This window comes from Passer montanus, unplaced genomic scaffold (assembly GCF_014805655.1).
Source record: "Passer montanus isolate IOZ18808 unplaced genomic scaffold, ASM1480565v1 scaffold20, whole genome shotgun sequence".
In the NCBI taxonomy this organism is placed as follows: domain Eukaryota; kingdom Metazoa; phylum Chordata; class Aves; order Passeriformes; family Passeridae; genus Passer; species Passer montanus.
This window is the reverse complement of record NW_024366592.1, coordinates 12,622,124-12,692,697: the sequence shown is the minus strand read 5'-3', so window position 1 is coordinate 12,692,697 and position 70,574 is coordinate 12,622,124. Positions and strand designations below refer to the sequence as shown.

At 41.4% G+C, this 70,574-nt stretch overlaps 3 protein-coding genes across 14 annotated transcripts; 1 reads left to right on the top strand and 2 right to left on the bottom strand.

Annotated features, from left to right (window-relative positions):
* Positions 1 to 4,150: 4,150 nt before the first annotated feature.
* DYRK4 (dual specificity tyrosine phosphorylation regulated kinase 4) lies at positions 4,151 to 21,986 on the bottom strand. The gene is made up of 14 exons (XM_039707867.1): positions 21,427 to 21,986; positions 17,689 to 17,772; positions 16,188 to 16,337; positions 14,979 to 15,114; positions 13,668 to 13,831; positions 13,169 to 13,305; positions 12,185 to 12,325; positions 10,430 to 10,568; positions 8,158 to 8,239; positions 7,245 to 7,417; positions 6,596 to 6,656; positions 5,932 to 6,061; positions 5,076 to 5,221; positions 4,151 to 4,635 (listed from the first exon to the last, which is right to left on the bottom strand). Exons 1-14 carry the CDS (start codon positions 21,448 to 21,450, stop codon positions 4,409 to 4,411), a joined length of 1,794 nt encoding a protein of 597 aa, XP_039563801.1. The 5' UTR covers positions 21,451 to 21,986; the 3' UTR covers positions 4,151 to 4,408.
* Positions 21,987 to 31,410: 9,424 nt separating this feature from the next.
* On the bottom strand, positions 31,411 to 46,312 carry RAD51AP1 (RAD51 associated protein 1). 7 transcript variants are annotated; one of them, XR_005627329.1, is made up of 11 exons: positions 46,158 to 46,312; positions 44,647 to 44,696; positions 44,267 to 44,393; positions 43,507 to 43,616; positions 43,073 to 43,147; positions 42,495 to 42,644; positions 41,663 to 41,809; positions 40,687 to 40,817; positions 40,110 to 40,256; positions 37,731 to 37,813; positions 31,411 to 34,625 (listed from the first exon to the last, which is right to left on the bottom strand). XR_005627329.1 is itself a non-coding variant. In XM_039707874.1 (8 exons), the coding sequence occupies exons 1-8, from the start codon at positions 46,175 to 46,177 to the stop codon at positions 40,690 to 40,692; spliced, it is 807 nt and encodes a 268-aa protein (XP_039563808.1). In that variant the 5' UTR covers positions 46,178 to 46,312; the 3' UTR covers positions 40,296 to 40,689. The 7 variants fall into 7 exon arrangements, 2 of the variants coding, with proteins under 2 accessions (XP_039563809.1, XP_039563808.1); XR_005627330.1 differs by having other exon boundaries at positions 40,110 to 40,233; XR_005627331.1 differs by lacking the exons at positions 31,411 to 34,625; positions 37,731 to 37,813 and adding an exon at positions 38,117 to 38,453.
* On the top strand, positions 46,248 to 66,125 carry CUNH12orf4 (chromosome unknown C12orf4 homolog). 6 transcript variants are annotated; one of them, XM_039707869.1, is made up of 14 exons: positions 46,248 to 46,337; positions 47,510 to 47,704; positions 47,971 to 48,116; positions 49,223 to 49,404; positions 50,859 to 50,958; positions 51,038 to 51,159; positions 52,379 to 52,485; positions 53,980 to 54,177; positions 55,687 to 55,815; positions 56,859 to 56,927; positions 58,401 to 58,600; positions 63,547 to 63,604; positions 64,822 to 64,889; positions 65,867 to 66,125. In XM_039707869.1, the coding sequence occupies exons 2-14, from the start codon at positions 47,527 to 47,529 to the stop codon at positions 65,957 to 65,959; spliced, it is 1,650 nt and encodes a 549-aa protein (XP_039563803.1). In that variant the 5' UTR covers positions 46,248 to 46,337; positions 47,510 to 47,526; the 3' UTR covers positions 65,960 to 66,125. The 6 variants fall into 6 exon arrangements, 5 of the variants coding, with proteins under 5 accessions (XP_039563803.1, XP_039563802.1, XP_039563804.1 ...); XM_039707868.1 differs by lacking the exon at positions 46,248 to 46,337 and adding an exon at positions 46,373 to 46,503; XR_005627328.1 differs by lacking the exons at positions 46,248 to 46,337; positions 63,547 to 63,604 and adding an exon at positions 46,373 to 46,503 and having other exon boundaries at positions 65,867 to 65,947.
* Positions 66,126 to 70,574: the final 4,449 nt, after the last annotated feature.

Genomic DNA, 70,574 nt, shown 5'->3' with positions numbered 1-70,574 from the left:
GTGTGAAAAGAAGTAGGAGAGTCAGAACCACAGGATGCAATGGCACCTTGGAGTGTCTGCCTCAGGCAAAAGACAGAGACAGACAGGAGAGGAAAGCAGTGAAGTTCCACTGAGTTTTCTCTCTGGGGATTATGATGACGTGCAACAAACTCAGAAGGTGAAGAAGAAGGAAAACGCTGTGCCCAGTACTCTCAAAACAGTCCTGATTGTTCCACTGCTGAAATCCTTTGCTGGCAGCACACACATCCCTGACTCACAGCCAACTTCCACCCCACACCTCCCCATCTCAGCAACTCCCTGTTGCAGTGCAGGAAGCAGCAGAATACTGTTATATAGAGCCAACTGAAGCAATGTCAGTATCATTTCACAGTATGTGCATTCTGGTGAGGTTATTTAACACCTCTGTTCTTTTAGGACAAGTTTTAACAAAAAATTCAACTTTAAAACAAATTGGGTTTTAAAATGTCTGAAGGCTGATACCCAAATAGGTATTTAACAGAGTGGTAACTTGAACCTATTGTAACTAGGCTAAAAAATATCCTTGCATTCAGCTACTCACTTCTTTGACAGCCCACTTTTCCATTAATCCATCCCAGATTCTCTGTATTTCAAAAAGCTATAGCCCTTTGGAAGATGGCGCCAAGCTGACTCACCTTTTGCCACACATCTGCAGGGCTACTTCTTCCAAATCCTATGGATCATATAGAAACAGCAGAGGAGCTGTAAATCTCCTTGTTGAATGACACATGCAATCCTGAAGGAAAGGGGGTGGAATAAGGGAGATTTTTTCACAAGCTGCCTTGTGAAAGAACTTCACCTTTACTTAATGTAATTTCTCAGCTTTTTCACTGCTCTGGGCTTGTTTATCCATAGCTGTGTTGCACAAATCCTCCTGTTCCAGGAGTTGTCCCACTGCAGCTGTGAAAAGCCCTTTCCCTCTTCACAGGCTGAAAATCCTGGATGCCCAAAACCCCTGAGGATAGAGAGGTGGAGATTCTCTTTATAATAAGTAATTTGCAAAGTGGGTTAGCAGGGAAAGATACATCAGCATGTGAGGGATATTTATGGAATGGGGAATTGTAAGACTGCAGTTCTTTTTCCTCCTTTCCCTTTTCAAGTTTTAAAGGGGTGCCAAAAATACTGCTAAAGGCAGTATCCCAGGTGATGGGATCCCAGGTGATGGCTAAAGACAATTTGGAACAAATATAAACAGTGTCTACATAGTCTGGACAGACTTGTCACCTGAAAGCTCAGAGCAAGGGAAGCACAGAGAGGGTCAAAAATAAGCAGTTCCCAGGTTGATAAATTGGCTTTACTTGTCTCACATTAGCAAACAGGCAGGCACAGGCACACCCAGAGCTGCAGAAGGTGATGCCTGCTGGTAAATCCTTGCACGGTAGATCAGAAGCAATCAGGAGAGTCTCTGTTTTGAAGGCCAGCAGTGTGGGCTCTGCAATGACTGTGCATTTGATGTATTGCAGTTATACACTCCCTGGAGCAGTGGTGAAGTGCAATTATGCAGAAAACATTCAGTTCCAGAAAGGTTGTTATTTACAGACAATGGTTTTGCAATGAGGTTTCAGAGACAGAAGTGTTCTAACAGCTTGGTTACTGAGCCTTTGTGTCCTCACAGCTCAATTATCTGAAGATCAGTATCCTGTAAATACCCACTGCTGCAATGGTGCTGGTCTCTGCACGTTCTCTTCAACTCAGTGTCATGGATTCCTAGAACTTCTCCATACTGTGATACCCCTCCCAGCCTCATACCCCAAATCACTTATCTGTGCTGTAAAAATGCCCAACAACTAGAAGACAGAATCATAACAACCTAGGATGGTTTGGGTTGGAGAGGACCTTAAAGATCATCTCATTTTAACCCTCCTGCCATGGGCAGGGACACCTTCCACTAGACCAGACAGACAGGCCAATGTGCAGAGATGGACGAGAAAGCAGCCACCTCATTTTCTTGGCAAACATGGCTTAAAAATGGCAATACATAGAGAAACTAAATATGATGCATGGATTGGGCTTTTCAAGAAAGCAAATAATTAGTGCTTCTTTTCTCTGTGAGACTGCATCATGAAAAGTCTGAGGGTGGCTCCAGCTGAGCATGAATCAGAGAATTCATCTCAGCATTTTGTAGGTTGTCCTCTTACACACAGAATTTTTTTATTATCTCCTTTCAAATGGCACAGGGATGAGGATGCTACCTGTGTTTGATGGATCTACTTTCTGCAGAGGAATGTGAAAGCAGTGATGATATCTCAGGGCTAAATATTTCTGCCAAGTAATTTCTATTTATTTCTGTCATCTCTGAAAAAATCCAACAGTTATCCACAAGAACTCTTATTGTGAAAGATTTTGAAGATGGAAATCACCATGAAGGCTTCAGGAATGAAAAGAGAACAGCAGGTCAGCAAGGAAGGGAAGACAGCAAATTCATGGCAGCTACAGTGAAATGCCATACATCTGCCTTCTGTATGGGAAGGATGATCAAAATGATTTACAGGCTCAGATGACTTTGCCGCTTTTCCCTCAACACTGGGTGCCTTGGAAAATGCACCAGCATACGCTACAAGAAATAATATGATGATGCTTACTACAAAGAGCTACTGAAATATACTAATTTTGAAGAAAACATGGCTCCAGCACAGAAGCCCATTTATCAAATGAGGTTTACACCTTCATTAGGGTGACATCCATTCCACGGGTCAAGGGCACCTCAATATAATTGATCCCAAACTTTGCCCCTGAGGTAGAGCAGACAAAAACCCAAGTGCACAGTTGTGAGAATCAGATATTGTGACTTAGGGCAGCCTAAGCAGTGAAGGGAATGTGACATAGCAGATGAAGAATGAGCAGCAACTGCACCAGACTAGTAAATTCTTGTTCCAAGGGTCTGAGAAATGCAATGAGGGCTCTGTTCACACTGTGCAGTGCACCCACCCTGTGCCATAACATGGTGCAGAAAAGAAGTCACTTTTCCCAGTACATCATTCTGCTGAAGAATGGGAATGGGAACATTTTATGGTTTCCGTGAGGGTTCAGCTGCAAAGGAGTCTCTCTTATACCAGAGGTACAAATAATTCTGGCACTGCAAGCTGGCCTGCTTGTCAGGAATGCCTGCATCACAGCAGGATGGTATTTGTCTGCCAAAATACCCTTGTAATTCTCCACTCAATTGCCTTCAGTAAGGGGAAATTGCCCTTCTTGGGTCACTCATTTTCCAGTTGTTTCTTCATGAGTCCCAGGATTTGCCTGAAGCTGAGGGGATGATCACAGCAGTTAATTTCTCCTGAGGTGACTTCTACCATTACGTGATTCAGCTGTACCTGTCAGGTGGCTTGTTTACTTCTGTTACACTGGAACTGTTTGAGGACCATTTCCATATCCTGTGGATTTTCCTTTTGCAAAAGAGCCTGTGGGAGTTTGCTGCTATGGTGACTTAAAACACCTCTGAACACCTCTTTCCCTTGGGGCTGCTGCAGTGTCACTGCTAAAGTAGCAGCTGCTTTTGGTAGGACAATTTTCTCATTATTCCTTTTCAACTGAATTTCTAGCTATAAGGTCCAGTAAATGTAAGAGGTGTAATGAGGTAGGTGCTTTACAAATGCAGTGAAAAAATAGTCTGCTATTTGAAGAGTGAAATACCTAAATTAAACACATTAAGCACATAAGCTATAGGGATCATAGAAATTAGTTTGTTTTTTGTTGGGGTTTTTTCAGAATATTAAGTTAAACTTGCCATGAAGGACAATTCTCCCAAATCAAACCAGCTTGCTTTAATCCATTCTTCCTGTTGAGTCCCTGCAGAAATGGGCCCAGAATACCACTCTGCTTTCTTGTTGCTAGATAGCTAAAGAGCATAATTTACATTTCTAAATCTGCTAGGAAGGTGTGACAATGGTTTTCATCTAGCAGCTTCACTATAAAAGGAGGAAGATGGAGCAGGAGGAAAATGCAGATCCTGGGTTTGATTTCTCTTGCTTGTTTTATACATAAGTAAATTCAGTAATCTTATCCATTAATTATTCCTGACTTACGCTGCTGTAAGTAAAAGAATTCAGATTCTTCAGTCAACACATCTGTTCTTTTGGATCAAGGAAAATATAAAATTCAAAAGTCTGTTATAACACAAAGAATAAGCCACTCTCCACCTCTACAGTCTCCATTTTATTGCTGCTGGTTGTGAAGAATCTCTGATCACAAAGATGGAGATGAGGAAAAGGAATGGTTCTCAAATTCTGTTTTGGTTGACTAGATGATTTCAGGGTAAAAAGAACATTAAATATACTTACAATGTGCACAGCCCATGAACAGACAGATATAGCTTATATTCCTGAGTACAAATAATACCTACAAAATACACTAGGTATGCAACTGAGCCAATCATAGCTTGTGATCTGTGTTACTTAATTGGTGGGAAAAAAAGAGAAGCTTTTGGAAGAGCTCTTTCACCATTGTCTTCTGTTTGATCATATTTAATAGGCTTTTCCATGTGGTTTTCCAAATATTTCTCTGGAATAGCATGCTTTCTTGTGTTCTGCACATCATTTTCTGCTGTGCCTGTGAAAGGAGTCAGTCTGTCAGCCAGTTCACTTCTCACTTTGTCAGCTGCATTTTTCCAGAGATTCTCTGCAACAACAAATCATTAAAATGAAAAGGTTAAGAACTGCAGACTCTTAACAGCAGGTAAAATATAGGATTGACACAAATTCCCAGCAAATCAGGTGAAATTTTTCTCTGGGATCTTACAGCCCGCACTGTTGCATTCTTTTGCTCTGAAAGTGACATGCACTGTGGTGTGGTGTCAGATACTGTTTTGTTCTCAGCAGGGAAAAGGCCTTTCCATGTGAACCTTCAGCACATCCAGTCTTCTTGCAGGCAGCTGAACTAAAACATAAGGCATGCAGTTCCACACCAGTGAGGAATGCTGCCTTTACCCACCCAATTTCAGGGGCCATCCATTATCTTCACACTTCCACCTCCCCTTACTCCAGGCAGATGACACTAAACACAAAGAAACACCAAACACTGGTATAAAGGCCCTTAGTTCTGAGGTGGAACATGCTTACGAATAGTTTCTCTTCTATTTTCCAGTGCAGAGAATGAGCCATCACTCATCTTCCTTGGGGCCTGCAGTTTCCGGAATATTTTTGGCTCCTGGATCCACACGTGTTTCATCGCTTCATCAGGAGTCATGCGCAGGGAAGGCTCCCACCTTAAATCCACAGGAGACAAATCATTATTCAACTATTTCTATCTGAAAATCAGTAAGAGGCAAGAGATTCAGCCCTGTCTTTTGAAAGTCAGGTCATGAGGACATTTTTTTGAAACAAAATAATTTTATTTTTATGCCAAAACCATGGAAAAAGCTTATGTGATATTCTCCAGCCTTCAAAACCTATTTACATCAACACTGTGCTGACCAAACCCTCTGCAGCACCAAACCATTTTTAATATTCAGTTCCTGCTTCTCTTAGAGGAGGGACCCAACATTCTTGTTTAAGGTTTGATTTTTTGCTTCACTGAAATTATTTTCTGAAAATTCTGATTCAACCAGCAAACCAAAATAAATCAATTATTCACACAGACTTGGCAAACAGAGAACACTGAAAGCAACTTTCTTGTAAAACATGGTGGGATGATTTTCTCTTCCCTCCCCATGTAACCACAAGTTAGCAGTTTCTGTAGAATTTCTTTAGGAAAGTGCTATTTTGCTAGAAACAAATTTGAAGTCACTGCTAAAGAAGGCATAGTAAAGTGTCAATAATAATAGTTACACAAATGATGCCACATGGTAAACAAAACAAACCCAAAACACCCCACCAAAAAATAAAAACAGCAAACACAACAGATACCAAGATTTTAAAGGCACAAAAGAATGAAAGCAAAGTCAAAAGTAGCTTGTTGCATACAGTATAAACTCACATTAAGCATCCTTTCAAGAAGTCTAAGAAACCAGCATCATGGGTGTTCAGCACTGTGCTTAGATCCTTGGAGTCTGGGCATCTCTTTTTCCCCTTGCTGTTAGTTATGGATTTAGGAAAACCTTTGGAATCTTGAAAAAAATATATAATTTTTAAAAATACATTAAAAACCTTCACTAAATACTTTAAAAAGTTGCATAAGTAGTATCCATGTCCATCTCACTAACTCCAGTTTTGCCCTGTTGGATTGATAATCTACCAGAATTGTGGCAAACAGGATTGATTACATCCTAGAGACCACATCCTACTCTTTGTTGGTTTGTTTGCTTTGAGCAATTTCCAAACCAAATTTATATACAGAGAAATTAAAAATGTAAATTAGTTCCCAGGGCCCACTGCATTCCTTTCAGCAACAATATTTTTAAAGAGCAACTTCTCTATCACTTTGGCAATTAGAGGCCTATAAGACATGAAGAACAGAGGTCCAGGTTCGTTTATAGGCCTCATTTTATCCTTTTGCTTTTTTTCCATACCTCTGCCTGGAAGTATTTTTATCAGCTAGGAATTAGCTAAAGATCTCTGACTCTACTCTCTACCAGTGCTATTAATTAGTGATTAACTACCAGGGAGGGATCCAGAAAGGACACATAATCGGAAGAAATTACCAAAGAATGTTCTCCTCCTTGATGCAGCCTGGATAAAATCAGCTGGTGGAAGACCCAATACCTTCATAGAAAATGAATTCATGGAGTTACTTCTCATTTCATAAAGATACACAACAACCATCAGGTGGGGTGTGGCATTTTGCCCTCCTTATGAAAAGAAGTTGAATGTTGCAATTTACTGTGAAATGTCTGTAAAACATTTCTTCTTATTGTGGAGGGAATTAAGGGATTCCTTAGTGCTGCCTGTACATGTCTTTCCATCAAAAATAGCATGGCCAGCAGAACCAGGGCAAGATTTGAGGTGTGGCACTGGTGAGGCCACACCTCAAATCTGTGTCCTGTTCTGGACCTGTCACTTCAGAAAGGACATTGAGGGGCTGGAGCATGTTCAGAGAAGGGAACAGAGCTGAGGAAGGGGCTGGAGCACAAGTCTGATGAGGCGAAGCTGAGGGAGCTGGGAAAGGGCCTCAGCCTGGAGGAAAAGAGGTTCAGAGGGGCCCTTCTGGCTCAAAGAGCCATTTGGCTGTATTAAACCTCCCTCTGGAAGGCCAGGCCGTAGCCAATCATATTTCATTATTGCTTGAGGTTTCTCTTTGTTTCTGGTGGTGCAGTTTATCAAATGGGTGTACAAACCAATCCGAAAAGTTACCTCCATGATGCAGGCAAGTTGGTCAGCTTCATTTTCCCCTGGGAACAGCGGGTAGCCTGTGTAAAGCTCTGCTATGATACAGCCTAAACTCCACATATCAACAGCCATAGCATAAGGATGACCAAGAATCACCTCAGGGGAGCGATAAAAGCGGCTCTGAACATAGGTGTACACTGAATCAAAAATTAGACAAGAAGCAAAATATCACAGTTGGGACTGAAATGTCAATTTGCAGGTTTCACAGAAAAGTGGCATATGTTCAGGAATCATACATAAATCTGTCTATCCACGGATTGCTTACATAGGCTCTGGAAACATTTTCTAATCCCGTCCTAAATGTAATGGGTGATATACTTTCCTCTGTTCTATTTAGAAATTGTTTTTCAACAAATTTCACTGAAGGAAATTGTTCTACTAATGCTGCGATTCAGTTTATCCCTGCTCATTTTCCTGTTTGAAGGTGTTCCATTTGCATCAATCAACAGTCCCTAAATTAAAAGCACAGTTCCCATTTCCCTCCCTGTGCTATTCATACAAAACCTACCAATTATAATTTAACTCACAGAGAGTTAAATTCACAGAGAAAGGCTCTCTGGACCTGTCAAACTTCTTGATAAGTGAAATATTTGGATTATCCTCTTAAGTTTGTTCCAGCTAACCACTCCTGAAAGTGCAATTCTGATTTCAACAGGAATAAAGGAGCTGATTTGGCTTGGGACAAAGAAAAAGAATGGTAATATCTTACTTGTCTCTACCAGTATTTGCTCCACCACCAGTGGCTGAACAGTTTACCAGGTTCTAATTAGGGGCATAGGTCAATATATTAGCCCAGTCCAAGAAATAGTTTTTCCACATTATTTAAAAGTAAGAAAGCTTATTAAGAAAATTACATCAACTTGACTTTTCTGCCAACCTCTTTGGTCTTCATAGCAGCTTGATCCAAAATCAATAACTTTGACTGAACCTTGCCCATTGTGGTATAATAGTATGTTCTCCTAAAAAGAAAAAAAAAATAATCACAGGGTAAAGAGGGGTTTAGCACCATATTAAGTTAGCAAACACTTGTGAAAATCAGAATGCAAATCACATTTACACTTCTCTGCATAATGAGAGCTTCGAAATTCAACTCCTTTGGAATGCATTTGCTAACATGAGGAGGCAGCCAATAATGTGCAATTGTGCAAAGCAGAGGGGAGATTTGGGAAGGTATCCAGGCTGCAGGTGAGCCAAAAAGGGCACCAGAGAGCTCCCCAAAACTCAGGGTTACTTATCTAGTAAAAGCCAAAGTGCACCTGGCTTTGTGCTGTGCTAATTAACCAGAACCACCCTTTTGTAAGCACAGTAAGCCCCTGGCCCATGAAGGAGCCACGCTCCACAGTTCTTCCCTGCACTGCTTGCCCCAGACTCTGTGTCAGCCCACCCCTCCCCATCTGTGTGATACACAAGTCTCAAGGGAGGGATAAATGGACAAGGCAGGTTTCTTAGCTGGGTTCTATGGATTCTTAGCTGGGTGCAGGTGGGTACAGCACTTGGGTTCCTCCAAGTCCAGCTGGAGAAGTGATCCTTAAACAGCCAGCTCAGGGATATGTGCACTAATGAGCAAACACAGCCTTCAGCTCTCTTCTGCAGAGCTGAGTTTTATCCTCATTAAAAGTCTCTCTAAATTAAGGATTTCCTTCTCCACTCCTCAGCAGACAGACGGTTACCTTTATCAACCAGTTTTACAGTGATTATATGTCAGGGCTTTGAAGGACTGAACACTTCCCAGGTGGATGCCAAATAATGATGAAGTGATTTCCTAGGTAATTAGCTCATAAGGAAATACTTCATGTGCCAGGAAGGAGAAGCTGCTACTGGTAAAAGTCAAGGCAGGGACTGACTTCCACAATCCAGGTGCTCTTGGCTCTGGTAAGGGAAGCAGCATCCCCTCTCTGCAGCTTGATATCCCTTTGTGCTCATCTTAGGACTCTGTCTCTTATACTGAATCCCTCACAATGCAAGGGAGCTGGTCAAAGCTGGAAAGCTAGGACTGACTGAAAAACCAGGCTTTGGAGGCAGTGATTATCTAGCATAAAGGCCAGAGAGACTCCATATTCTACCTTATGCTGAGAAATATCATAGGAGGCAGATGGGATAACAGATGTGAGTTTCAGGCAACATAAATTCATGAAACTGTACAATTGTTGAATGAGAACAAAATTGTCTTTTAGTCAATTCACCACATTTTCACTAATGTGTTGCTCTATTTAAATACAGACTACACTAATTGATGCTGCCAACGTCATTCCTTGTCAGTGGCTGCCTGGAAACAAATTTCCTATTGGGCTAATTGTTTTAGATTCATATATTTGGGTTATCTTGCAAGCCTCTCTTCTCATTGCAAATTGGTCTGGCAAAGATATTGGCAGGACAATGGGTATAGACACTATGTGACTTCTCAGAATTCTAAATCAAGATACATTTAGCAAAGTGAGAGCAGAATTTTATCCTTAACATTTTTCCCTGAGAACTTATTTATTTCTTTATTGGTTAATTTGCCCTTTTGAAAAGGAAATAAAGAGAAACTTTCATCTCAAGTGAAAATATAGTTAAAATCCTGCAAAAATCTCAGAAAATTGCAAAATATTAAATTTGGGGCTTAAGGAGAATGGAAAATACCCAGCATGAATGCTTAGCAGATACAGCAGAGGGAATTGGAGGTCAGATGTTCCTCCAAAAACAAGTGAACACCCTAAATACTGTTCCACAGAATTCCTTTGCCATTTACTAGGCTACTTAATTGTATAGTTCTGCCTAAGAAATTAAATACACTTAATAGGATAACCTGAAACAGGCTGCCTTGTAAATACTCCTTGCATTACACTGTCCCTTATCTTGAAATACTTAATTTTACGAGTACTTTTCTTTTTCTCTAAGCAAAAAGTCATTACCTGAATTTGATTCATATTTGCATACGTTTTGGCAACCAAATAGTCTCATTAATGCTTTGGTGAATGAACAGAATCAATGATAATAATTAGTTAACCGTAGCATGAACATAATCTGAAATAAATTGCAGCTTCTGTACAAACAGAAGCTGTTTTTTAGGGTTTTTAGGGCTTCTCCTGACAGTTCCTCTCAATAAAGAATAGGATAAGCTCATTTATTCTGTACAGAATACCAGGTGATTAAATGATTGTACTTACAGGCTTCAGATCACAGTGAATGATTTTTTCCTGGTAGAGCACTTGTAAGCACCTCAGCACACACCTAGTGAAGTGGCGAATCAACGATAGGCTGAAGCCTTGGAAATTGTTCTTTTTGATCAGCTCATACAAATTTATTCTGGGGGAGGAAGAAGCAGCAGACAGAGAGCAGATAAGAGATTGGGGAATTTATTTTTAAAGGCATGATTAGTTTCCAGTGCATTAAGAGCTCATCTTCCCACATGGAGGACTCATACAGAGGAAAATGACAGCTATTTTCCTTCCTGCAAATGCTGCTCTGCATGTGATATGCACAAACACCTCCCAGATCTAAAGCAGATGTAAAATCAGTGAACTTGCTTGCTAAACTCTCTGCTGTTAAGCAGCTATGCTAGTCTTTACCAAGAACAATAAACATTCAGGAGCCAAAAAAACTTTTCTTCTGTCTCCTTTTGCTATAATTTCTCTTTGCTTTGATGTCTAGAGTAAATAATTTCTGTTTAAGGTTTTTAACCAGCAGTAAATATTTCTAGATAACCTCTCCATCAATTCAGGTCTCATTAGGTTTTTATATCCTTCTGGTGACCATCACATCTTAGCAGCTACTCCTGCCCAGGATAACCTGGGCAGGAGTAGTTGCTAAGAAGAGAAGGCTCTGGAAGACCTCATTGCAGCTTTCTGGTGCCTTAAGGGGATTATGAAAAGGAGGGAGAGAGATTTTTGATAGTGACAGGACAAGGGGTAATGATTTCAAACTGAAAAAGGCGTAGGTTTAGATTGGATATTAGGAATAAATTCTTCCCTGTGAGAGGTGTCCTCAGCACTAGCACATGTCTGCAAGGACGTGGCCAATTGAAGCTTTCTGCCTTCCTCACTAGAGTGTCCATTGGTGGCAGGCATAATCCATTCCTTTGGAATTAAAGTTGCCCAGACTTAATGGAAAAGATCACAAATCAAAGGCTTTTCACAGTATTTTAAAGGCAATGAAAATTTTACCAGACAAACATTTTTCTATGACAACCAGTCTTCAACTCCTCTGTGGAGAGCTAAAGATAGTGGCTCTCGCATTTCCTTGTGTGTTTCCATAGCAGCTTTCAGAAAAGACTGGTCTGTGTCTTCCCTGGAGAGGAGTCACCTCTTACCCTGTGTGACTGTAAGTGACAGACTCACATGCAGCAACACAAGGGATTTTGGTTTCTTTGGGATCAAGCTGTCCATATCATGCTGAAACTTCAGCAGGGGCTGTGGCACATGCACCAATGGGGACTTTAAGGGCTGGAGAAGTGTGGGTAGCCTGGAAAATTCCAGTTTGATTCCCTGATTACAAGAAGGCTGATGAATAAAATGATCTGACTTCTCTGACATTCCTCCAGAACTCCTCCTAAGATGCCCTGCAGCAAAGATTCATAAAAAGAGGCAGTTTTATTTTAAAATTATTTGATATTATTCATATTTATATATCCTGAAGTTTATCAGTCCTGAATTTACTCTTTTCCTCACAGGTCTTTTGGGGAAGAAGACTTCAATACCCAGCACAGAAAATACGAGATGGATCATGTCATTGCCCGTGTGAAGTCTGAACATGGCCTTTTTCAGTTCACTTTGGGTGATCAAAGGCTCAGTTATGCAGTCTGTATTTAGACAGTGTTCCTTTCTAACTGCCAATTCTTCTGAAGAAGACATAAAAATTAAATCTTGTAAGGCACAAGAGCTACAATTCTCCTCAAGGTGTGTGTAAAGGAAAATGTACTTTACCCTAGCAGTTCAAAGGAGATACAGAAGTGATTGCGAAAGTAGAAATATTCCTTCATGTGGATGATATTGTGAGTATCATCTTTGTCTTTCTTCAGCAGAGCATCAAGGATCTTCACTTCTACCAAAGCCTGGCTGTGAAATCTGAAATATCACATGACACGGGAATGGTGACATCAACTGAGGGTAGCATTTGTATTTCTGCAAATGCTACCAACATCATAAGCTTATGATAAACTCAGCAGGTGGGACAATTATTAAAATGTTTCATTCAATCCCATTAACCACTGTAATTTTGATTTCTTACTGTTGATTCCTAGTCTAAATACACCGGCCTTACATAACAATTCAGGGTATACCTAATTTGACTTGTCTGAAAAAACCTTTAAATGAAAAGTTTTCCAGTGAGCATCCAGACTAAAATCCTGGTGCTCTCAAGTCTACAGAAATGCTTCACTTTCCTTGAACATGTTTCACACCTACCACAGACAGTGGATTTTGAAAAGCAGCTTTACGCTTAGTTTTCACTGAGGGGGGAAAATGAAACAGCTGAACATCTGTTTCACTGACTCTGCTTCAAGCTTACAAATTTGTAACCAGCCACTTAACAGGAACAGGCTGCTTAGGACCACAGTGTAGAATTTTTCATGTCCAAGCAAGTGATGGGTGCCTTCCAACATATTCCTATGGTTTTGGAACCTTGTGGGGATGCTCCCTGCTCTCAGTCCTGCACAGCTGGTTACCTGGGTTGTGTATTCACTGTGCAACAGATAGAGAGACCTTGTGAGCCTGGAGAAACTGTGCTTGCTTTCCTAGGCTGTCTCTTTTCCAGGTCCAGGTCAGTTCCTGACATCCTCTTTCCTCAATCTGCCCTTACTGTGTTTAATGAATGTACAGGAGGTTTGATTTTAATTTGTTCATGTTGTCACTGTTTGCCTGTATATAAGAGGGGTGATTTTACTGGTTTAAAGTCAGCAGATATCTCACCTTTTCTTATTCCTTATTATTTTCAATGCCACTAACTCATTGGTTTTGTGATCCAGACATTTGGCCACCTGCCCAAATGATCCTTTTCCAATGACCTCTAAGACTTCATAGCGGTAGGCAATGTGGTCATGTAAAACCTTCAAAAGAACACAAAGCGTTCAGATTCAAAGAGTACAACAAAGACCAGGCTTCCCAGTAGCTCGTGTGTGTTTGAGTCCGCTCTCCGTGACAGATGGTGGGCTAGCTGCAGGTGAAATCTACATCAGATAAGGGTAACAAGGAAAATCCCAAATGATGCTTCCATAGCCCAGCTACATTGTATCAGCCCTGCATGACATGCAAAGTGAATTCTCCCCTGAGCTTTAAAAGGCATTTTTTCACTATGTGAATATTTATCTTCTAGAAACAACATTTATTTCACAGACAACACCTAAGAGTTGGCATAAAATCACTACAAACTTACTGAGCTCAAAATGAATACCATAACTTTTCCACTTACCTTTAAGTAGGAACCATGCTCATCATCATAACAATTATTATTCTGGGTTTCAGGCAAACCTTCAATCTTTTTAGCTTCCAGGCCAAGAAACCAGAGCTCTGTATAATTGAAAATTTCTTTTTGCTCATAGACTGTTAACTGGTTTCTAAAATTTTTCAAGGCTTCTAAATCAGAAAACAAGAACGTAAAACCGAAAATCAATAAAATGTCAGAAACCTGAAGGCAAAGTGCTTTTACAATGGAACATTTCACAGTAGAGCCCACTACTTTGAGCAGGATGCTGAGAAAAGCTGTTAGAGCTCCCTTCCGACTAAGAGTTCTATTTTTTTGCAATTTCATGCAATTCTTTTTTTCCTGGCTTGCAGTATTAAATTCAATAAAGCACTCATCATCTGTCAGCAAGACTTTTAAGAGAGCTTAGGTAAATTATTTAATTGTGAGGGAAGTTATGTATATAGATTTTATGGAAATCCCATCTGTTGTCTATCTGCTCCCTCAGGCTCCATAACTTACATGAAAAGTTACATTTTTATTGGTTTGATTGCTATATTTATAAAATGTCACTAATGTCTAGTTAACCAAAGCTTTCAAGTACTTGTTTTTCTGATAAAAATCATCAGTCAGATGTTTGAGGTTAGGAATTAAATGGAGCCCAAATCTGCTTTTCTCCTAGTTCTGATTCTTGCTGCATAGAATTTCAGCTGCCCTAACACTTTCACTCCCATCATTTAAATGTGGATATATATTCAGACAGGAGCATTATAAATCTATGTGTTGCATGCATGTGTGGGTGTTTTGTTAAACAGTGGCAGATCTTCATCCAGCTATGCAGGGATGCTAAATAATTTCAAAGCAAAAGGCCACTACTCTTTTTTTTCCTAGACTCCTTCTAGAAGTATTTAACTCTGTCAGAAACTTTCTAGATCCGAGAACTCCCATAATGCAATTTAGCCCACATCAATAAAATGGGACACAGCCACAAGGAAGTGGGAAAGGGTTTTATCCCTGTAATGGAATATTGCTCTCATCTAGCCCACCTAAGTCTTAGACAAATATACATTCTTTTTGATACTGCATGTTTCTCTTCTGTATTTGTGTTAGTCAAATCATTCCCCTACTGGGTACTCCCCCAAGCTGGATAATTAGAAATCACTTAATCCCATCCATATTGCTGTGCTCTAAATTGTTAAATATTTCAGCACCCATTTAACATGGCACCTCTGGTCCCTGAGTGTCCTGACTGTACACACTCCTCATCTGTGCAGGCAGCCTGTCACTCCAGTCCTTTCAGTTTATCCAGGGATATTCTACCTGAAGCTGTCATAGGCAGTTTGACCCCGATGCTGGTGCTCTCCACTTCGGATGCTTTTGTATGGACTCTGGTATCACTCTCAGGAAGACTGTCTGGAAGGTTAAATTGAGGAAAATTGCCTTGAGTTCCATTCTCCTGCCAATCAGAAAAAAAATTAAAAATTAAAAACTGGTACATTCATAGAGACAAAGCTGCAATATATTTATTTTGGATTAGTTGAGTAATCTCTATGTAAATTTATTTTTTGCTGAGATAGAACAAGCAAGCTTGGGCACTAGAACACCATGCTTATTCAGACTGCAAATTCAGCCAAAAGCACTAAAGGCTGTTGGACCATGGAAAGATAAATCTCTATAAATGAGAGAAGGACGTTCATCTTCCAGATTCATTCAGTATATGGACTCTCTAGAAATGCTATCTATACCAATGCTGTTCATCCTTGGAGGGCTGTGGAACAATCCCTCTTGGAAACCACGCCAAACCAAGTGAAAGACAGGAAGTTGATTTGGTATAACCGGTATGGATATGCCAACAAATGGTGTCTGAATGACTTTGTTGTCTTCTCTGATGAAGTGATTGGCTTGGCCAATGGGAGAAAAGCAGTGAGCATCATGGACTTTGCCTTGAGCAGGGCCTGTGACGCTGGAGCCCAGTGAGTGGGAGATGAACTGGATAAATGGATCATAATGTGAGTAGCCTGCTCCAAGTCTGCTCTTGTAGTGAGAGGTTGGGCCAGATGTCCTTCAGAGGTCTCTTCCAAGCTAAATGATTCCTTTATTTATTTGAGAAAGTCCTCATAGAAGTGGGGCTGGATGGAGACAAAAACCAGCTCAGTGTCTGTCTCTGTCAGAAGGGTACCAAAGCCATGTTAAAAACCAGCACATGGTTGCCAAAACAAGGAGAACCCAGGTGATGGGATATGGACGAACAAGTGAGCAAGCTTGGTCCGCCATGTCCTTGCAAGCAGTCCTGACTGGTACCACTTCAATAAATGCATATGGGTGCTTGTGGGGTTTGAGTTAAGGATGTGTGCAAGTAAAAATGGGCTCTTTTCAAAATGAAGCATTTTTCCATACTTGTCTCTAATTCTGACCCCTTTTCTCTCTTCCCCCACACTTGTGACACTTTGCCACTGACACTCTCTCAGTGGTACTTGAGGGAGGCTTGTTCACCAGGCAAACAAGGTGTCCAGGAGCTTTATAACTCACCTGAAAAGAGGGGAGGACACTCTGCAAGCTCTTATTTGCTATTTGAGGCAGGCTGCTCTCAAAGGAGGGAGGGTTTGCAGCATCTGCAGCCAGACCATGCTTCACTTGACCTTCCAGATGTGGGAGGGAAAGGACACCATGACTGACTCTCTAAATAGAAAGCACAAGGAAATGTCACATAATGACCTAGCAAGCAGTTCTGTGTCACACCTATGAACAGCAGAGGGATGTAACTCCTTGTAAAATGTGTGTGCTTCGCTTCTGACACCTAAAGACAAAGGGGAAATTAGCAGATGCTAAGGCAGCTCCAGCTGTACTAACAGGCAGCACGAGGCTGTCCAGGCAACCCAGCACAATTTAGAGAATGAGACTCCTCACAAGAACACTTCCATTCAGCATCAGAGCAGTGACTGCTTCAGCTGCAAAGGGTGGCTGGGTTTTGAAGCCCAGCAGCCATTTCAGGCAGCAGGACTCCTGGGAGTGGGGAAAATAAAGCCCACACAGGGTAATAAGTAGGCATGAATTGTCAATGGCAGAAAATATCATTAACTATTCCCAGTGGCAGAAGACAAACTGGGACTGGACTGCTGCCAAACACCAGGGGTGGACACAGTGGGAAGTCTTCCCTGCACTGGTTTCTCCATATTTCCTTCTGCCTCGTTTCCTACACAGCTCTATTTAACTGGGCCCATTTATTGCACTCCTTATTGAGGAAAAGGCAAGCTCTCAGCAAACTTTGCTTAAAAATAAATGCTTATGCTCATTTAAATAATCCAGATTACTAGTCCTTCCTGACTTCTCCCATTTATTATTTGCAAAATACTTTTATATAATTTGTTAATTACAGACAGTCAGTAAAGGGCACAGTTTTATGCATGTCTTGTATGTCCTATCAATGTCTCAAATATCTCAAGTCAGAGAAGTCAAACTCTTAGCAGCAAAGAAAACTCTTTCAGGTAGACTATTTCTTTGGTAAATAATAAAACATTTATTTGAAATAGATCTGAAATAGATCAACTATGCACTGTGAAATGCGGAAAAAGGTCTAGAGAGCTAAAGCTACAGCCACATAAACCTGTGAAATATTTCTCCTCAGGGAAGCATAGAAACATATTTGGCAAGCTTTTGATAACAAAGGTAAGGTTTGATATTTTTTCAAAAAGCAAAGGAGCAATGCTCTCAAGCCAATCAACTTTAATGAGCAATTGTTTTATTCCAATACTGTGGAATAGCCTTTAAAAACTTAGACCTGGGATTCCAGTGGACTTTTCCCAAAAGCGTGAAGGAACAAAAGTGATTTGGCAGAAGAAATGCCTCAAATGCTACTGGAACACAGCAAACACAAAATACTTGCAGGCACTTGGGACAGTCATACAGCCACAGAAAAAATGGAAGAGGGCAAGGAGTAGAAAACTTGCCTCTGCCCATATTAATTTTTTATAAGAGATCACTTAAAAAACAAACATTCAGGTATTTTGAAGGGAGCTGAAGAGTCACATACCTGATGGAAGACTCTGTTAGAGCCCAGATGATCCTTCTCTTGAACAGTCAGCTGAGATTGAGAAAAAGCATCCACATGGGAAGACTGCAAACATAAAGCGAGGCTTTAATAAAAATTATTCTGGAGGCAAAAAATATGGAGCCCCTGCCTGATTTCTGTATTCCCCTCCTTTGTGGCAATGCCTGTGCCAACACAAGGCGTGAGAGAGGGCCACAAAAGCTGCTGAAAACATGTTACACTCTGGCAATGCTTCTCTCAATTGAGCAGCTGTTTTGTGGGCTGGGGCAGAGACAGTTTATTTTATTATTATGCCTCTCAGATGCTTGGTGTGCCCCTTTGCTCAGCCAAGGGGAAAGGGGCCCTCTGCCATCCCTAAATATGTACTTGGAAGCTGGTAGTAAGTCTGCTTGGAAGGACAACTTTAAACTGTCTCACGAGGTAGCTTGTGAGCCCATACATTGCTAAAAGCACCATTAAACTGATTCAGCTTGTGGGGCAGATTTTGTAAAAATAAAATCAGAGTTTAAGTTTACTGAAATATAGAAAAACTCGATTGGCTCCAATGGGCAGATAGTATTAGCAATAAATGCAAAACACCCCAAGGGGAAAGTGCTAAGCAGCTCACTATTTTAAAGAGTTTGCTGGTGCTTTCAGCAGTTTTTCAATAAACATGCTCATTAGCATTGTACATTTCTGCCCAATAAAAAACTGCAATGAAATGAAAAAAATCTTTAGGATAATTTAGACTAAGAAAATTCCATGGCTAAAGCAGATTGGAGCTCTGCTCTACAGGCTGGAGTGAGCCCCATTGGGTTTGGTCAAAAGGGCTCCTGAAAGAGTCTGAGGCTGGAAGAGGCAGGGACAACTCAAATTAGATGCTGCATCTGTGCCAATACACTGCAGATATCCATATATAGACATATATATAGACATAGACAAACATAAGTGTATATATATTTATATACAAAATCTGTAGTGGGTGAGGGATGCTTGCATGCAAACTGATCCACACAAACACACTGTGACTTATGCACAGTGATATATGCAGGGCACATCTGCATTGCTGCAGAATCACATACTGGTTTGGGTTGGAAGGGACCTTAAAAACCAAGCAGTTCCAACCCCTGCTACAGGCAGGGACACCTTCTACCAGACCAGGCTGCTCAGAGCCCCAGGCTCCAGGCATCCACAGCTTCTCTTGGACAACCTGTGCCAGGGTCTCACCACCCTCACAGGGAGCAATTTCTTCCTCCCATTTCCCACCTCCCATTTCTTTCTTCTTTCCCATGGGAAAATATCCCATCTAAACCTGCTCTCTGTCAGTGTGAAGCCATTGCCCCTTGTCCTGTCACTCCAGGCCCTTGTCAAGAATCTCTCTCCATCTTTCCTGTGGGCTCCCTTCAGGCACTAGATGGGCACAGTGAGGTCACCCCAAAGCCTTCTCTTCTCCAGGCTGAACACTCCCAATTCCCTCAGCCTTTCTTCCCAGCAGAGTTGCTCCATCCCCCTGATGATCTTGACAGCCTCCTCTTGACCTCCAGAGGCTGTGCTATATCCACCCTTGCATATGCACTTAGATTAGAGACTCTAAAAGACTGTTCCAAACTAAATATGGAGTTAAAACTCTGTGTACAGATCTACCTGACCACATGGAGGAAATGCTGCCTTATGACAAGTTCAGCTCTCACCATCAGCCAGGAAGAAACCACTCAAGCTGGGCAGACCAGCTGGAAACTGCCCCTGAGATAACTGCTCTGTGTGTGCTCTTCCTGTTCACAAATGAATAATCATTCTGCAAGGGCAAACTTCTGATTTAGAATAAATGGAGAACAGCTCTGGCGTGAGATGAAGGGGTCATGGGTGGCTGTGAAGCACAGGAGAACGGCAGGAAAGGGATAAGTACTAAAATCTATCGTTGCTGGACACAGAAATTCCCATCTTTGGAACTGGAGATCACCCAGCCGGGGATAAAGGATGATATGCTGTAAATCCAAAATATTACCAGTGCCAACACAGCAAATGCCACAGAAGAGGGTCACTAGACTCCTAAACAGGAGTGTGCTAGAGCATGACACAGTTTGCCCAGAGCACCAAATATCCTTGTATGAATTTCTTTAGGTGATGCTTCCACAGAAAACTCAGTGCCAGAGTATTTTTTCAGACAATCTACAGACAATCTTCTCATGCAATCTACGTATCTTGCATTTCAAAGGAGAATCACATTTTTATGAAGGTGAGTCCAGGATACACACTCAAAACTCTGGTAATTATATCAGCCCAGCTCTTTGTAAGACTATTCGTTTTAGTGCATGTTATACTTTTTCCTCACATTTCATCCATACTTCATTCCCAGCAAGCTATAATTTTCAGTTTCTGGAGCTGACAAAAATATTACATTTCATTTCAAGGCAGTTTCTTAACTGCTTCATGCTTTTCTAGCTACAAGTCAATACAAAGCCAGGATTTTATAGAGAAAAAGCTATCACTGAAAACCAAAGAAACAATGACTTCACATACCTGTGCAGACTGAAGAATCTTCACTCCAAAATGGCATTTTATTTCTCAGCAATTCTTTTAAAAAGCTAGGCAATTATGTCTATATTTCTATTTTTTTAAAGTAGATTTACTAACAACAGAACATAAAACACTTAAAAAACATATTTAAACTAAGCAAGAGCTAAGGAAGAATGTGAGTGGGCTCAAAGATGTGCTGCCAGAATTTGGAATCCATTTAATTTCCATTCAGTGGGGAAAGATTACTAGGATTTTCAGGTGGACATTTCTCCTTTTACAGTGCAAAAGCAAAACCAGTCCATGCCTTTTTTTTAACCATGGAAATCTGTGATCCTCTTTGTCCCCCTTTCTCAAAACCTACTTACTAAGTCTTTATTGCTCTTTAGGCAATTTATTAAATAAAATCAGTAAGTGACTATCTTCATAAAAATTCCCCCAAACAGGTAAATAATATAAACTTCTATTTGTAGAAAAACTGATCTGTGTCTACACCAGTCCTGCTGCTGGCTGAATGAGGAGCAGGTGGATTTACTGGACAGTCCACACAGTGGTTTTATTTGATAGTCTTGATCCAGGTGACCCAGCAGAACTGCTCTAGCAAAACCCTGGAGTTGCCCTATGGACTCTGCAGCTGAGCTGTTGTGGCTGGGTTCATTCTGGCAGATGCACTCCAAAGAAAAACCGCAGCAACTGTTACTATTCCACCCCATTTCATTCCTGGTTTCCTGCTCCTGTGGCACTCAGCCTTGTCCTACAGCTCCAATGCTGCAATCCCAGACTATCATCTCCTGCTATTCCAGCCCTTCAAATCCTGGACCACCTTGCTCATTCCAGTTACTACCAAAGAATCAGAGCAAGGTCCTCATCCACCACCTAGCCCACAGTCACAAAGTTTTAGGTTTATAGCATTCTGTAAAATCAGGCATCATGACACACTTCCATAATTCTCAAAATATCAGAGTATTTTTTCAGTACCATGTTAACCATAGAAACCAGAAATGCATTAAAATTTTGGAAATTTTTAAATACACAGCTACATGAAATAAAGACCCCATTGTCTCCTCATTCACATGGGCATTTTCTTCCCCCGTTCTCAAAAGTGAATGAAGCCTGTAGAATACATGGAGAGAATACAACACAGGTGCTAAATCATACAATACATTAAAAAGCCATAGGAAATACACTCGCTCAAAATACAGTAGAAACACAAACATTTTTTCCCACCTTGTCAACTATTTCTGTCAGCATTACTGCAAGAGCTGTTAAGTGCAGGACAGGAGCTGTTTATTCCATTCAGCGAAGGCATTTCAGGAAGCCCACCTTCATCTAGTCAGAGCATAGCGGGAGCAATTCCATGCACAGTGCCCTGAGCAGAAAAAAATGGATAATGCTTCTGCTTGGCTTCAGATTTAAATTTTTCTCCCGGAAATATGCCAGTGACTATTAGCTGCTCTAGTATTCTTTTGGTGGCCATCTGTTCCCTTTCTCAGCCTCCTTCTAGCCAAATATAATTTTCCATATTTATCATGGCAAGTCAGTAATAAGAAAGACAAATATAACAGGATTGGCTGTTCTCCTTGTCATCTCAGTCTGTTCTTTCTCACTGAGCTCATGTGCTTGCGAAACCAAAAAACACTTGAACTTGGATTTTGTCAAAATTTGTCACAGCGACCTTGCTATACAGCGAGCAAAATCTCTTTAACAAGACTGACAGACTGGAAAATTAAAATTAATTAATTCCTTAAGGGTTGGTTTCTCATTGGGCATTATGTGTCAAACTGTGGCACTTTGGTCTGTGGTTCTTGAGGGCATTGGTGCAGAGCTGCTCTGCCCTGTGGGATAATGAGCGTGTGGATTGTTTTGGTGCGGATAATGAGACAGAACTTAGCTGGCCTCCTGTCTTTCCTCTCCTCCTTTGGATGCTGTGCATGTATGATGGGGCACTGATGGAGGCGTCCCTATTCCCCAGCTGTCTCAGGGGAATATCTAAAGCAAAAATACAGCGTGGTCTCCTCCTTCATACAGCCAAAGAATGACATGTTCCCTGATGGTCTGAAATCTGTCAACAACCCAGAATAGTTCTACTTTCACTCAGAAACCAGGATTTTCAAGGAGGAAATACATGCTCACCCACTGAAGGCTGCTGCTTTTACAGATGCTGCTGGAATGGTCAAAGGACAAACAGTTATTCCTTTGCACACATGGTGGTCTCTGCAAAGCCCCTCCTGATGTAATTGCTGGGCTGCACCTTCTTAAAAGGCACATTGCTCCCACTTCCATTGCTCCCACTTCCATTACTCCCACTTTTCCGTTCATCCAAGCTTGGCAACCCTCTAAGCAACAAATCCTCCCCAGTATTATAAATCTCATGTGCAAGAAAAACTTATTTTCTCACCAAATAACCACTCAGGCTGTCATGCCAGGAGGGGAGGCATGGAGATCTCCTAGAATGGCTGAGGTTGGAAGGGACCTTAAAGATCATCCAGTTCCAACCCCCTGCTATGGGCAGGGACACCTGCCACTATCACTGGTTCCTCAGAGCCCCATCCAGCCTGGCCTTGGACACTGCCAGGGATGGGGCACCCACAGTTTCTCTGGGTAACCTGTGCCAGGGCCTCAGCACCCTCACAGCAAAGAATTTCTTTCCAAAATCCCATCTAAACCCTCAGTGGAAATGCATTTCCCCCTGTCCTGTCACTCCAGGCCCTTGTCAACAGTGTCTCTGCATTAGCAGTCCCAGGATAGCCTCCATAGAAAGGAATGAAATAAAGATCTGCCCATGGTTCAGCCATCCCTCATTTAGAAGAACGTCCTCTATTTTATTTTCTTTATTTCCTTTCTTTCCAATGTTTTCTCTCCTCTTCATTTTATTACATTCTTGTAACCATATTCAAATTTGCTGTGATAATCATGCAGGAATAAAAACAACATTAGGATCATTCTTTTGTATTATCTGAAGAGGACCAACTAATTTTTGATTACATAAGGCATTGAATACAGTTTCCCCCTCCATTTCTCAACAATATTCTCAAAGCAAGAGAAACTCAGCAGTTTAGTTATGCTACAATGAAGTAAAAAGCAGTGCATAAAATGTTTCAAGCATAAATTGAAAGCAGTTTTTCTAAGTTTGAAGAAACGATTTATCTTTGTAACTATTTTTTTTTAATTAAACACTTCACAAAGCCATTTAACTAAAGGAGGTAAGTGCAATAGTACATAAATTCCTTATGGATGCGATCACTGCTTGTGATCATCACATAGACAGTATATTTACCAAATTTCTACGTTTGGCAACATCTCTGTGAAGTAGAATAGTATTAGTGGTAAAGGAAATTAAAGAGCTTTCCCTGCAAAGAAAACCCCCTGCATAAGGGAGTTGGAAGAGGATTCATTCCATCTTAGCTAAACTGTGGGGGGATAGAATATAAGAAAATAAAAGATAGTGCAGAAAGTAATATCACCCCTAAGGAGTTGCAGCTGGGCCAATTATCAAAGACTAGGAACGGGCCTGACTTTAACAGGCCACAGCTGTGACCAATGAGAAGAAGAGTGTTATAAAAGAGTGGGTTGGGTGATTGAGAAAGAATTGGAGTCAGTTGGCTACTTTGTGAGAAGGAAAGAGTTAGTGCGCTGAAGAGCTGCCCATGAGAAAACATCAGGTAGGTATTAAACTTTTGTGATAAGGAGACAACAGAATTGAACTTTTGCAATATGGTGACAACGCTAAATATTCAAAGTAAACGAGTTTCCCTGTGGATGCGCCCCCCCTCTTTTTATTGGCTTGTCTTGAGAAGGAGCCTGTTCTAATAATGTAGACTAGATATCCCAAACTTTTGCATCCCTAGAATTAGATTAGATTAATTCTATTCTATATAGCATTTACTCTGCTACTCCTGCACTTCAGTCTTCCTGATCTAAGTGAGGGCAAAAAGCACAGAGGAACAATGAACTGAGCTGTCTCAGTACTGTGCTGTGGCATCCATCCAGTCTTGAGCAGTGCCACAGGGAACATCCAATGCTGCCGTGGCAGGCTGAATCAGGGAAGATAAATACCAAATTCCCAAAGTGAGTGGTGTTGACAGAAAACTTCTTAAACCCCTGCTGCTGTATTTGTTCTAATAAAGTATAGGAAGCATGATTTTTGCCTTTTGCAAAATCAATGCAAAGGGAATGGGTGATTTAAAGTTTTGTATACATTTACTTGGGCAAAGAACCCACCACATGAACCAATCAGTCCAAGGCTGATAAAAATAGAAAAGCCAGTCATGGGCTCTGGCTCCTTTAGAATGTTTCTTCCACAGAAGAGTGCAAAAGCTTGGGATATGATAATGTCAAGATTCTAACATTTAAGTCAGTTGCTAGTAAATTTGCTCTTTAAAGTTTATTAACAATTCCTATCACACTTAAGATCTGCTCTTTCTCCTAGCAAGCAAGGAAAAAAAAATTACAATGCTGTTTATTCTAAATGTGCTCAAAAGCTGGGTAAGAATCATGGATGCAATTTTACCTAGGAGGGAATTAAGGCACTGTGTTGCTAAGGATGTATTTGCCAGAACCTTTTGAGATAATTCCTAACATTAGAGTAAGTGTCCTTGACTGAATTCAAATAGAATTTGGGGACATGGGGATTTTCCAAACAGCTCTCTGACAGTATAAAGCTAAAAGGACCCCAGCAACATCATCATTTCTAGAAAACAGACTGGGCAAAGAAATGACAGCTCAGAAATCAGTGCTCCAACTGATTTTTCTAATGCATCAATCTGTTCTCAGGACTATTCCAAGAACAGAAAATATGGTTATTCCTGGACTCACAGACTGAAGAGGAATCACATGAGAAGCAGGAATTGGATATGAACCAGATGAACTGACTTAAATCAAGTGGGGTGCACAGATGAAATGTAGGTCTTGATATGCTGAAAAGTCATATGCAGGAAAAAAACCCCAAAATTTGATAGGCAAACATATCACAGAATCATAGAATATCCTGAGTTGGAAGGGACCCACAAGGATCATCCAGTCCAACTCCTGGCTCTACACAGATACCCCAACAATCCTACCCTGTGCATCCCTGAGAGCGCTGTCCAAACACTCCTGGAGCTCTGGCAGCCTCGGGGCTATGACCATTCCCTGGGGAGCCTGTTCAGAGACCCAGCACCCGCTGGTCTTGTCTGAGGCACCCCATGTGTGAGGACACGAGGCTTGACTCCATTTTCATCAGAAGGCTGATTTATTATGTTATATTAAAATACTACATTAAAACTATACTAAAAGAACAGAGAGAGAAGAAGATCAGAAGGCTACAAAGACAAGAATAGAATAGGAAAATAACAAAAATCCTGTGACTGCTCACAGCCTCGGCACGGGTGGCTGTGATTGGTCATCAATTGAAAACAATCCACATGGACCAATGAAAGATGCACCTGTGGCACTCCACAGCAGCAGATAGTTATTGTTTACATTTCTTTCCTGAGGCTCTCAGCTCCTCAGGCAGGAAAAATCCTAGGAAAGGGTTTTTCATAAAATATCATGGCTACACCCTGGGGTGCGGGAAGAACCTTTCCGTGATGTCCACCTAAACCCTACAGCTGTTACAGCTCCAGCCGTTCCCTTGGGTCCTGTCCCTGGTCATACAGAGCAGGGATCAAGGCCTGCCCCTCCTCTTCCCCTCATGAGGAGGCTGCAGAACTGCTGTGAGCTCTGACCTCAGTCTGCTCTTCCCCAGCTGAACAGACCAAGTGCCCTCAGCTGTTCCTTGTGCAGCTTTCTCTTCAGGCCCTTCACATCTTCATGTCCCTCCTTTGGATGCTCTCGAACAGCTTTAGATCTTTCTTACATGGTGGCACCCAAAACCACACACAATATTTAAAGTGAAGCCAACCCAGCCCAGAGCAGAGTGGGACAATCCCCTCACTGGCTCTGTCACCGATGCTAGGATGGGTAAGATCATGATGGAAAAGGATTTTTGGCATGCTTGTCAAGCTCTGAAAGCTTTGCAAGAGCTTTCCTTCAAGAAAGAGCTCCATCTCTTTCTACCCATTTGCAGGAGAAATGTGGGGAGCGCCTGTGTTATCCCTGTGCTGCCTCAAGTGGAAGCTGGAGGCCAATCCAGGAGAACCAAGGCCTCTCAGAACGTGTGTAGTTTATAATTACAATTACTAAATACCTCCCCAAATCCTACAGACATCACACATTCACCTGTGTATTCAGATATGCTTCCTAAATAAAGCCCTCTGAGGAGGAAAACTGGGAAAATAATAATTTCCCAACCTCATCACTTCAGAGGGATTACACTGTATGAAATTAGTACCTCGGCAATGAGTGACCTCTCACAGTTATTTTTCTCCAGAAAGTGACTTTAAACAAAAGTATCATGTGTCACTTTTAAGCTTAGAAACTTATTTTTTAAAATAAAATTAAAACATTTTTAAAAATGTGGTAGGACTTTTGATTTCAGAGTAATGCAATTCACTGTATTTCTATAAAGCATTTTTCCCCCTCTAAAATAAAAAATAGACCAGTTGTCTACAATATACATATACTTTTAAGATATCACAAAGCCTTTTACTTAAACCTAGAGGTAAATCTGAAATCTTTTGCAGAACCCTAGGTATTCTGAGATTCTATAAATTAATTATTTGCTTACTATTTATGCAGAAACCTGTAAGATACCCCTGTAATTTAAAAATGTTAATTTCTTATCTTTGCAGCAATACTAATGATACTGCTTTCATTAAAAATTACCATCATAAAATCATAGATTCATAGAGTATCCTGAGCTGGAAGGCACCCACAAGGATCGCTGAAGCTCTGCACAGGACATTCTCAAGACTCACACATCTTAATTCTACTTCTCCAAAGAAATTTAAATAATGGCTAATGCAATAAAAATATCATATGGAATTGGTCGCAGATGGTACAATGGACTGAATTATCTTCTTTCTGTTTATTTTCAGTTCCTCACAACAGGTATGTCACAACCAAATGCAAACATTTGTACATCAAACAACAAAAAAATGCCAACCATTATTACCTTAGGCTGGACTCTTTTATTTCTTCTCACTTGTAAACAAGAGTTACTGAAAAAGCTGAAATCACAGCAGCTCTCGCTGCTCCGTTCTTGCTTTTCCCATAATGACAAAGCTCCATGTTTTAAATCAGTCTCCATTAAATTGTTCTCTTTGTCATTTAAACCTGACACTGCAGTTAATCTGATCCAACCTGTGCCCCTCTGTGAATAAAAGCTTGGGCTGACTGATGATTTTTAGGGAGAGCTGGCTGGAATCAAGTCCCAGGTTGTTTTACCATGATCCCCAGCAATGACACAAACCAAACTGAGCTGAACTGGGAAGCTGATGCTCTGTGAAATCTTTGAGGACTTTACACCAGCACAACATGTTTGTCAATTAGACTCAGCAGTATTGCAAACCCATCCCTTGGGGTGCCTCATTTGTTTTGCTTTCCTTCCTTCTGTTTTTTAATTCTTTTTCAAAGACACAGCTGCAGCTTAACTCACTGCTCTGAACATGAACTGTCTAATGAGGGTAAATCCAAGGTAATTCCCAGTGTTATTGAGAATCCAAGCAGTGCCCCTGAGCACTCAGAACTCTTGACGATCATGGAATGAGCATTTCTAGGTAGTCTTGTCTCTGTTTACACCCCAATCTTCTATGGACCCCTTAGATATTCCATCAGCAAAATGCCTGCAGCTGGAGCAGCCTCAGCTTGGAATATTAAAGGAACAGACCTTGGTGGTCTTTTATTCAATTATTCCTGACAGACTTCATGGGGAAATATCTAATGCTTAGTTTCAATTCCTTATTTTCTTTACTTTTCTTGTGAGAATAATAAAGCAATTAATATTTTTTTAATGCAGAAAAGATGCAGATAGAAATTTTATTAAAGTGAAAGAAAAATGTTTTAAAAATAGAGGACCGATTAAAACAAATTAAAACAATAAAGCCACAGTGAGTTTGGAATTTAAAAAAATATATAAAAGAGATCTTTAAATCAGCTTTTCTTTTTTAATCATGGCATCATAGATTGGCCTGGGTTGGAAGGCACCTAAAAAATCATCCAGTTCCACCCCCCTGCCAGGGGCAGGGATATCTGCCACTATCCCAGGTTGCTCAGAGCCCCATCCAGCCTGCCCTTGGACACTTCCAGGGATGGGGCAGCCACAGCTTCTCTGGGCAGCCTGTGCCAAGGCCTCACCACCCTCACAGGGAACAATTTTTTCCCAATATTCAATCTAAACCTGCTCTCTGTCAGTGTGAAGCCATTCCTCATCCTGTCTCCCCTGGCCCTTGTCAAGAGCATCTCTCCATCTTTCCTGTGGGCTCCCTTCAATGAGGTCACCCCAAAAAAAAACAGAGGAAAACTTTCTATTGACATGAAAGTGCCAGTGAGCCATTTAATAGAAAAGGCATATGACAAATGTAATTAGAAGGACTGGATAAATACAGGAAGGAACTTCAGCACTATAAATGAGCTGCCTAATTGTTACCAGAAAAAGGAAAAAAAATCAAACAACACAAACAATAACAAAAAAAGGAAGTCTTTGTCTTCCCAACATTTTGAATTGGGCCCGTGAAAGAAATCACTTATCTCTCCAAACCTCACTTCACTTATAACTTCAGTCATCACAACTGCAATTATATGGCTCCTATTTATAAAAAAAAAAAAAAAAAAAAAAAAGGACACTACTATCCATAGGTTTTTGAACAGAATAAAAACAGATATAATTATTACATGGAAATATGCAAAGGCAGGATGCAACTTCCCAGGACATCCCTGTGCCTACATTTTCCTCTAGACCAGCTCTGAGTGTTTTGGATGATTCTGTGTTCTTTTAAGGGCTGTGAAGCCCAGGGATCTTGTTTAGGGAGGCTGGATGGCCTTCTGATGTAATCTACTTTCAGCTCTTGCAAGATGTCTACAAAAGCCAATTTTCAGGAGCGCTGCAGGCACTTGGGCATATCAGGAATGCAGGTGCATGCCTGTTGCAGTGGCTGGCTGCTGTCCACTTCTTCCCATCCCCCAGGCAGTGGAGAGTGCTGAAAACCCCTGGGATTCAGGCTGCTGTCTGCATTTCACATGCTGTGTACTCAGATATGTCTTGAACAATGTGCTTGGCCTCCTTTTCTCCAGGCTGAACACCCCCACTCACTCCTCACAGGACTCACTCTTTAAGTATCTATCTCAGTATCTACATATGCTGAATTTTAATACAGTAATCTCAATATATTGATGATAAACGGGCCAAAAAGTCCATGCCTGGCACATGTGCATTGCTGTCTTTAATTAAATCGTAGATTTCAGGTATATATTTTGCCTCTCTTTGGGGAGGAGGAATTTGTCAGAAATCATCCCCCAGTGGTGTTTCAGGAGAAATATGTATTTATTAAAAGAGCTTTCATATTATTTGTAGAAAACATTTTAATAGTACTCTGCTAATGTGCATTATAAATTCTCAGAATATTAGGGAGATTTCAAAGGAGAACTGTTTCATACACATTACTGTACAAAGAATAATTACAATTAGAGGATCTCAAGCAGTGGCTTCAAATCTAAACAATTCTGTGACAGAGATATTGCAGCATCACTCTTACCACACCAGCCATGTGTTTTCAGGAATATTACCACAGCCTTGTCTTGCTCATTGCACAACAACACTCACTTTACACCCTTTGTAAGACCTCTCCGCATGTTCAGCTACAGAGTGCAAACTAATGTCATCATCAGGACAGTAGTAAATCATATCACATGCTAACAAATGCAGAATTTGCTCATAAATCCATTTTTTTTTCCTTTGCACAGAAGAAATGAAGAGTCTACAGAGGAGCTACTGGCAGTATGTGTGGGTAACATGTTTCAGGAATGATATGGATGAAAATTTGGGAGTTAGGCAGTGTTCCCACTTAGGAACAGGCTGTGATGTGTGGAGGACAGAATGCTTCCCATCAACTTCAATAACACTCTTCCCCACTCTTTTGGGAGCAGCTGGAAAAATCTGCCTCCAAATTTCTTTGGCAAGAAAGATGAATCAAAGCAAATGAGGAAAGGGGAAGGAGAAGCTGATCTCAGACAAGCTCCAAACGGGATATAGCTCAGTAGAGAATGTGTTCTCCGTTATCACTTATTATTGCAACCTCACTGGGGCTAGTGAAGGTACAGAGCACAAAGGTGATGGATGAGAATCAGACTTGATTCCATACACAACCCCCCACCCAAATCATAGGTGGAAAACACATCTCCTACTGGCCATGATTCTTCTTAAAATGTTCACTTCCAAACTATTCAGTGCTACCTATCTCTCTTGCTGCTTTGAATGTCCCCAGGATCTTTGGCAGCTCTCCACATTTGCAGTTCCTTTTCAGGTAGCCTAACTGCAGCCAACTCTGGGTAAATATATATCATCTGTCTTCAATTTATGGGCAAGATTCAGCCTTCCCAGAACAGGCTTTGTGCAGGTGGAAGCGCAGGTGGAATGAGTGGGAGCACCAGAACCCATCCACGTGGTAGGAGAATGAGCTTAAAAGAGTTTCAGTTAATGATCTTTCTCCCAAGAAAAACAGCTGGCCTGCCTTCCCAAAACCTGGCAGTAGCTTCGTGGTTACATCTCCACAGCCACATGAACACAGCCAAAGGGAACATTTTTTACAAGGGAATTGAGTTCTACCTAAAATCACTGCAGGACTTCAGATGTTCTCAGAGATTATTTACAATGGCATGGAGTGACAAGACATGGGGGAAAGACTTAAAATTGAAAGAGAGTAGGTTTAGATTGCATATTATGAAGAAATTCTTCCCTGTGAGGATAGTGATGTGTATTAAAACTCTGTATCCATGTGTATGAGGACACAGCAGGTTCATCATAATACCCAAAGAATCATAGAATCTTGGAATGGCAGGGGTTGGAAGGGTCCTTAAAGCCCATCCAGTTCTACTCCCCAGCCATGGGCAGGGACACCTTTCAATATCTCAGCTTGCTCAGAGCCTCATCCAGCCTGGCCTTGGACACTTCCAGGAATGGGGCAGCCACAGCTTCTCTGGACAACCTGTGCCTAACCACCATGACAGGGATAGTGACTCCACCACCTTCCTGTGCAGCCCATTCCAATGTCCAATCATCTCGAGTTTCCTGCTGTCGGGATGACCCAAGAGTCCCTTTTTCCCAGCCCAATGGCCGAAGAGTCAGGATTCTTCAGCTCTGATTCACAAGGTTGTTTATTATCTGTTATCTAAAATATTTTCTCTCACACCTGCAGAGGTCTGATCTGCAGGTCTGTCAAGGGCACACTGCACTGCCCTGAGGCAGAGCTATCTCTTTATACTGAAAACTATGTGGACTTTAATTACAGCTATTTCCCAATACCTATCACCTATGTTAGACTGTCTACTTCTACTCTAGACCAATCTAAATGTGCCACCATGACCAAGAAGATGGAGGCTAGAAAGAAGAAGGAAGAAGGACAGGGAACGCCCAAATTCCTCCATCTTGGGACTCCAAACCCCCGTTCGAAAACTTCAAAATTCTACTTTCCACCCTGTGACAACTACTATTATGCCACTTAAACTTTTGTGACTTCTAATTCTTCATACAAAGTTGGTAATTTGCTCCATGGGTTAAGATCAAAATCCCAAGTGTCTTTGGCTTCCTGCCAGGGTCTCTGAGCCTCTGCCAGGATCTCCAAGCCCCTACCAGGGGCACAAGCCATCCAGGGCACCCAGAGGGATGTCCTGGGTTCCAACATCTCCCCCTTCTGTTTGCACCAAAAACAGGTCTTTGGCAGCCTTATTCAAGGCTTGCCACATGCACTGAAAAATGCATGGCACAAGGAGCAGAAGTCCCACTAAAATGTAAAAAGCTACCATCTAACAAAAAATCTACAACATCCCTGATTCCCACACCCATGAAGAAACCCAAAGTCCACAATCTTCTGTGGGCGAAGCACAAGGGTTGGAATCTCTGCGCAGTCCACACTGTGTGTCTTCTTTGCTTGTGGAGTGGTCAGCGTTTTCTTGCACTTGATAGAGTTTTACATTCTTCACTGAAATTCACCTGGACTTTGCACCTGCTAAAACACAAACAAATCCCACATCCCCACAGGGGCTGAAGGATTTTCTCAAAATCCTGGAGGTGAAGAATGGGTCCTGGTTCCATTTTGCAATGTTACATAGAGAAATGTAAGATAACAGTAATTATGAATTGAATTAGATAATACACATAATCAATAACACATACAAGATTATACAATTACTAAACACTACAACACTGAACTGTCATCCCAGATTCTGCAACAGCTGATAAACCTTAAAACAACAGAAAACTGGAGAAATCATGTCTGGATTCATGTTTCTCCAAACTCCCTCTGAAAATAGGCTCAGCCATCATAGATGGTCAAATTGCCAAGTCAAAAAGACTTGAATATTTTTGTGCAGAAAACATCTGGGTTGATTGTCAATCACTCCATCCAAATAAAGTTAGAACTTGGTGAGAGCCCAAACTCTAATTGGTGGGTATCACTTGACACATTTTTTAAACAATACTCTTAAAAACAACAGTTATAAACAAGAAACCTCAGGGTTACAAACCAATAGAACCATCTAACAACCGAATCCCTTCCAAAGTCTCTGTCAGGATAGAGATCCCCCAAACACACAAACTTCTTGAATTTTATACTGGAATACTTCTGTAATAATAATTAAAAGAACCCAAGACTGGCAATCTGGATTAAAAAAAACCTCAGAAATATAGTAGTTAGGAAATAAAAACCAGGATCCTGAAGACACACGTGACTTGCAGGTGATCGCACAAAGAGATAGGAAAACACATGAAAGCCGGCTGCAAATGCTACAACAACACACCCAACAACAATTCTCAACGCAAAAATCTGAAAACTCACAACACAAAATCAACTCATCAACAAGAAGTGTTTGAAGGGGTTAAGACAACCTGCCCAAAGCATTAACAACAATCACCAACTATCAGCATTCCTTACCAAAACCAAAAATAACAAAGGTTATAAACTCAATACTAGCAATCCCTAGAACTCTGAACCACTAGGGAATCAATTGATGACTCCACAAACAGGATCTGATTGACACTTCCAAAATGCTCTGTCTTCTGAGACACCCTGGGTAATTGAATCATTACTAATACTTTCATCTTTACATGACACTTTGTCTCCCTGGGAATAATTTTTCACAATAGAAGATTTCTATCTATATCATATTTGGAATTATATTCATTTGCATGGGGTTCTCTTTTTTTTTTTCTGCATCTTGGGCAAAGACTTGCTGCTTTCTCACTTTTCAGATGAAGATTCTGGATAGTTCTTTTTCCACATGTCCATGTCTTCTGCATCTGAAGCATGGCCCTGTAGCAAATGCTGTTGCCATCGCTTCTGTGCAACTGGCCTGTGGAAGAGCTGGGTGAAGTGCCCCACATAACATCTGGTGCATTTTCTGTGGAGTTGCCCTGTTAAAAAACTGGATAAAGCACTGTGAGGGTTCTCAGAAATTTCCCATCTTGTCCTTGAAGAAGTTTCCTGATCTCTTTTTTTTTCCCCAAACGCCTGCTCGGAGCGCCGCGATGCGCTGGCTGCTGTGGTTGCCTGGCAACCGTGACAGGGTGTTGCCTTGGAGAACCGCTCCGCCCTGACCAGGCCCCGTGCTGCCTGTGTCACCACGGGCGTGTGGCCGTCTCTGCCCCGACCAGGCCCCGTCTCCGCCCGCTCTGGCACAGGCTCAGCCTGCACTATCTCGGGGGTGGGGAAAGGAACGCCCCTGCCCTGGCCGCGCCCCGCCTGCACCGGCTCTGGGGCAGCCGCGCCCTCGGGAACGCCTCCCTCCAGCCCGGGATTGACACTCGCGCTGCCCGGGTGCCATTCGAGCTCCACCCCGCCCGGACACGCGCAGCTCCGACGTCGTTTGGTGTTTGCTGTGCCTGGCTCTCGGCCTGGGCTCGCCTCCCTGGCTCCGTGCCAACACCCGCACTCGGCGGGAGCATCTCCCGCACCCGTGGGACGGGAGAAAACCTTCCCCGCTCCACTTCTGGGGTTTGCGTCATCAACGCGCGTCTGCCGCATCCCGCTGCCGCCGCGGCGGCTCCCGCGGTCCCGCGCTCCGCTCCGCCCGGCCCGGCCCCACAGGGCCCTGCCTCCGCCCCCGCCCCGACAGCTTTCGTGGGACTGGCAGAGGTGTCTGTGGAGACCCTGAGGGTGATGACGACGACCCCCCCCCCACCTTTTTCGTGGGAGTCGTTTGTGCTCTTCCTAACTTGCTAGGAGTAACCCTGTCCTGCTGCTGGCAGGGCGATTTGTGCTGCCTGCTGATGGCAGGTACCCCCGCGGCATTCCGCGAAATCGTCTCCAGCATTGTTCCCGCCTGAGCCAAAAGTCTAAAGGCCGTTTTATCTTTCCCTGTTGGTAAATGATAAAAGTGTCCATTAATCTCCCTGAGTTGTTCCTGGGAATAAACTTTCCCCATGTTCTCAGTTTCCCGGTTCTTACCAAAAGCTGAGTCACTTTCAAAGCCGGTCCGGGGTTTTCCTGGTCACTGGCTATTGGAACCCAGGACATCTCTCTGGGTGCCCTGGATGGCTTGTGCCCCTGGTAGGGGCTTGGAGATCCTGGCAGAGGCTCAGAGACCCTGGCAGGAAGCCAAAGACACTTGGGATTTTGATCTTAACCCATGGAGCAAATTACCAACTTTGTATGAAGAATTAGAAGTCACAAAAGTTTAAGTGGCATAATAGTAGTTGTCACAGGGTGGAAAGTAGAATTTTGAAGTTTTCGAACGGGGGTTTGGAGTCCCAAGATGGAGGAATTTGGGCGTTCCCTGTCCTTCTTCCTTCTTCTTTCTAGCCTCCATCTTCTTGGTCATGGTGGCACATTTAGATTGGTCTAGAGTAGAAGTAGACAGTCTAACATAGGTGATAGGTATTGGGAAATAGCTGTAAATAAAGTCCACATAGTTTTCAGTATAAAGAGATAGCTCTGCCTCAGGGCAGTGCAGTGTGCCCTTGACAGACCTGCAGATCAGACTTCTGCGGATCTGAGAGAAAATATTTGGGATAATAGATAATAAACAACCTTGTGAACCAAAGAATCCTGACTCTTTCTTTGACTACCGGGCTGGGAAAAAAGAACTCTCGGGTCATCCCGAAAGCAAGAAAACCTGAGAACTGGCCAGCAGCTCCACCTATGGTGGAGAACATCCAGGGCCCTTTGGTTGTCCTCCTTCCAGGTCAATTTTGAAGTAAGTTGCCTTGGCAAGTTGTCTGCTTTGAAATTTTTCCTCGGTGGTGTGCCTCTTCCTGGGCTGTTCAGTGGTCTGGGTCTCTGCTTCTGCGGATCTGAGAGAAAATATTTGGGATAATAGATAATAAACAACCTTGTGAACCAAAGAATCCTGACTCTTTCTTTGACTACCGGGCTGGGAAAAAAGAACTCTCGGGTCATCCCGAAAGCAAGAAAACCTGAGAACTGGCCAGCAGCTCATAGGTGGAGAACATCCAGGGCCCTTTGGTTGTCCTCCTTCCAGGTCAATTTTGAAGTAAGTTGCCTTGGCAAGTTGTCTGCTTTGAAATTTTTCCTCGGTGGTGTGCCTCTTCCTGGGCTGTTCAGTGGTCTGGGTCTCTGGCTGGATCCTTCTCTGACCAGTTCCCAGCAGTGCCTCCAATTCTCGAGTTTCCTGCTGTCGGGATGACCCAACAGTCCCTTTTTCCCAGCCCGATGGCCGAAGAGTCAGGATTCTTCAGCTCTGATTCACAAGGTTGTTTATTATCTGTTATCTAAAATATTTTCTCTCACACCTGCAGAGGTCTGATCTGCAGGTCTGTCAAGGGCACACTGCACTGTCCTGAGGCAGAGCTATCTCTTTATACTGAAAACTATGTGGACTTTAATTACAGCTATTTCCCAATACCTATCACCTATGTTAGACTGTCTACTTCTACTCTAGACCAATCTAAATGTGCCACCATGACCAAGAAGATGGAGGCTAGAAAGAAGAAGGAAGAAGGACAGGGAACGCCCAAATTCCTCCATCTTGGGACTCCAAACCCCCGTTTGAAAACTTCAAAATTCTACTTTCCACCCTGTGACAACTACTATTATGCCACTTAAACTTTTGTGACTTCTAATTCTTCATACAAAGTTGGTAATTTGCTCCATGGGTTAAGATCAAAATCCCAAGTGTCTTTGGCTTCCTGCCAGGATCTCCACGCCCCTACCAGGGGCACAAGCCATCCAGGGCACCCAGAGGGATGTCCTGGGTTCCGACACAATCACCCTTTCTGTGAAGAAATTCTTCCTGAAAACTGGCTAATTGCTGTGTATTTTCAATTCAGGGAAGCACCATAGCATTCGAAGTTCCTGGGGAGTTCCATTTATGCCTCTATCTTCTGGCATCTATGCAGCTCTCCTAACTTTGTTGTCCTGAATGCATCTCTTTTCCTCACTTAGATATGTTGAGGAAGATCAAGGAATCACAGAAATAAAGCATAAGGCTGGAAGGGACCAGTACATCATCTTGTCCCACCTCCCTGTTCTGCAGGACCGTCCCAGAGCACAGGGCACAGGATTGCCTCCAGATGGTTGTGGAATATCCTCAGTGAGGAGACTCCACACCCTCTCTGGACAATCTGTTCAGTGCTTGGTCACTGCCCAGGACAGAAGTTCTGCCTCCTGCCCAGGTGGAACCTCCTGGGATCAGTCCCTGCCCGTTCCTCTGGTGCCATTGCTGGGCCCCTGGAGCAGAGCCTGGGCCTGCTCAGAGCCCTCCCTGCAGACAGGGACACCCACGGCTGAGGGCCCCTCTCAGCTGGGGCTCCTCAGGAAGCTGGACAGCCCCAGCTCCCTCAGCCTTTCCCTGCCAGAGATGCTCCAGGCCCTAAATCATCTCTGCATCCTCCACTGGCCCTGCTCCAGGAGCTCCATGTCCCTTCTGTGCTGAGGAGCTCAGGACTGGACACAGCACTGCAGATGTGCCTTGCAGGGCTGAGTAAGATTTGCCCATTCTTACATTTTTGACTTACTGTTCCTTATGAAATCATGACAGAGACTCAGAAGCAGCTGTGAACCCCACTCACAAAGTGCATCAACTTGACTTTTACCCAGGAAGGGGCTAACTTATGCTCAAGAAAAATTATATCAAATACCTGGAGAAGAACTTCTAATTTTTGTACGTAAAAGCTTATCACTGAATTAAATAATGCAAGAAATACCTACTAACATTATAAGTCACTGATCTGTGAAAATGTATTAGAGTGAGGCTGTGTTGTTGATAATACTTGACAAAAGTTATTTAAGGCTTATTAAATTCCGTTTTGTTTTTCTGTTCTTGATACTATGCTCACACTTGTCATCTGACCCTTTGACATGCAAACACTTTGCAAATACACGTGATAGCCACATAGCTCCACTGCACTGGAATGACAGTTTGATGTTATTATGCCCTCTAATGTTCACTTCCTACATAGCTACAGACTTAACATTCTAAAAAATATGCACCTATCTACTAACCTTTATGCTGGGATGGGGTTGACAACGTATTTCTGAAAGAACGTCCTGATTATAACTCTTTGGAATCTTCAGCTTAATGAATCCTGCAAAGATAATAAAATGAAAGCAAGACTTACACAGATTTACTGGAAGTTAAAAAAAAAGTGTAACAAATCTCTCATCTGTTCAAGAAGGCAAACAGAAAGAGAATCTGCTCTACAAGATGGTCTGTCATCAAGCAGATAAATATCATCTGGGTTTCAATCAGTTCTATTTCTCATGATTTCTTTGTACATTGGAGTATTGTAAATGTTCCCAAGGGCTGTCAGTATGAAAAAGAATTTGGAGAAGGAATTGAGATGTCTGAGCATTAAACAGAGCTTTAATACACTAAGGACCATGTAGATTCTTTTACAGTCGAGGCCAGTTAAGTCCTTCCATGCTCTTATTCAGCTGAGGCTAGAAAAAACTAACCTTTAAATTTTGAGTTACATTCAATAACAATTAAAAAAAAAAACAAATAATGGGGGAAATACAAAATGCAATAAAAAGAAATTTCAGCTTTTTAGTATCCCAAATATACAGGAAAAACTCATGGTCCAAGTCTTCATTTAAATGTACACAAGTGTTATAAATATTGGGGGTGTGAAGACAGATTCAGCACAGCAGAAACAGCCTCGACCCAAAAAAGGGTTTTTTTTCATCACAGCTTTTTGGCTTCTTCTCAAGAGAACAATGTCACACCTGAGTGGAGACAGAACAGAAATTCTTTGTAAGCAGCAGGACGAAGTGTTTTAAATGCAAAGAGCAGGGTTTTGTTCAGAGGGTCACCAGAAGTGGTAACATCCTGTTTTCATCTTTGTGGTTTGCACTGATACGCTTCGAGTCTGTTGGGTTAACGAAAGTTGGGAGAATGAAAGTGATCTGACATGAAAGGCAGAATAAATTTATCTGCTCAGAGCAAATTACACCCAACTCCTCTACTAAAAATTAAATAGCAGTTTATGGAATTCCTGATGCAACTGATCTCAGGAAATGGCATTTGGGCAGTTGTTTCTCTAGAAAAATAATGGGAAAAGATTTGTTTCCCTTATTAAATCCCATGTCTCTAAATAAGCATTAAGATACATCTTTATTATTTAGCCACATTAAAGATACAGATTTTCATATTAACAGAATATCTGAGAATAACCAATATAGACCTGGGAAATTAAGGTTTTGGATCTTCTGGATTACAGAAGGTAACAGTAACACTCTTAAAAGGTTCTGAATCAAAAACTAAATTCTGTTTTTTTCAGAAATAATGAAAGCTGGAACAGTGATCTTTGCCTTATGATAACCTGATTGACAATGCATCAGGAGCAAACAGACAACCAATCTGCAAGGAATGAGTGAAACCATTAAGAGAAGGCTTTGCAAAGGCATGGATTACACCTGAAGGATGAGACGTCCAGAGGTACCTGGACACTGCAGAAGTGGCCCATGAGAATCTCATGGGGTTTAACAGGACCAAGTGCTGGTGCTGTACCTGGGATCGATCCAGGCTGGGGATGAGCAGAGGGAGCAGCCCTGGCAGAAGGACTTGGGGGTGCTGTGAGTGAGAACCGGCCCTGCCCCAACCCAGAACCCCCCTGTGCTGGGCTGCACCCAGAGCCCCAGGGCAGCAGGGCAGGGGGGATTCTGCCTCTCTGCCCCACTCTGCTGAGTGCCCCCTGCAGGGCTGCATCCAGCCCTGGGGCCAGCACAGGAAGGACTGGGAGCTGCTGGAGCCAGGCCAGAGCAGGGACACCAAGGGGATCAGAGGGATGGAGCAGCTCTGCTGGGAGGAAAGGCTGAGGGAATTGGGAGTGTTCAGCCTCGAGAAGAGATGACTTTGGGGTGACTTCATTGTGGCCTTCCAGTGCCTGAAGGGAACCTACAGGAAAGATGGAGAGAGACTCTTGACAAGGGCTTGGAGTGACAGGACAAGGGGCAATGGCTTCGCACTGACACAGGGTGGGTTTAGATTGGGTATTAGGAAAAAATTGCTCCCTGTGAGGGTGGTCAGGCTCTGGCACAGGTTGCCCAGAGAAGCTGTGGCTGCCCCATCCCTGGAAGTGTCCAAGGCCAGGCTGGATGGGGCTCTGAGGAACCAGTGATAGTGGAAGGTGCCCCTGCCTATGGTGGGGTTTGGGGCTGGATGATCTTTAAAGTGCCTTCCAACCCCAGCCATTCCATGATTCTATTGTATTCCTTTGTTACTGCAATTCCCTTAGACACAACTAATACATGGAGAAATGGATCTGCTGCCATTCACTGTAATCAATAGGCTTAGATAGAAAATTACTGATGCTGTGGATTAGTAAAAGCTCAGTTTCATTAATCAATAGCAATCACTTCACCGCTTTACAAAACCCCTACCTTAGCATGGTATCATGATCCTCAATGAAGCCCCCAGAGCTCCAAGGCAATTCCTCATTGTCTGAGCCTGACTAATGCTGCTGACTTCCAGTAAGAGCATACACAGGCAAAAATATCTGCCAGACTGCAACCAACATTTAAAGTGACCTTCAAAATTAATACATTCAAGGAATACAGTTAGACATTATAAAGTATTTTATTTTAGCTTTTTTTTTTTTTTTTCAAAAAATATAACATTCTAAAAAACATTTCCCTATCATACTGCTGTAGTGCTGTTCAGACTATGTTAATGCCAAGACTTTAGGTATTAAAGAATTAAAATTATCACAAACCAACATCTCTGAATATAATACATCAAAAAGCTGATGGCCAGATGTCATTTTGATTAAACAACATTAGTATTCAGTAGCACTTAAAAAATGCCTAGCAATTTGCAGAATAAAAACTCATCCTAACATCAGACACATCCATAATAAGAGTCCTCCAAAATGGATGATTCCAGGATGCTGCCCACCCTCTGTTTATCAGCAAAACCCTTTGCACAGTCTTTTCCTCTGTGTGGCACTTTGTCACTGACCATTTAACTTGTGGTAGCACTGGGATGGAGAGGTTTGACTCTTGCCAGTCTGGAGAGGCCAAGTCTTAGGCAGTGAGTAGGTGACTTAACAGGAACACATTTCACAGAAGCATTACTGCTTCCTGACGGAGCTAGAGATGATTTTAAAACAAAAAGGTATTAGAAGTTTAAAGGGGGGAAAAGGATCATATGACTGTTATCTTCTAATAGTTTTCCCAGCAGGATAAAAGAAGCCTTCTGAAGAGAGTGCAAAAAGGTCCAAATCACAGAGGCACATGGAAATCACTCACCAGGAATTCCTCCCTCTGGGAGCCAGTGCAGCAGGAATGGTGCACAGGTTAATTACCCAGCCACACACTGCAGCAACACTGGGCAACTGTTCCCAGTGTCCTGGGCATTTTCAGGCACTCCACAGAGAAATACTGTACACAACTCCAATGGGGAAACATGGACTTGAGAGAAAGGAGCCAAACAGAACCACATACAGAAAAGAAGAGCAAATATGAAGAAAAATCAAAGAATCAGGAGTCAGCAGCAGCATGCTCAAACACCTCGAGAAAATAAAGCTTTTAAGCATTTGCTTTATTAGAGCAGCTAAAATACTCCAGCATTTTTAAAATATTCTTTGTTTAGAGCAGATAATAATTTAGCACATACCAGAAATAAAGAAAGCTCTAAATAAGAGATAAATTGACATGGAAAGGATCTTTTGATTAAGGTCTGATCCACAGTTTGGAAAACATTTTGTAAGCCCCATGCAGATAAAGCAGCTAAGGATAATGCTGCAAATGAAATATAGATATAGCTATTCTTCCCTTCTCTCTTTTTTGTTTTAAATCTGTCCAAAGAAAATCCCTGTAAAATATATATAAAGGGCAGGCATTTTCCTGGAATAGTTTCTGTTTGCTTTTAGGAGAGATTGGTAAAAGCTTAAGTCAACTCATGTATGTGTCTACAGCAGCAGCCTCACCCATACCTGGTGGTGTCCATTTAGGCTTTTTGTCTGTGACAGGACTTGATGCATGTAGAGGCCTCCCAGCTGCTTCCAAGGGACTGGACATCACCTTCTGCCTTGGCTCAGAGTTGTGTTCCAATATCCGGGAAGGAGAAACTATAGGTGAAACTGGGATGGAAAATAATTACTTTAGAAAGATGCTCTTTAGCAGAGAAATCATCATTTAAGATGATGGACCACTGGACATCAGAAATAATGAGGATGGTACTAGACTGTCCCATCTTGAAGCAGTAAGTATTTACATAGACACCTTGCCTGTTAGGGAATGACAGAGACATGGATGCAGCTTGCGCTTCCAAAAGATGACACTCACAGGAAGGAAAGAAGGAAGGCTTACTTACTTTTTAAAATAAGACTAAACAAAGCCAACAGTGAAAGCTCCAACACCTGACACTACTCCAGAGTCACTGTTTTGACACAAACCCCAGAAAACAATGCAACAATGAACAGAGGATCTTTCCTTTAAGATCCTTTCCTTTAAGATCCTTTCCTCATTTCCTTTAAATGTCTTTAAACTTTCCTGTAAGGAGGGCAGAAGGAATTTCTCCTGACATACAAATGCAGAAAAGCAGTGACATTTTGCTGGTCTGGGAGTGAATAAGCTCCAGTGAGTAAATTTAGTGTCAGAGTGCAAATGAGATGTCATGAGTATGAGGGGATAATGCTTCAGTAAGGGGAGAGTAAGGGAAAATGCAGTCAAAGCAGCACGAATTTCACTAAAAATCCAAACTAAACGTAAGGCATCACATCCAAAGCAAATCTAAGGAGGGGGTTTTGGTAGAGAAGAACTTACTGGGTACAGACCCTCGCTCAGAATCAGGATCATGGGCTCTGTCATCACTGTCAACCACCAGTGACTTGTGATGTGCTGGACCTTTGGTTGCTGCTGTCCTTTGCTTCCCATCACCCTCAGGTGCCTCATCATCCATAACCTCATTGAGACCTACAAAACAGAAAGTGATTAAATCAGCTCAAATTCACAGTAAATCTATTTTCTTCCTCTACAATACATTGGTATCTGAATGCCCAGAATTAATTTTCGTGATATGAAGTCATACTGTTCAGAAACATATCACTGATGCCTGTTTTCATGTGATTCTCATTCTGTTTTTTCACTGTCAAATTTATCAGCATTTAACTGTAATCAGGCGAACAAAATGAAGACCAAAAATTCACCAATCCACAGGTTTGCTCATTTTAAGACTGGGGCCAAATTTTTAATGAAAGAATCTACACATCCTTCAACCTTTATTTAAGATAAAGACCCTTTTTTCCACATAACAAAAAAAAAAAAAAAAAGAAACCAATGGAAACAAAAAAGAGTAAAGGTATTTAAATATTTTTTGTCAGAAGAGCGCGAGAACAACTTACCTAAAAGTTCACTGTCTACACTGCAGTTGGAAAAAGGGGGTCTCCTCTGTGTATTTTCTAATTCAATATTCTTACCTGTTTTAAGATCCAGGGAAAAAGATTAAAAATACTCTATAAAAACACATTATAGAAGTAAAAATACATTATAAAAAACACATTATAAAAAGTAAAAATAGCAAGAAATTAAAATAGCTGAAGTTTTTATCTGTGTCTAATCCAAGTATATATTTGGAAAATCTTATAGAAGAGTTACTTCTCTCACAGAAAAAAAAAACCCCAAGAACATAAGAAATCAGGCAATACCTAGAAACTCTCTCCTGTCAAGACATCTTGAAATAAAATATAATTTTCAATCTGTTTCAGGGTAAAATAAAATCCCATGGTCAAATTCACTGCATATAAATAAAGAGTGTTGCATGGAACTGTAAAGTAACCTTGTTTTTCTGAATTTTGCACTTTTTGAGGATCTGCAGATTTTTCTTTCACAGATAAGGCTAAGGCAACTTCCAAATCTCTTTTATAAAGTTTCTCGTCCAACGATAACCTAGGAAAAAAATGACAACATGTTCAATAATAAAACAATTACATGAGTGTTATAGAACTATTTCTGGCTCAGCAAACTCTGTAAAATTTAGGTACTTGTGAAGAGATTAATATTTCAATACATATTTATAGCACATTTTGTTACAATTGTTACATTTTGAAATTATTTGGACAAAACACACACTAACTTTTAAAGCACTCTATACTTTAAAGCATTATAATTGTAAAACTACATGTGTGCATATATATACATATATATAAATATATGAACTATTAACTGGCATTACTGCAGAAAAAAAAGGTGATTGCCTTTGCTTGAAATGCCACTCCAAAATGTAATATTTAAACACAACTCAACTAATAAAAATTATATTTCTCTTTTTCATTGACACTGACTTTGTATCTTCCTTTAAATATGTTCTTTCCGAAGAAATCAAACTTGCTTTTATGTTTCTCTGGTTTAGGAGTCCCTAAGAAACTCAGAAGTTTTAGAGTTATTTGAAAGTGCATTAATACAGCTCAAAGTCTTTACTACAGTCATGTATTACTTGATTGTTCTCAGCTGCTTAAAACTCTAGGGGAAAAGAAACCAAACCAAAGCATTCTTATTGAAATCCATTTTTACACAGAGTTGACCACAACGTTTCTTACCTCTTACTAAGTGTCTGTGTCTGTGATGGAGTCACTTCTTTGGGCTTTTTTGACTTCGTTTTTTTCTCCTTCTTTGATTCCTTGAGCTGTGTTCTAGATTTTTTGCTTGAAGGTGCAAAGTCTTCATCTGTTAGAAAACAGCAACAAGCTCTCTTGAGTTTTCCTATATTCCTAAAATTTCATCATTTTCATTGCACACTGAAAATATATCAAGATAATGTTTTCTGGAAACTAATCCTATTTTAAAAGAACACAACAACTATAACTGCACTATCCTTAAATGTATTTAAAATGAAAATTCAACAGACCCTCTTTTACAAGTGCTTTTATGTGAAAGGCAATGATTTAAAATTCTTGATGTACAAGAACACCCCACTTACCATCATCTTCCAAATCCCCAAACTGAGAATAATCAACAACTTTCTTGTTTCTGTGGAAAAAAAAAATTATATATATACACATATGCTATCAATCCTTTCTGACTGAGCATCTTGATTTGGTAACACTTTTGGGAAGATCATGTTTTACAAGGGATAAAATAGCAATACATGTTCAGGTGGACAGAATCTCCGAATCATGGATTATCCATGAGTTGGAAGGGATTCACAAGGATTATCCAGTCCAGCTCAGGACACTCCAACACCCAACAGTTCATCCCTGAGAGCACTGTCCCAACACTCCTGGAGCTCTGGCAGCCTTGGGGCCGTGACCATTCCCCGTTCCAGTGCTCCACCACCCTCTGGGCAAAGAACATTTTCCTGATATCCACCCCAACCCTCCCCCGACAAAGCTCCAGCTGTTTCTTGAGTCCCTGGCACACAGAGAGCAGAGATAAATCTACAACCAGTGCAACTGTACACAATGGCTTATTATAAATAACTTGTAGATTTTTTTAAAAGTGGCTCATGGACAGCCTGTTGTCCACCACGACCCCCAGGTCCTTCTCAGCAGAGCTGCTGGCCAGCAGGTAACCCCGAACCTGTGCTGGTGCATGGGGCTATTTCTCTTCAGGTGCAGAATATTGCACTTGCCTTTGTTGAATTTTAGACACTTCTCTGCCCATCCCTGCAACCTTTCCAGGTCCCTCTGAAGGGCTACACAGCACTCTGGGCTATCAGCCACTCCTCCCAGCTTTCTATCATCTGTGAACTGCTGAGGGGACATCAAACCCTTTTTCCAAATCATAGATGAGCAATTTAAACAATATTGAGCCCAGTATTACCCCACCTGCAGGGCTGCATCCAGCCCCGAGGCCAGCACAGGAAGGACAGGGAGCTGCTGGAGCCAGGCCAGAGCAGGGACACCGAGGGGATCAGAGGGATGGAGCAGCTCTGCTGGGAGGAAAGGCTGAGGGAATTGGAAGTATTCAATTCCCTCAGCCTGGAGAAGAGGAGGCTTTGGGGTGACCTCATTGTGGCCTTCCAGTGCCTGAAGGGAACCCACAGGAAAGACGGAGGGAGACTCATGACAAGGGCCTGACAGAACAAGGGGCAATGGCTTCACACTGATAGAGAGGAGATTTAGATTGGATATGAGGAAAAAAATCGTTCCTATGAGAGCTGGTGAGAGACCCTGGCACAGGTTGCCCATAGAAGCTGTGGGTGCCCCATCCCTGGAAGTATCCAAGGCCAAGCTGGATGAGGGTAGGAGCAACCTAGAATAGTGGAGGCTGGCCCTGCCCATGGCAGGCCGTTGGAACCGGATGGTTTTCAAGGTTCCTTCCAACCCAAAGCATTCCACGACAGAACCCTGCGGGACACCACTAATGCCAGGCCTCCAACACGGCCCTGTGTCACTGATCACGACGGCTCCGCTGGAAGGGAAAGGGGCCACCCTGGAATCCCCCCGAGGCCCCGAGATCGGGCGAGTCCCTCGGCCCCGGCACACGCACCTCCTGACCGGCCGCGCCATCCCCGCCGCCGCGGGCGCCGCTTGGCGCCTTCGCCAGAGGCGCAGCGCCGAAAGTTCCGCTCCGAACGCGCAGCTGCGATGACGAGAGCGGGTAGGCGGAACATGCCGGCTCCCCCTTCCCCGCGGCCCGGTTAACCCGCGGCTGCCCGCCCGGAGCCAGGTGAGCCGCGTCGGGACGGGCTGGCACGGCCGGGAGGCTCCCGGTGCCCGCGGGCGCTGCCGCTTCCAACGGAGGGCATGCAAATACCGGGAGCTCCCCACGGCGGGGAGGGGGCGGATGGACTCCCACAGGCCATGTCCTGCCGGCGTTGAGCCTGCGAGTTCAGGTCCTCTTTCGTCCCCCGCTCCCTCTCAGCTTCCTCCCCACCTCCTCGCTGCGTCGGGGAGCAGCAGAAAGAGCGTGGTCGGCTTTGTGTTTCCCAGGATTTCCCTTTGAATCCCACTCCCAGAGAGGCCGTGACACCGCCTCGCGTTGGTTGTCCTGAGATGTTTTTGAAACTGACTTGTTTCGTCTGTGTCTAACATGTTTGTTCACAGAAAAATCCACCCCCCCCCAAAAAAAACAAAACCCAAACCAAACCACAAAACCAAAAAAAACCCCAAAAAAAACCAAACCCAAAAAAACCTCCACCAAACCCTAAACCCGTGTTTCCCTCAGGGTGTGGTTTTTAGCACTGGGGAGGGTGCGGCTGAATCAATGTGTCCAGCCTTGTAGGTGGTGTTCAAAACAGACGGATGTGAATGAGCAGAGGAGCCCTGTGGAGGGTAAAAATACCAGCACGGTTATCCCAGCCTGTATTTTCACTCTACCCCTTGCATCTCTTTTGGCTTATTTTTAATGCAGGTTACAAAAAGACAGAATCAGCTCTTTCTAAAAATCGTTGCAAACATCTGCTCCCCCACTCCCCAGGCCTTGCACCTGCAGAAAGGAGGAAATAAAATCTGTGTGCACTCTGCAGGACTTCAGCTTTTGAGGCATCCATGACCAGAAGTCAGGGTGTTTTGGTTAATTTTCTATTTATCAGGATTCCCATCTGCCCTGCCTCTGCTTTTAAGTCAGGAGATTTATGCTGTAATTTTTAAGAGCAATTACCCAAATTTATATATTGACACACTCAAATAAATTTTAGAAGAATTTGATATTTTGGAAACTGGTTCTTACGCTTTGGTTCCAGATGCATGTGTTGGAAGTGAAAACTGAGTATCTATGAAAATTTGGGGGGTTAAGTATTTTTGGCTGTTAATCATTAGCAAAGCCATGGCTTTTCATTACCATTTTTTACTTCTGAGTTTACAACAATGTAATTCTTGTTACTTTCATTTCTGTTGCAGGAAACAAACTCAAGAGGATGAAGCCTAATAAAGGAAAGACTTTAACTAGAGAGAGAGACTATGTGTACAAATTCAGTGCCGGAAATGAACATTTGGTGATTACCGTGCCTCTCAAATTCCCTGTGCAAGAGAATATCAGTCATTTACATGGACGTCTGATGGTTCTGCACAACCTGCCATGCTTTATAGAAAATGGTATGAACTGATTTCTTAAATTAATCTCACGTATCCTTGTCCACAAGTATCTTACAGCTTGCTCTAAGAAACCAAAAGAACAGTGTTTTACTGGAAGAGTGTTTACAAAATTGGTTTTTTAAACAGCAAAACATCAGAGAAAATTACTGTCAGTGCTAGCAAGTGATAGCAAGGAAAGGTTTTCAGATGAAAAACCTTACTTACAGGTTTCGTGGGTGATTGTTGATGTGTTCTGTTGATGGACCATTTTCTTCTTGTTATAACAGACCTGAAGCAATCTCTTAGTAAATTTGTAGAAGAGGAAACCATAAAAGATTATGACAGAGAAGCTGAAGTGGCTCTGGAAGCAGTGAAATCAGGAAAAGTAGACATCAACCAGCTGGTAGATACTTGGGCTAAAGCATATAAAGAGGTAAGAATAAGGCTGGAAAGTTAATATTCAAGGCCTGTTTTGTGAGAGTATGTGTGTATGTGCAATTACAGTTGTGAGGATAAAATATTACACTAAAATTCACTGCAATTCTTGCAGTTTTTTCTTTCTATCTGAAAGTGTGCTCACTTTCAGATAGAAAGAAGTCTTCATCCTACAAGTATTTAGTCAGGTTTTTCTTAAATTTAATTGGGTAGAAAGATAGAAAATTGAGATGCAAATGGAGGTTTGTTCATTCAACAGTTGATACTCAAACAAAACATAGGCATATAAGGTTTATAGTGGCTTAGAATTAAAGCAAGAGGTAATGAAGTGACACTCTTATCCTAAATCTCAGTAACAGCAATTAAGGCTAGAAGGAGAAAGTTTATGGTTGAGAGAGACTTTTCAGTTCATTGTTTGGGTTCATATTACTATTTCATATTAATTAGGAAGGATGAGGCTTTAGTTGGAATAATGTCTCCAGTTTCACATGGGATCTTAAAAATAGTGGAGTGCAAAAGAACTGGAGGATCCTACTGAAAAGAAAAAGTGAATGACAAACCTGCAGCATTTGAAGAAAAGTTTGTAGGAATTGAATTTTCTTCTCACGAAATATAGAAAAATGGAAAATTCCATAAAAGGTTTGCAAAACTGGCATTCTTGGGCCGTTCTTTGTTCAATAAAAATAGCCTTTCTTAAATCAGTGTTGTTGATGGAATTCTTAGTGACATCAGCGGTTAGTTATCCTCACTAGCAAAGCATTTTTATTTGTACAGCTGGTGTTCTGGGCCTTATCTAAAATTCATCAGGTGCAAATATTATTGTGGATATTGCTGTTCTTTCCAAGCTGGTGTTGTGTGAAAATTGGTAATTCCTTACTGTAGTCCAGGCCTTAATGATTCTGGCTTTAGTTGCTTTGAAAGAGAAGGAATGGGAGAGGAGAAAATTGAAAGCTAAAGTAGAATGCAGGAAGCTTAAATTAGGGAAGATAATTTATGTATGGCCCAGGCTGTTTGTGGGCCCCCATGGTTTTACCCCACCATTATGAGGGATATTTATATGTCCTAAGAGGTATCTTATCCTTTAAAATCTTACATTTTCTTTAGACAACATTAGAACATGCCAAACCTGAAGAAACCAGCTGGGATGAAGATTTTGCAGATGTTTATCATGATCTAATCCATTCTCCAGCTTCTGAAATGCTGTTAAACCTGGAACACAATTATTTTGTTAGCATTTCAGAATTAATAAGTGAAAGGGACGTGGAACTGAAAAAACTACGTGAGAGGTATTACTTTTTTTTATTTAGGTTTTCCTTTCTCTTATTAAATAGGGGTACATGCCACTGGGTGTGTAAACTCACAGGACAATGTGTGTAGCTTGTATTTGTCTGTGTAAACCCAAAATCAGACAACACTTGGCTGGCACAAGAGTATTTAGAGCAAGAGGGAATGGCTTCAAACTGAAAGAGTGAAAATTTAGATTGGATATTAGGCAAAGAATTCTTTACTCAGGGTATGGTGAGGTCCTGGCACTGATTGCCCAGAGAAGCTGTGGCTGCCTCATCCCTAGAGGTGTCCAAGGACAAGTTGGATGGGGCTCTTACCAGCCTGGTCAGGTGGAAGGTGTTCCTGCTGATGGCAAGGGTTGGAATGAAATGAACATTCATGTCCTTTCCAGCCCAAACCATTCCATCATTCTATGATATCATTAGGGTCAGCTACCTTATATTACTTTGGTGGCCTTCTGTTATTTTCAGTGACTGAGGAGAATATAAGTTTTGATTTCCAGAAAGCGTTGAGTTTGTGTAGGCACACACTTTGTGTAATTGGGAGTGGGGCTGTGGAGCCTCATCCCCAATGGGTTACAGCTGTGAAAAGCAGATGAACAGTATTGAAGGTAATGAGACATGGAGTGCCCAGGTGCACTGACCAGTCACCAAAGGGACACAGAGGTGCAATGCATGCAAGGTGAGGGGTATAAAAGGTTGGGCTGAAGGACAAGATGAGTAGATGCTTGCATCCCTCTGGTGTGATGTTGCTCTGTGTGGGTGAACCTTTTTGAAGTTGTATGGTGATGCTCTGTGTGTCATGGCACAGTCATGACTGTCTTGACTGTAGCATATGCTGCGATAAGTTTGAGCCCAGAGTTCTGCCATGAGCTTGCATAGCTGCAGGTGGCTCCTTTATCCACAAGAGGGAACACGATGAGTGTGGATTTTTCTTTTCGTGCCAGAGTAATTTCAGTAGGTTTGGTTTAGCATTCTGAGTAGCAATATTCCTCTTGAGCTGTGTGTGTTTAAGCTGACATTAGACAGTGCATAATCAGTTCATGCTATGGTTTCTTTTGGACCAAATTGTATTTGGGGGTCAATGTTGCCAGTAAGGTGTTAGCAGATCTTCTTGCTGCTGTTGCCTCTTCTCAAGTATGCATACAAAAGAAAGAGCAGTATTATTGGTAGAGCTCAGGTGTAACGTAGCTGTGTATTGACTCTGCTGGAATTTATCACATTCCTATGTTGGTGGTAGCTGAGACTGTCCCAAGTGAGGGTAGGTGATGTTCTGTTTACACAGGAACTGACTTGTGTCCCTGACCCTTAATGTCAGTTTGTGTTGTGGATTTTCATTGCTAAATCTGTGACTGTTCATTCTGTCAGTAACAAACAACCAAATCTGTTGTTGTATCACAGCAAAGGGTGTTCTGCTGCTAGTCTTCTGAAATCTGTGTTTGCTTCTCTTTTAGGCAAGGAGCTGAAATGGATAAGGTGATGCAGGAGCTTGGGAAGTCGCTGACTGACCAGGATGTGAATTCCTTAGCAGCTCAGCATTTTGAGTCTCAGCAGGTAACTAAAATGTGTACTACACATAATCACGTTAAAAAGAACACCCACACCACTCAAATTATCACTGCTCTTCTGTCAGGATTTGGAGAACAAATGGACCAATGAATTAAAGCAGACTACTGCTATCCAGAAGCAGGAATATCAGGAGTGGGTGATAAAGCTTCATCAGGACCTAAAGAATCCCAACAACAGCTCAGTCAGGTATTTAATTCCTCTGTGATGCTTAATTTCAGCTGAAATAGTTCAAAGGATTTGCATTTACATGATCTTCTAAAGAGGATACTATAGTCTTATTTATTATGTTATCGTATCTATAAATAATTTGCCTAGGATAATCAAAGCATATCAAAGGTGAATAGACCATCACAAATAAATATGTATAATTTTATGAGTTTCTTCATTTTGTGATGTTACAACCTCTCTGTACCAGAAAGTGTTATAATGCACTAAAGTACAGCTTGACATGAGTGGAATTTCCTCCTATTTTGCCTTTCTCTCCTATGTCTGTCTTTAACACTGTTTCACAAAGCTTCCTGGTACCACGTAAGCATGTTCTGGAGAATAATGGTACTTTAAAAAATGGTAACAATGGTTTAACTTAATAAACCTCTTTTTTCTTTCTATGTGTCTGTCACTGGACAGCTAAAAAATGGAATTTTTTAGTGTGAACACTTGTGGAGAGAGTTGAATGAGAAGCTTTCCTCTGTTTGAGGAAATGCCAGGGAATTTAGAATTTGTAAATTGGGTGGGATCCTTATTCTTTATCACTAGTACATTGCTGCTTGGCAGTTGAAATTGGTAGAATTGCTTGCAAGCTTATAAGAGATTTTTGGAGGTGAGACACTTTGAAAACAGAAACGTCTCACTAATGCAGAAACAAATTGGATGCTGTTCTTTCATGTATTAGGAACAATATTTGTTGTATCAGTACCAGACAGTTGAATTTAGGGAAAATATTAAAACTCATACCTGAAATGTTTCCTGGTAGCATGAACATTGTGGGACAATTGATAAGGTGGTTTTTAATCTCCTGTTTTGTGTGGGAAGAAAAAAAAATGCTTTATTTAATAACTTCCTCAATTAGGTTTTGGCTGCTGTAAATAGGTTGAAGAGAGTTCTTTTTATTTTCCTCTTATTCCTGCATTCTTACTATGTTATAGCTAGGTATTGTGACTTATTTTTATTTCTCAGTCTTGGAATGTTTTACAAATGGGGCAAGCAATGTAAATCTAACAGTGAAGTCTCCTCTTCCTGCTGCCAGGAAGGCAAACCTGAAACCTCCTGAGTGGCGCTCATGATCATAGGTTTGATATCCTGATTTCCACAGTCCAGCTGAGAAAACTTGGGATAGCTTTCCCAAAGTTGTTGGTCTTGAATAAAAATTAGGATTAACTTTTTGGTAATTTTCTTATTATTTTAGTGATGAAATTAAAGTTCAGCCCAGCCAGCTGAGGGAATCTGTGGAAGGAAATGGGAGAATCTATGAAGAGCAAAGGCTGTTAGAAGAGAGCTTTACTATTCATTTAGGTAAGTGGAGTAAACCTAATAACAGCTGGTAATAAATAATGTATCCAAGGCATGTATTATTTCCACTATTTAACTCTCAGTGTGTGTAATCCATAGTTTGGAGTTGCTTTGGTTTTTTTTTCCTTAACATGTGTAAGAGAACAGCATAAACTGTATCGAGCAATGTCTGAAATAAGTGGAAATATTAATGGAAAATATTCTAGAAGCAAATTTTCATCCATTTTGGTTGTGTGACTCATGTGAAAAAGCACGCCAAAAGCAAAGCATATTGCCTAAAAATGATACTTTGACTTTTCTTACATTTGGTAGAAAAATGTGCTTACAAAAGTCACTTCTTGTGATCAGTAGACAGCAGAAGAGATACTTGGAATTTGTACTTTTGTTTGTGTAGTAGAGTCTTCTTGAGCTGTTTTCACCATGTTGTGTTGTGCAGGATGGTTTAGGTCACAACAAAGGCATCAGCTAGAGAAGGTTTGATACAAATATGCAAAAGAGTGAAAAAGTTCAAAGGCAAGGTTCACTCTATTACTATATAGATAAAACACAGAGAGGAAAATTGGATTATAACAAAATCTAAAATTATTTAGGCAGAGATGGGCAGCAACAATCCTCCCAGTATCACAAACTTGGGAACTAGCAAGCTCTGAGAGCAGAAGGAGATGCTGGTGCAGCTGGTGCTGCAAGAAAGCTCCAAGGATATCCCTTAGGACCACTGTCCGTAGGGTCATAAGATGATTGCCTTGAGTCATTTGGAAAATGTTCATCTTTGTGTTGAATTGCTGGAGTTTCCAAAACTCCAACAGCAATGATGCTGTGCCCCTTGGGCCATGGATCAGGTAGGGGATGTTTCCAGGCTGTCAGGGGCTGACTGATGATCCCTTCGCCTCCATGCAGCTCCCATTTCAGCTATGCAGCAGTTCCTGGGATGGCCAGGAGATGCCTCAGCACCCAGCTCATTGCACAAATGTTAAGGCCTAGCAGGAGTTTGAACTTGTGGAGTGGTTCTGGGGAGGGTGGGGAAGGATACACCACCATACATCAGTATTTCATCCCTAGCCCTGCAGTATTCCTCAGGAAGGGTTGGAAGAGTCTGCCCAGAGAGATTTGGAGTCCCCATCCCTAGGGGAGTCCAAGGAATGCCTGGATGTGACACTCGTGCCCTGGGCTGGTGACAAGGTGGGGATTTGGCACAGGTTGCACTTGATTTTGGAAGTATTTTCCAAGCTTAATAATTCTGTGATTCTGCAGTGGGAATAAGGCTTATTTCAGGCATGGACAAGTCTCACTTTGTGAAAACACTGTGTTTTTATTGCTACTTTGTGAATTGTCTGTAAAACTGAATGTACGGCTGAGAGCTTCCTCTGGGTGTTACTCGTTACAGCTCCCTTCCAGATTTTTAGGGAAGCACTTTGTGCCCTTGCATTTCAATTTAAGTTTGGCATATTGCACTAAGTTAGACTTCCACTGGGATTAAGCCATGTGTGCTCTGTGCAGGAGCTCAGCTGAAGACCATGCACAACCTGAGGCTGCTGAGAGCTGATATGTTGGATTTCTGCAAACACAAGCGCAATCACCGCAGTGGGGTGAAGCTGCACAGGCTTCAGACTGCAATGTCCCTCTACTCAACTTCCCTGTGTGGCCTGGTGTTACTGGTGGATAACAGGATCAGCTCATACAGCGGAATCAAGAGAGGTGAGTGTTCTAATGGGAGGTATCGTGTCAGGAAAAATGAATAAAATAATAAATTAGAATAAAATCTGGCTGTCATGTCTCACAGAAAAATACTCTTTAATTTAAAATTCAGTGGAGGCCACTCATGTTTTGCATATGTTATGGCAAAAGGGTAACAAATGCAAAAAGAGATGAGGATGGGGGATAGTGTTGTGCTGCTATCTCTCATCTCTCTCCTACATTTTGTGTCTGAGTAACAAACAGTATTGAAGAGGACCCTTCAATATTGATCTAGACAAATTTATTATAGGAATTCCTACCTCTTTAATAGCAGATTATCACACTGAAATCTATTTGCAGAAATGAAAAAGAAATATGCCCAGATTTTCAAGCGATAGGTAAATATATAAAAATAACATGTTGTTTTGATAGTGTGAATGCCATTAAAAATGAACAATAGGAATATGACTTCCCTACTCCTGGAAAGATTGATTAATAGCAATTTGAAGTGCATGTCTTTTGAGTAAGTGGGCACTATGATGCTGTTTTCTATCAAGGTTAACCAGAGAAACTTCTGTTTATTCCTGGTTGACTCTCCCACTTGTGTCTTGAAGTTTAACACTAAAATACTTGCAGGCACACAGTTTGTGGTAATTGGGAATGGGGCCGTAGCTGAGCCTCATCTGCAATGGGCTGCAGCTGTGCAGGACAGGGGAACAGTATTGAAGGTAATGAGACATGGAGTGCCCAGGTGCACTGACCAGTCACCAAAGGGTACAGAGGGCTCACAGGTGCAATGCGTGAACCATGAGGGGTACAAAAGGTTGGGCTAAAGAACAAGAAGGGTGGACGCTTGAAGCCTTCTTGTGTTACTCTGTATGGGCTGATGCTTAAAGCCTTTGTACACTGTATGGTGGTACTCTGTATCTCAGCTTTGGCATATGCTGTGACAAATATGCTTGGAATGTCTTTTTTTGACTATCACTTGCCATTATTCTTGTAGACCTAAAAAAAAAAATGCACAGTGGTGCTTGATATTTCCTGGAAAGCTGACATCAGGCTTGTAGCAAGAAGGACAGGGAAGTGTACCAGGAAAAACTACAGTTGCATTTGTTGATTGCTGTTGATGGTTTCCAGGTAGTTTAATTGTAACAGTATTATCTTGTACTTATTTTGCCGCTACTTTCTTTAACTGTTTAAATGAATAACAAAAGGAGAGTATCTGGTTTTATGCTAAATTTTAGGCGATGAGAGAAAACAGAAATTTAAATATTGCCATTAAACACAAAATTGCATCTTGTAGCCACCAACTAGATCCTGCAGCCACAGTAGAGGGGGAAAGTATGGAACCATGTCACAATCTGTCAAATATAACCCTCAATAAATTTTGGAAGTGGAGTTCAGTAGGGCTTTATCTGCTTTTGGAGAGTTTGCCTTTATAGCTGGATTTACTTGATCAGTAGAGTAGAATTACATAAGGTTACTGAGCACAACCTCAGGACATGCATTTCAATCTTATTTTTTTCCTAGATTTCGCAACTGTTTGCCAAGAATGCACAGATTTCCATTTTCCTGGAATCCAAGAACAACTTGAAATTGTCCAGAAAGTTGTACTTAAGGCCAGAGCACAGCGTAGCAGCAAGACAAAAAGACACCACGGTCAGTGACAACCAAAATTACCTTCCTTGAAATAGAACAGTGGTCAGTGAGATGTTTGTGGGCAGGGCAGAATTGATGCCACTTTTCTGCATTTTTTTCATGTGTAAAATGGAATGTTTGGGTTCATCAGGAAACTGTGTGAAACTCACAGAGAATGTGATGTTTGGGTGGTGTCTTTGCTGTTCCTTTAAAATGAATCAACATATAAAATTCACATTTTAACAGCATGGCAAGTACATCAGGCCATTCTGCTTTCCTAATCTGCCTGTAGCAGCACAAACTTTATCTGTCTTTACCTTTTTATTGCCATTTACATTTAAATCTTCAAAAACTGCAGAAAAAGGAGTTTACTACTTCTCCCCCTTCCTTTAAAGTGAATGCTGAAAACCATATCAATTAACTAAATCTGTATTTAGCTTTCTTGTACTGACCAAAGCTTTGGGAATCATTTTCCTTATATTTGTGATTGCAAATGGCTGGGAAATGCTCTGACCACATGGTGTTTAGGCAGTGCAGTTGTACATCATAACTTTTGTTTTCCTTCCAAAGAGCTACTTATGTGATTTAAATGCATCAGGAATGTGAACAAATATGACTACACACAAAACTTCCCTTGAGAACCTGTGTATTGCTCCGTCTCAAGGGAAATGGTGAAAGCTGGTTTTATCCTGCTGATTTATGTCAATCTTAGGAACAATTTTGTTTGAATTTATTACATTATTGAAAGTAATAGCAAGATGCTATGTGGTTGTGGGGTCAATTTCCAAAGTTTCATGTAATGTCTGAGAATATTGTTTGCTTTTGTCCAAATGAAGAAATATCATGGGATGGTAAGTAAGACAGGCAGGGATTTGAAGTTGGATTCAGTTTGGGGTTTATTGAAGACAGCAAAAGTTCTTCTACCCATTCCCCTTGCATTTTGGGGACTTTATGCTAACTTCATGGTCAAAATTCAAGCTAGATATCTGTACGCGAACCTTTTCATGCCTGAGGGTAATTAATAGAGGATATTATTAATATTTGTTCCGTATGTTCATATATAGAAAACAGAATCAGTGGGAATGAAGATAAACTAAAGAATATTGAACGAAACCAGTCAAACATTTTACCGGGTGAGTTGTGTGGCATTGACCCCCTCTTCCTGAAGCAAATTGTGTTTTATGTGTCCACATTTTTAGCTCTAAAGTCAGAACACAAATTATAAACTGAACCCAACCTGACCTCAATCAGAGGAGAAGGATGTTCCTGTGGCTGAGGCAGAGAACTGGGTGTCAGGACATCTGGTTTCTATTCCCAGCTTTGCCACTGCATCACATGGTGTGGAGCAAATCACTTCTCTTTGCCTAAAATTTCCTTTTGGAATTTGAGGATGGGAAAAAAAAACTCTGAATATCTTGGGGGGAAGGTGAGACTTCAATACTAGCAGCTAATTTTGTTTTTGAAAATGGCTATATGTATATCACTGCTGTGGTACTGAAAACCAATTTTGAGTGGATTTTTTAACTTTCAGAAATCCTCTCTCGGGGAAGCATCTTCTGTGTATATTGTGATGTTTGGTAAAGAAAGCTGCTGTTGAATTTGAAGATGAATATGCATTTGGAGGGGGGAGGAGTTAAGTCCATACAACCCATGGTTGAGTGAGGTCTTATTAAAATTTGATGACTGTCTTAAATATTTTTAGTGGGAGTGGATTATAAATCAGCTTGGAGCAGATGAATCCAGGTGTCTTGTAGCAGTGTCCTGTGTTACTACTTGTAGGTGGCTGGGTATTCCTGTTTCCTTAGCAGTCATCCAGAAGGAGTACAGACCCATTCTGCAGCTGTTCCAGTTCAAAGAAATAATCTTCACTTCAGTGGCCGGTGGGAATAGGTTTGAAGGAAGATGTTTATTTCTTGGCTGAAACAGCGGGGGCATTGCACACCTGCTTTTCCCTTGACTGTACTGTAGACTTTAGATCTCCAGTGTAAAGGAACAATGGAGAGACCTGGATTTCACTGCCTCTCACCTTTGATAAATGAATACTAAGTCTGAAAATGCCCCCAACAAGATGTCTTGGTTCCTTTTTTCAAACAACTCTAACTCACCTTCCCACTACTCTGAATTATTTTAAATTCTAATGGCCACCGATCCCTTTGTGTTCCGGTCTCATATCTCAGTTGTTACATAACCCACTATCTTTTTCCACAGGCTCTGCATCCTTTATTTGAACCCATCCTTTTTTGACCTTTCCGCCTCCCACATCTGTCTGCAATTCTGTGCTTGCATTGTGTATTTTGAGTGTTGCACCTCCTCTGGGTTTGTTTTTCTGTTTTGTGCTATATAGAGATCATATCCTGTACTGGCACTGTTATGGTTTATTACACCATGTGGCCATGGTGCCAGTGGAACTCATCAAAGCAAGGGAGAGAGTGTGGGATGGATGTAAAACAGTGACAGTCCAAGAGATTTTAGATCTCCTGTGTATGTCCTCATCTCTGCTGTATACTTGTATTTGCCTTTTATCTTTCTTACACTTCCAAACAATTGGATTTCAGTACAGATCACTACCATGATTTCTTGCCTTCCTGGTTTGCCTTATTGTGCAGGAGAGTTCTACATCACACGACACTCAAACCTCTCAGAAATCCATGTTGCCTTTCACCTGTGTGTGGATGACGTCAGGTCTGTGAACGTGACCGCCCGGGACCCGGCCATCATGGGGCTCAGGAACATCCTCAAGGTCTGCTGCACACACGACATCACCACCATCAGCATTCCCCTCCTGCTGGTGCATGAAATGTCAGAAGTAAGTAAATGGAAACATTTGGGCTGGTTTAATATCCTTGGATTTTTGCAAATGGTGTGTTTCATGCTGATTTAGGCCAAATGGGATGGTTTTTCACTCGCAGGTTTCTGCCGTACCACATGGTACTTGTATCTACATGGTGACCCAAACTAAGGAGCTAGACCAGTTAAAAACATCTCAGCCAGCTAAATCACTTGAAGTTTTTATTCCCACTCCTCCTTTTGGACAATTCACTTCCTGGATCCATCTCACTGCAGTGGTACAAGTATTAATAGAAGATGGAACTACACAGCTGGAAGCTCTTGCTTAGAAACTCCATCAGAGTTGCTGATGCAGTAGTGATACCAGATTCCCTCTTTTAATTATCATTAGCTGTAAATATTAAAACTAAATTTTGGGAGCAGCAGAACTGGCAAAGCTCGGCTTAGAGTTCTGTAAATCTAAACACTGCCTTTACCTTCTGTAAATCTTCTACCACCTCAGCCCTACACAAGAGCAACCAAATTTCACCTTCACGTTGAACTGTCTCCTCCTTCGCTGCCCAATTTCTGTCCCTGTTTCCTCTCTAAGTCCCCTCAAATACTGTCTGGGTAAGAGGCAGCATATTGCTGATGCTCTTTGTGTTCTTACTTAACTGTGCTCAGTTTTTTATTTTCTTCTGTAGTGGCACTCTGATGTAGGGCTTGTCTCTCAATCAGCTGTAACATTTCTCAGTGCGCAGCAATTTAAAACTATTGGCAGCCTCTTTTCTCTGTCACAACTGGCTAGCAGAGAAGAAAAGGGATGGGAAGGCAGGGAGTACAGGCATACCTTATATCCTGAAGAGCTGGACAGTCTGTAAACCTAAGAAATGAGAAAAGGAAGATAATTCTGTCACCCATGTAAGGATATCAGTAATAATTAGTCTGTTGGAGAGGTTTCTTTTTTAAATAACTCTTTGATTTTTCACTTTTAGATTCAATATTGCCTTTCCTTTGTGGAAAGTGGCTAACCCACAGCAAGATAAATTCTCACCAGTGGATTACCTTTAACAGTGACACGTTTTATAATAGAATTTACTGGAACACAGAGCAGAAGTCACCCTTTTTTGCAGGATAAGGGTCTATTACCGTGAAAAAGGTAAAAAGACACAATAATGAAACTTCTAAAGGATATATTTCCATACATAAAAGTAGACTTTTAGGAACAGATTAGATTTTTAATGAAATTTTTCATCTGTTGTACTGAGATTTTTCTTTGGGCACAAATGCAAGTAATCAACATGCAGGACAGCAGCCTGGGTCACTGATGGGACCCAGCTGCTGTGTTTCAGAAATTTATTAAATATATTGACCTTTTTTTAATCAAGGTGCCATCTGATTATATTCTTCTAGTTTTTGTTTCCTTTAAACCTGGTTAGTTCTAGCTTTGCGTATCTGTATTTTAAACTACAACTAAAGCACCTGACCAAGTGTTCAACGTGCCTTGAGATGTGTAAAACTGAAGAATTATCTTCTTGTCTAGTGCTGGATTCTTAAAAGATCCTGGTAAAACAATTTACCTTTTGTATTAAGCTGTAAGTCTTTGCAGAGTAAGCAGAAAGTGAGCTGGATGGTGTGTCTTAAGGCACAACTGCTTTGTATGACTTGCATTAGCAGCTTGCTTATTGCAGTGCTTGGCAGCTGGCTGACCTGATGTGAAACACACGGCTGTGTAACTCCTTGTTGAGGGAAAAGTGAGTAATGACAGATTTCTGAAAGTTACCCTGAACCCGGTGCCTTTGGCAGCCTCAGTTCTGACTCTGCATTTACCACCTACGGAAGAACATTTTTGTGAGGTGGTTAACCAGGAGCCCAGCTGTGGAGATGTTTCCATGCTTCCCTGGGACAGGCATTCATTAGCAGTGTTCTCTGTGCTTTTTCCAAATATTTTCTGCTAATGTAGATGGAAGAGTGGTGTTTATAGCCTCACAAAAGTAATTACAGTATCACAGACTGCTTTGGGTTGGAAGAGACCTTAAGCTCACCCTGTCCCATCACCTGCCATGGGTACGGACCCCTTCCACTCTCCCAGGTTGCTCCAAATCCCATCCAAACTTTCCTGGAATACTTCCAAGGATGGAGCAGCCACAGCTTCTCTGGGCAGCCTGTGCCAGGGCCTCACCACCCTCCAATCTAAACCTGCTCTCTGTCAGTTTGACTGTATTGATTTCAATGAGGCCATTAGATTTCATTGTTATTTCTATTTTAAAAAATCAAGAATTCCGTTTTCCTTTGTTTTTCTTATGGCAAGAACAACCAAAACAGATCTCTCTGGTCTGATCATTAAATTAAATGAAGGAAAGAAACTGGATTTGATACCTCACAAAGGCAAAAGCAGGCAAGTTTGATTTCAGGCCAAGTGAGGTGTTACTGGTCACTGGAATCTGCTATAAACTGGGGAATGAAATGGCTCTACAGCAAGGCATTGCTAAAAATGCCAGAGCTGGCACCCTCCTTTGGTGGTTTCAACATTGCTGTTGTCCACACAGCAACAGTGACAAAAATGTGACTCTTCAGTGATCTCAGTCCAGTTGTCTCTATTACCATAATTTAAGACAAAATTGTTTTAAAAAAGAAATGAAAGGCATGTAAGCTGTGTAACAAATATTTATGAACATAGTTTATGTCCATAGAGATGTTACCAGCAGATATATTGACCTCAAATGTTTCTCATCTGAGTTTCCTGCCTTTTAAATTTATATCTGCTCATCCAGTGTTTAGGATTTTCACAGATGCACTGAGTTAAATACCTTGCTAATTCTTACTGAAATTACCCATTGAAGTTTAGTTTGAAATATTTTTCCACATGATGTATGTGGACTTTACTGTTTTACTTACTTGATTATGACATGGTTCTGCAAAGGCCCAAGTCCTAAGCAGCCCCATGTAGTGAGCCTATCATAAATTAAATATAAAAAATAAAACCAAAAGGATTGCAGCTTATCTTTCTCACTGTGAAAAATATGTGAAAGACCAGTGAAGCTGGTCTCTCCTCCCCCCTTTTTTTTCTAAATGAGTCAGGGAAATCTTAATTTGACAGAATGATTGCATCTTAAAAAGGGTTGATGTCTCTGCTAGGGAAAAATACCTGAAGTTCCAGGTGGGTTTTTTTTTTTAACTTTCTTGAATGCTATTATCCAAAACTCCCTCTAAGAGGTGGCTGTTTGCTTTTTTGCTTTCTTATGTCCTTCTCTGTACTTTGCATTGTTGCTTAGCTAATTCTCCATTTCCACACCAGAGAGAGCTCCTGGTGATGTGGTGAATTCATGAGAACTTTGGTTTGTGTAGTTGAATTATAATTGAATCACTGCGATGTCATTTTCAGTTCTTGTGGCTTACATGGAGCAGCATTATTTCCCTAAGTGCCCACAAAATTTAGTCTCTCTGTTCCTCTAAAATAGTCCAAGGAATGGTGTCATATCCTCCTGTGTTGATCAGTCTTTTTAAGACTCGGTTCCCATCACTGATTGCTCAAGGCACTCCTGCGAGCGAATGTTCTTCTTAGTTACTTGTTTTTACTAAACCAAAGCAGTGATCAAAACCAGCTATAAACCTTACTTGTGACAGAAAGCAGTCATGGGCAGATGAGTTAAAATAAACACCAAGTGTTGCTTCCAGAATGCTTAAAAATTAAAAAAGTCAAAAAGCAACCACAACAAAAGTATAAACCCAAACTTGTCCAGCACTATTCTGTCTGATTAATGTGTGCTGTATACCCTAAAAGCACAATGTAGGGATGCAGTGGTTTATATAATGAAGGCTTTATGAAAAGATATTTCAAATTAACTCAGTTTTTAACATAGTGTATTTTGAGGGATTGCAGGAGATCCTCCCACCTGAGGAGGAACTTTGGCTTTCAGTAATTGTTCAATGAAGCCACACATCCAGTTTCAGTTGTGTTATCACTGAGCATTCTTAGATAACCTTGCCTCTCGAATAACTTTCTTTAATCCTGAAATTAAGCTTTCTGATAACAACAGATTGCACTGTGTTTGACATTTCAAAATAGAACTGGTTTTAGTGAATAGAAAAATATGTAAAGCTTAAGTTTGAAAAGGTACTTGGAATGGTAGATCAGTTTCCACATCTATATTCCTGTATTCAGAGTAGGAAATGCTCATCTTCATGTTGAAGATTACAGCAGAAACAAACAGATGTTTTCTTCTTCCTGAGAAGTGTTTGCAGTTAGTCATTCTGTCTCTGATGGAGTTCCATCATCATGGTATAATTGGCTTTCTAGCATACAGCCAAAAAATGTTTAATAAACTTTAATTTTAAATTATTTAGCCCAGTGCTTTTAAACCACTGTGGTTTTCATGTCATGTTTTGCTGTTTAAGTTTAGGTGAGGATTTGCTGGCTGTTACTATCTGGAACTCCTTCATCAGATACAGATAATTTTTGCTTGTTCTCACTCTTCCCATAAAGGCATCTTAAGGAGGAAGAGCTTCTTCCCGTTCCAGTATTAGAGAGGGTTTTACTGAAGGTTGTGGGTATGCCAAGAAATATTAAACAAAATCAAGAACAGTTAGACGTCATCATTGTGCTTTTAAGATGTGGTCAGGAGCCTGCCTTTGATTTGCTGAAGCATGAACCTGACAATTATCAGTTGACTATTAGACTTTTATTGGAGCTCCACAGGGGAATCGAACAGCCCAGTTTCCATAGGGTTTGACAGCATTTTTATTCAACACCTCAGTTAAAAAATGTTTAATTTTGTTCTGACACTGGCTCTCCTAGCAATAAGGAGTGGTGGTGCTTTTATGGTCACCTGTAAGGTATGTACTCCTGCCTAGAATGTTGTAAAAAAACAGGTCCCAAATGCTGCTTGAAAATCATGTTGTAGGGCAAAAAATGTATTGTAATTTCCCTGCTATTCTTGCTGGTTAGATTTGGGGGGCATTGAGACTTTTTATTTTGTCATTTAGGAGATGACCATTCCATGGTGCCTGAAGAGGGCAGAGCTTGTGTTCAAGTGCGTCAAAGGTAGGGGAGTGGAGCCTCAGTGGGTTCTGGGGAGCCAGTCCAGAGCAGGGACATGAACTCATTAAAGGGCTGGAGCAGCTCTGCTGGGAGTTGAGGCTGAGGAAATTGGTACTGTTCTGCCTGGAGAGGGGATGGTTATGGGATGACCTAATTGTGGCCTTCCAGTGCCTGGAGGGAACCCTCAGGAAGGATGGAGAGAGACTCTTGACAAGGGCCTGGAGTGACAGAACAAGGCCCACCACCACTGACAGCAGGTTTAGGTTGGATATTAGGAAAAAATAGTCCTCATGACTCAGTATGGTTTTCTGTCTTTCTGAGTGGTGTTTTTACTTTCTGCATTTTTTGTGCTGCACTTAAACAGTTAAACCAGTCACTTTCTTTCAACCACCTGCTTGAAGAAACTCTTGCTATAGTAGTTGACCTTTAGTAGTTCACAATATCATTTATATCATCCACTTCTATTAAACAAGTATTTTTCTGAGTGTCCTTATTTGCCATAAGAGGATTCCTGTGGCCTTGGTATTTCATTACTTGAGCAATAAATGAGTGCTGAGCTTTTCCCTATAGAATCATAGAATTGTTTGGGTTGGAAAGCACCTTAAAGATTTCAAACCCCTGCCACAGGCAGGGGCACCTACCACTATCCTGGCTTGCTCAGAGCCCTATCCAGCCTGGCCTTGAACACTTCCAGGAATGGGGCAGCCACAGCTTCTCTGGGTGACCTGTGCCTCCCCACCCTCACAGGGACCAATTTCTTCCTCATATCCATCTAAACCTCCTCTCTGTCAGTATGAAGCCGTTCCTCCTTGTTCTGTCACTCCAGAGCCTTGTCAGGAGTCTCTCCATCTTTCCTGTGGGCTCCCTTCTGGCACTGGGAGGCCACAGTGAGGTCACCCCTGTTTCTCAGTGAAAGGAAACATGGAAAGAACTCCTGACACGCTGTTTGGAGAAACCTTCACTTCTGCTGTGTATCTCTGTGCTGCACAGATGGATTGATAATTCTGTCCTCAGTGTAGGTATTCTGCAGAACTTGTCATTTGATTTTTCAATATTTCATTCAGATTGCCCAAGTCTGATTTAAAGGCAGTTGAGGCCATCCCTAATTAACGCAGTTCAAACCCTATGTGTGTGAAAGCTCCCTCACTGCCTGCTCATGCTGTAACTGCTAGGGAGTATTGCACAGGTACTCCAGACAGTGTCAATGCTGTTTTTTTTAGGTTTCATGATGGAAATGGCTTCATGGGATGGAGGAATTTCTCGGACTGTACAATTCCTGGTACCACAGGTAGGTGAAACCAAAGCCATATCCAACCTAGGAGACTGCTGGTAAAAAGCTATATGTCAGCAGATCTAGTTGTGATTTTTTTTTGCACTTGCCTGCCCCTTTGGAATGAGTTAAATGAATCTATCTGTTTTTGTTTCCTTGCCTATAAAATAGGAGTAAGGGTTGGTTTATATTTTTGGATACCCAGTAATATTTTCTGAGAGGATGCTAAAATTTCAAACTGGGAAATTCACCTTTACAAATAGTGAATTCATCACCTTTGAAGGAGGTACCTTTTTTCTGTTAATTACATTTTTCTGTTAATTGCTCCAATGGGCTAACCTTGTGTTACATAACTTGAGTTGTTTATTAGTCATATTGTCTAACAATGTGGAAAGCTGCAATGCAGAAAGTTCAGTCATGCTTTCACAAAAAAAAATTACTCCAGATATTTGAAGTTAGTTCTGATTTAGATTCTCAAGTTATTTAATTTAAGTTGTATCTGATCTTCAGAAACAGGAAGAGATCCAAAGATGGCCAGCATGAGGTTTGTTCTAAAAAGCAGTGAAAGTAGAGTTAATGTTAGGAAAGGAGTAACGTGTATTTCTTGATAAATTAGAAAGTTACTGAGCAAGGAGGAAGCCACAAATAAATTCCAAATTTGAAGCTAGTCTTGAAATGCAGAAAGCAGGAGTCCTGTAGATAACAAGCAGCACAGTCCTGCTTATGTTTGGCAGAAGTAATCAATCCCTGGAGCAAGAAATCAACTGGAAATGGTTATGTGGGTGTGTCACATAAATATACAGCCAGTATTTATTTTTAGATCAGTCTTTTAACTGAATTCAGTCGGATTATAACACAGTTTGAAAATTATTTTTGTTGTCTTCTGAACAGCAGCAATTCTCTTAAATACCAAGAAACAGGATTGAGAGAGACTTAACTCTTCCAAACTACAAAAAGACAAAGCTTAACTGTGTGTTGTTTGGTTTTTTCCCCAGACAATTTCAGAGGAAATGTTTTACCAGCTGAGTAACATGCTGCCACAGATCTTCAGAGTATCCTCCACACTGACTCTGACCTCCAAGCACTGATTTCTGTGGGGTACTAACCTGTATCCTATTGGCAGAGGATGAGATTAAGGAGATTCTGGACTAGCATGTCTCTTTCCTGTGGACTGATGACCCCAAAGTGGCATTTGTTGCAGTTTCAAGAATTGTGCTGTAATAAAAGATAAATGTTGTCTGTTCTTGGCTGGTAGCAGCTGATTTTGGCCCCTTGTTTTGTTTCAGTACAGGATTGATAATGAATTCCTCACCTTTATCTGAAAGACATTCATTATAACTTGTAAGAAATCTACAGAAATACGTAGGTAATTCTCATACATAGGTAGTAGCAATAAGAGCTTATGCTAGGAGTGGGATCTTCTTGGCTTCTACAAATATTTGCTGCATTTTCTTAGTGACTTTTAGAAGAATGTGGAGCACATTAGAATAACCAATGGAATTTGTCATAGTGTCCATGGAATAAAAGGTATTACTGCCTCATTTTACTGCTGCAAAATGAAAGACTTGAATCAAATATTTACTCTGTTGCATTTTGTAGATTGTTGACGTGTTTAAAAAATTAATACAGACTTGTGACAATAATTACAAATTTTTAAGTATAGGTCTTCCTTTTTTATTGTGCTTTTTGCTTTATTTTATTTATTTCGCTTTATTTCACATTGAGAACTTTATAGAAACACTGAAGTGTTCTGGACACTTATACAGATAAAATTTGCTGCTTATAAGTTTACATTTTATGACTACTCAAAAATGCGAGGGAGACAGCTCAAGATGCAGCTATGCCATTTCTTGGGACAAACTTGAATCCAGTCAACAAAACCCCAACCAGACAACCCCTGCATCCCAGTGATGAGGGATAAGAGGGACACTGGGAACTGCTTTTTCCCCCTAGCATAGGCAATCTTGGACCCAGGAGCTGGAAGCAGCTTTTCCACAGACAGGGAAAGTCCTGTCAGGAGCTGGGGTTCTTGGGATTGCCAGAACCACTGGGCTCACAGCAAAGTAGCTGTGGGGGTGAGGGTTCCAGGTGGTGGGATTTCCAAATCCACAGTTCTGCTTTGTGGGAATCGTGGGGATCCTGACAGATCTGGCTTTCAGTCAGAAACCTCTTCCTACATACTGCTGAAATTCTGCACTGGAAACTGGAGAACCTGGAAGCCAATTAAAATCCAAATTATTTTCTGTCTTCATAGTTATTTTTTAAATGTTATTTAGCTTAATAAAGGCAAAAAGCTCTGTTTTTGGGGAAGCTGTATAATTTAAATTTCTCACAGAGAACCAAAGGAATAGTCACTGTTTCATGATGACTGTAAAGTCACTGTGTAATTAACAGACTCAGCTTAGTATTTTTATCAAGTCTTGTATGCTGCAGGAAGCCATATAAGTGACCTAGCAAACATCTCTTGCTGAACTGTCAAATACTTTCTTTTCCTCTGCCAGCAGCTTCTAAAGAAGAATCATGCAAGTAATGTGACCTAATTTGATGTTCTAGAAAAGAAGGATGTAAATTCCTCTAGAAGGAGCTGGATTAATCCTGTTACAGCTCATTTTACATTGCTGGCCTTAAACTGAAATCAAACTCTGGTCCCAGAAAAGCAAGTGCTCTAACACTGTTCTGTCTGGAAAAGGTGTGGTGGCAGAGCCATTCCTTTTTAGAAGTTGTAATGTTTATCTGTGTGAGAAAGATCTGTGTTACCTACTTCTACTAGTTTTATATTTTCCTTCAGTCAGTAAATTTACCAACAAGGAACACCAGCAGTTCTTAAGCAAACATTTTTCATATACTTTGAGACTCTTGGGTAATAAAAATTATGCCTTGTATTTTTGCCAAAGCATGAAGACTCAATTTAGTAGCACTTGGGTGAAACTGCCACTAATTTCTAGGAAAATAACTCAGCTTTTTGCCTTTTATTTTTGAAATATTTGTTTTCAGTCCTCAGTGGATTGCATCTAAACTTCTTATCAGAAGAACCAGTTAGTCTTTGATACTGAAATGAATCAACAAGCTCTGGTGATGAGGTTTTGGAAAGCCAAAATAGAAGGAATGGTATGGGAAAACTATTAATTCTGCTTGCTGAAGTGTGACCCTTGTAAATGCTGAATAAGCCTGCCAAAGAGAATCTTTGTCTGGAGGATCTGTGACAGAGCATTTAGTATTCCCATTTTTCATACCTGTTTTCAAGGAAGAGGTGCTAACAGCAAAATTTTAGCTGTCTTTGGAGAAAACCAGAATATAGAGATGGGCTGACCAAAGCTGTACCTTCTCTTTGGTCTGTGCCTGGCAGCTGTAGAATACAGGCTGCATTTTATGGTGTAAAGCCACCTTTGAAATTCTGTTTCAGTCATGAAAAGCTATTCAAGATTAAGAGGAAAATTACTTAATGGGCATGAGGTTTTCTACTTGTATATGCAGTGCAGATTCCTTGACAGGGTGACAGTATTTAATGTCATGAAAATGTTGTGTAAAATTATATGTGTGGGTTGAATTGAATAAAAAATTCTTGCTACAGGGAAAGGTGAGGAGTAAATGCCACTGTTTGGCATCTTTAACTTGCTCGTGGTGACCACTGTAAAGTGCAGGTGCCCTTTAGAGCATCTGAACTGAGGTTATTGCAAGGAAAAAAATGCCGAGAGTCTGGATTTGTCAAGGATGTCACTTAGTGCCCTTCACCTCTTGTCACCAGCTCTGCGACCTGTGTGTGCTTCTGTGGGAACTGATGACAAACAGGAGGAGAAGAATGCAGGCAGTTAAACACATGTACAGACCTTGCCCAGGACAGGTGCTTCTACCCTGCTGCAATGCCAGAAATGCCACTGTTAGAAGGTGGCACTGCCCAGACAGGTGGGAGTCGTACCTGACGTCCTTTCTTCTGAAATAATTCACTCTGGACAGCAAAATCTTAATGATGAAAGAGTTATTTTATAACTTTTCCTGTTGTATGAGAGGTGAATGAAGCCACAGAAGGTGGTTATGGAGAGGGGATATAATATAAGGGAGGAAATTATCATGGAATTATTTGTGTTGAAGGGGGCTTTAAAGAACAACCAGTTCTGTCTGAGAGGATTGAGATTGCATGTTCTAACCCTGTTCTGGTATTTCTGTGAGCTTAAATGTTGATCACTTTATCGCATCTGTACCTCATTTTCCCCTCAGAGGAATGTTTAATTTATACTTCTATAGTATTTTGAGCATTAGTCTTTCATGCCTCATTTACTGTTTTTTTTTGCCAGTGCTGTACCCAAAAATACAGAGCTATTCTCTGGTATTCACACCAGGTCAGCTGAGTAAAGAGATGCCTGTCCTCTTCTTGTATCTTTACCTCATGGAGATCTCAGGACACACCATCAGTGCTGCATAAAAATAAATTTATTACTTCATACTATATACTGGATGTGGTAGAAGTCAGTAGCAACCACAGGATTGTTGTCCTATGGAACCACAGAATTAGAAGAATATGTTGTTGTTATTATGTATAAGGACAAACAGTTTTATTTCAGATTGCGTAAGTTGAAGAGCTTGATTTTATGATATAATAGCATTTAAACACTAAGGTGCAATCTTACCCCAGCATTTAGAAGCAAGTTCTTTTGAAGATTATTCCTTGGAGATTAGGCCAGATTCTGGGTAAAGAATGGTGGTGGTTCATAGTTCTCTTATTTCCTTTCTCACTTCTGTCAGAATAACCTGCAAAGGGAGAAAAACAACATTCACCCTTTATAATAAAGGCTTCAAAAGAGAAAAGCCATGGAAATGAGTCAACTTAGGATGTGAAGTCAGTGTTGCAAGCTCTGCCAAGTGCAGCTTGAAGATGAGACAGCTTGAGCAAGCACTTCCTCTAGGCACACACTTTCCATATGACACATTTTTTAAATTGGGAAATGGTCTGTGGACTTCAGTTTGTGATGCTCAGTTCTGGTCTCATTGGCCAGTTTCTCTGCTTTCAGAATATACGTTGAGCAGTGTTTTCAACCAGCCCTATGAAGGGCTGAGAAAAGGTGGAGAAATGTTCTCTGCTGGAGTAATTATCAATACCCATAGGAAAAAAAGTCACTGAACAAAACAAGGTTATTGTGTGATGTTTGTAACACACACAGAAATATGAAGTATCTTGTATCAAATAGTCTATGTAACGTAGAAAATCTCTTAAAATTGGTGTTAAATCATGCAAACACTCTGCATGGACCAGCACACAATGATGTGCTGCATCTCACTTCTCAGAGGAGCTATAGTAGGTACTGGCATCTTCCTGACGGCTGTTACAGTTCACAACTTCTTCTAAATCTTCACTCTAGTCACTGAGAATACAGCAAAAAAATACCATGATAGAAAAGGCACCAACCTTGTGCAGTCTGTGGCCCACAGGATGTGATGTTAGTTTTGATTGACATCCTGTTTTATATTTTAGCATTCACCTTCTGCTTTGTATTGCTCATGTCAATTCAATGTCTATCAAGTTTGCTGAGTTACTCCAAAATTGCAGAGATGTAACTGAGAGCAGAATTTAGCCTTCTGTGCCCTTCTAAGGGTGCTAAGTTTGAAGAGATACGTACAGAGCAACACTGGCTAAATGGCAACTGAAGGGGATTATGAAAACCATCTGTAAATATTTAAAAGATGCAAAAACTAAAGAGGAGGGGGGTT

Bases quoted from the DNA above. Each gene is read 5' to 3' on its own strand.
- DYRK4 (XM_039707867.1), bottom strand. From the start codon at position 21,450: ATGCTGACAGAAATAGTTGACAAG. The intron at 13,832-14,978 runs GTAGAATATCCC...TTTCTGATTTAG, and splicing joins ACTGCCTATGACAGCTTCAG to AAGCCTTGAAAAATTTTAGA. The intron at 13,306-13,667 runs GTAAGTGGAAAA...GTTCTTTTGAAG, and splicing joins AGCATGGTTCCTACTTAAAG to GTTTTACATGACCACATTGC.
- RAD51AP1 (XM_039707874.1), bottom strand. From the start codon at position 46,177: ATGGCGCGGCCGGTCAGGAG. The intron at 43,148-43,506 runs GTTACTTTACAG...ATCTTAAAACAG, and splicing joins GCAAAATTCAGAAAAACAAG to GTAAGAATATTGAATTAGAA. The intron at 42,645-43,072 runs GTAAGTTGTTCT...TCTGTTTTGTAG, and splicing joins TGTAGACAGTGAACTTTTAG to GTCTCAATGAGGTTATGGAT.
- CUNH12orf4 (XM_039707868.1), top strand. From the start codon at position 46,455: ATGGACTCCCACAGGCCATGTCCTGCCGGCGTTGAGCCTGCGAGTTCA. The intron at 48,117-49,222 runs GTAAGAATAAGG...CATTTTCTTTAG, and splicing joins GGGCTAAAGCATATAAAGAG to ACAACATTAGAACATGCCAA. The intron at 63,605-64,821 runs GTAGGGGAGTGG...TGTTTTTTTTAG, and splicing joins TGTGTTCAAGTGCGTCAAAG to GTTTCATGATGGAAATGGCT.